This window comes from Manis javanica, chromosome 11 (genome assembly GCF_040802235.1).
Source record: "Manis javanica isolate MJ-LG chromosome 11, MJ_LKY, whole genome shotgun sequence".
Classification (NCBI taxonomy): Eukaryota; Metazoa; Chordata; class Mammalia; order Pholidota; family Manidae; genus Manis; species Manis javanica.
Window position 1 is genome coordinate 79,595,520 of NC_133166.1, and position 72,089 is coordinate 79,667,608.

General features: G+C 38.2%; 1 protein-coding gene across 4 annotated transcripts; it reads right to left on the reverse strand.

Annotated features, from left to right (window-relative positions):
* Positions 1–18,785: 18,785 nt before the first annotated feature.
* EXO1 (exonuclease 1) lies at positions 18,786–47,458 on the reverse strand. 4 transcript variants are annotated; one of them, XM_017674931.3, is made up of 15 exons: positions 46,527–47,457; positions 45,742–46,221; positions 44,655–44,828; positions 42,141–42,260; positions 39,504–39,627; positions 38,439–38,576; positions 37,209–37,421; positions 35,648–35,835; positions 34,892–34,988; positions 30,282–30,507; positions 27,771–28,011; positions 25,420–25,978; positions 24,687–24,788; positions 21,954–22,147; positions 18,786–19,201 (listed from the first exon to the last, which is right to left on the reverse strand). In XM_017674931.3, exons 3-15 carry the CDS (start codon positions 44,813–44,815, stop codon positions 19,060–19,062), a joined length of 2,505 nt encoding a protein of 834 aa, XP_017530420.3. In that variant the 5' UTR covers positions 44,816–44,828; positions 45,742–46,221; positions 46,527–47,457; the 3' UTR covers positions 18,786–19,059. The 4 variants fall into 4 exon arrangements, with proteins under 4 accessions (XP_017530420.3, XP_017530421.3, XP_073072846.1 ...); XM_017674932.3 differs by having other exon boundaries at positions 27,771–28,008; positions 45,742–47,458; XM_073216745.1 differs by having other exon boundaries at positions 45,742–47,457.
* Between the last annotated feature and the right edge of the window lie 24,631 nt (positions 47,459–72,089).

Consider the following 72,089-nt stretch of genomic DNA (forward strand, 5'->3'; position numbering starts at 1 on the left):
GCTAAAAGGCCCAGGCCTATGTGCTGTCTTTCCTCCTTCAGATCTGATGAAGTGATTTTGCAAACTGGGCAACTATTTTAGCAAGTAAGCCCAGGCATAAACAACACAGTAAAAGGCAGGAAGGATTCCACCTTAAAGATAAGATTGCATTTTAATACCCAAGAAGATAAGATGTTAGAAATTCTTAACTTACTCTTTAGCAAACAATACCTCAGCCCACCTTGGGGGGCTGAGCAGGTGGCCTTGTTTCCTGTGCCCCCAGACTAAGATGCTGGTATCTCAGGGAGAAATAATCAGAGGAAGTTGCTTGAGTTAAGTTAATTCTAAATATTCAGGGACCACTTAACAAGTCCACACCCCTAAGTTTTTTTCATGTTCTCAAAAAATCCTCAACTGTCTATAAAACCCCCTAGACAACGCACCACTATGGACTCTCTTGTCCCCTCCTGGCGTGAGCCGGGAGCTCTGTACCTTGCTCTCCTACCTTGACTGTTTGTGAAGCTCATTCTTCGGCTCCGCAAACAAGAACCCCAGCATCATCTTTGGGGGCTCGTCCAGGATAACTTCGGAGGTGAGTATCTGCATCCAAGCCTGCCTTTTCTTTTGCTGTCCTTATTGAGGGAAGCCATCTGTGGCACACAAAATCAGGTGCTTGTCAGCTACTTAAATGGGACTAGCCTGGCTGCCGATCTCAAAGTCTCAAGTGACAGGTTCCCCTGCGTCTCCCTCAGTGGATCCCCCGGCTCCCTTGGGAGCCGGGAATGTCAGCTGAGTGGAGGCCAGGATTCCCTTTCAGAGGCATCTCCTCGGATGCAAGGGACTGAGGAAGGACGTGGGCACCTGTGAGAGTCTAGGCTGAGGCTACACTTCAGCGGCTTCTCAAAGGCCCGCGTGTCTGGAATCAGACCCCAACCACCCAATTGGGTATCCCTGAGAAGCATCTCTCTGCCTTTGACTTCCAATCTGCTTCTTCAGGCCGCCTTGGCCTCAGTGAGGCAGGGGGCATTCCTAACTCCCTTCTAACCTCATCAATTTCATGGAACCCAATGCTCACTACCGCAAGGTAGGAGATCCACGCTCCACTCTTATTCCTAACTAGATGTGTTAGGGTCCGGGCTTCCGAGGCTTCTCCAGAGAACAAACTACACAGGCATAGAGATGTAAATTCAAACAAAGTCTTTATTCAGCCAGCTAGCTGGGGTCCAATGTCAGCCCGTCGCAGCGGGTCTCAACAAGGACCCCGAGCACTCAGAGCCAAGGGTTTATATAGCATTTTCAAAGCACTTAACTCATAGTAACTTTCCACAACTATACATTATTCTTGCAAGACATACATCCTGGGGTTAAGCAAGGGCAGGATAAGACTACTCCTCAATGGTTAGGGAGGTTCTGCACGATAAGCTTGGTATGTAAGATTAACTGACCAAGGGTCACAGCTGCCCAGCACCCGGTGCTCATGATTAACTTGTTTTTCAAGGCCTTACCCAGTTCCAGTTTTTCTTTCTAAGTCACATACTCAGAAAATGGCTTCTAGGCCTTTAAGATGGCTATGCTTATGCTAACCTATTTCTATTCTTACAAATGCTGTACTTTTTATCTGATAAAAATGTGTCTGGGCACCAGTTAGCCACTTAAAAGATGATTAGCGTGGACTACCAGTCTTAAGTCTCTGGTGAAAGGTTTCCCAGTGTCTGCCGCTCCTTGATCCCCCACGTCCGGATGGACGGGAATGTTGGGGAGTGGCTGAGCCGATTTCCTACTTTCCTATCCTAATCTGCGGACTCCAAGGGCAGACTGGACTAGTAGACAGTGGTCCTTGGATCTCGGCTACGGCTGATTGATCTGACGGTGCTGAGTGAACCTCTGGCTAGGCTGCTGCCTATGCGAGAGTCGCAGATCAACCCCGACCTCTTGTCTCAGTGATCAGATTTGTTATAGTGGGTGACTAGTGGGATAATTTCCAGGCAGTGGCAGAAACTGGTGTTTGAGAGTATAGAACCCCCCCCCCCCATAAATGTCTGTGGCAGCCCTGAATTTTATTTCTAGCCTTAGCAAAAATCTCCCTTGCTCCCCATTCAAAGCAGTCCTCTTAGGCCTGCGCCACTTCTTCTATGTAATGTACATGAGGTCTGTAAAGTAATCAAGCTGAAACCTGAGACCAACATGTGAATGGCTCTATTCTATTGATCTCCTTTCCTTAGAGGCAGTCGTCCTGGGGTTAGGCATTTCCTTTTCTGCAGCCCCAGGAAAGCAAAACAGGCTTGTGACTTAGATCAGGGCTCTAGCAGCAAGAAATCACACAGTCCCTGCACTTATCAGACAGGCAGGGAGTGCTCAAAGAAAGCTGGTGCAGAGAAAACTAGGGAAACTCCCAAAAGGCATTAAGTAGGAGCACACTGGTAAGGTCCCACTAAATCCAGAGCTCCGAGGGGACTCTTGTTTAGTGGGAAGGCAAGAGGGGAATCAAGGCAAGGTGCAGGCCACGCTGGTAAGGAGTGGTTAAATCCAGTAGGCCTGGCAGAGGAGGTGATTGACCACTATCACCCAGGCTCCAAGGAGAGGGGACGCCCTCACAGAGAAAGGCTGACCAGGTGTCGCAGTGTCGCACACCTATCTTTCTCTCTTCCAGGTGGGAGCTTCCTCTTCAAGTTTAAAGCCAGACAAGCCTCTGGCATGCATTCTAAAGAACTGGGAGCAATTTTGATCCCCAGATCCTGAAAAAAAAGTGTTTTATCTTCTGCACACAAGCCTGGCCTCCATACCAAGTCTCTGATTGGAGAGGCTTGGCTCCTGAGAGAAATACATCATAAGGTTATGCAGCTAAATTTATTTTAATGCAAGGAAGGAAAATAGTCAAAAGTCCCATGGATTACAATATGGAACTAGTTTTCTAAATTATTTTGGTGGAAATCTATTCTACTTATTGGGTTCATTACCTTCAAACATAGAGAGGTTTTTAAACTAGACTCCCTGAAACAGAAGAAATTTATCTTCTGCAATACAGCCTGGCTTTAAATGACTGGAGCTAGAATTGTACTTGCATTTCATTTCCAGCCACCTGGAGACACGCAGTCCCTATCAGTTCAGAGCCTTCATCGGCCTTGCTAGTTTGGGGCCATCTAAACCTTAAGCCAGTTATGTAAACTGCTCGCCTGTAGAGTGTATTCTTGAAAACTAAGATACTTTTAGTCAAATAAGCTAAAAGGAAAGGCAATTGGATATCAGTAACTCAAATCTCTGTATCAGTTTATCTGTCTGTGTATATGTTCTTTTATGAAAAGTGTTGCTAACTGTAGTCATTATGTCTCAATCTGTATGTTTGTGTGTCTAAGCACAAATGAAAGATTTTTCTACCTCCAGATGGTATTAACAAAATTGATTTAAAGACAAGCGCTTGTGAAAATTGGGTATTCTAAAACTTCCAGAGAATTCTAATGGAAAATATTAAGCATTAATGCTAATTTAATTTGAACTGAAACGGACATGTCCTTATGGTTATCAGCTGCCTAAGTTTACCTAAAGTCATTTAAGTTGATGTTATTTGCTAAATCTTTCAAGAATAAAATGCTTAGAGGCTTGACTTTGTCTAATATTCAGTAAAGGTTTTATAAGTAGTCTAGCATAGTTGTTAAGAATGAGTAAACTAAATGTATCAAGTGAACTTCTTAATAATATTGTGTGTTACAGTGTGTATACCTACCTACAACCTGAGAATCTTTGTGGTAACCTAAAACCTTAAAGTTTTGCTAAGTTAAGAAGATATACTTTGTATTTAGTGAGAGATTATGCTGTAAAGCTCATGGTTACAGAAATTATAAAATGTTCATAGATTTGTCAATCCAAAGAATGCTAGTGCAACAGTTTACAACAGCCTGCTTCTCAGTGTTTACTAAACATTAAGGTACCTAATAGTTTTAAGTTCTAATAGTTAACTCTGATATATTCCAGAGGGCCACTGGAACATGTCAGAGGAATTTTTTTTTATCATTGGAGAAAGTATTTGGCTAATTTGGCTTATTTATCTGATATATAATCACTTGCTTACTTACCTAGAAAGCACTGTCAAAGGGAATGATACTAAACTTTGTTACTGAATGTTTTGTTACAGAAATATCAGAATTTCCTTATGTCAACTGTCTTACAGTAAGCTCTCATCAGATTTTTAACCATTGTCATTTGTAAGCCTTTTGTCATTTATAGTCACTGTTTTATTACTCCTAAGCTAGTAAAGAACAAGATTTCAGCAGAACAGGTATTGGTTACATAGGATTAAGTAAACTAAGGAAGATGATTTTGTGGCTTTTTGTTTCAAATGTTGCTGATAAAGTGTTTTTAAGCTTTTTCTCTTAAGCTGACAACAGTTTAGTAAATGACTATCTATAAGCAGAATTGAAACTTTATCTTTCTCTCTAACTGATCCCTCCAGAATTTAAAAACTCTCAGTGACTACTTTTATATGTCACGGCAGTATGTTTATTTGCATAAGTTCAATAAGAATCTGCTTTCCTTGTAAGAGAAACAATTAAAAACACAGGTTATATTACCAAGGCTTTGACTGGAATATCATACCTGAGAGACACGTGCTTAAACTCAGATATGAACAGCTTTAAGGAACTAAGGTTAACTTTATAAAGCCAACAAAGCCCCTTGGAAGAACTGGCCTGGTACCTTGCTTACAGGGTTCCCAGCAGCCTGTAAGGAAGGTCACTTCCTGGCAGGTGCAAGAACCTCAGCATGTCTTGGGGACCTCGAGAAGAGAGGAATTCACCCAAATCTACAGGTACTGCAGGCAAAACCTGATGGCAAGTCTGGCTTGGCTGTCTGGCCTCAAGAGGCCTTTAAAAGTTCAATCTGAAATTCCTTACAAAAAGTTCTAGCAAAGCACATTTAAAAGAGCCTATGTAATCAATTGCTCTTCTTGCTGTACTTATGCAAATAATAGAGCCAAGTATTAATTATTTTCTTAATCTAGTTACTTTAATAAAAATGAGGGTGATTTTAGAGAAAAGTATTGTTTCAATAATGCAGCCTTATTGATACTAATAATACTAGTCATTGAGACATAAACTAGATCCAGAATTCTAGCTTCTTCAAAATATCTGGCTATGATTCTCTAGATGTCTTAGTTTTTTCCTGTCATTGCAATTAAAGTTTTACTATTTCTAGTTCTCATATTCAACCATGCATTCTTAATCTCATCAAGTTTGTCCTTCCAGAATGGAAAATCCAACTCCAGATACTGCTACTTAACTTAATAACATGATTTGTTCTATCTTGCCTAGAAGCCACAAAACTGCAAATAGTAACATAAATGAAACCTGGAATAGAAGTGCCGATCTTCCGAGGCCCTCTCAACCGTCCACTGATGGAGACCTAGCTGCACCCCTTACTGCACCCCCTCTCAGCATGAAGCAGCCAGAGCAGTCATCATCCCCTTTCCCTAGCAGCAGCTAGGGTCTCTATCTGTAGAGGGGGGAATGAGACAGGGACCGTGGATGTAGTCAGAGTAGGGCGAGGGCCTCCGGAGGGGGCAGGGCGGGTTATCTGCAGTCAGAACAATGTAACTACATGCAAGGAAACCCCCCTGCTACAACTCTATGTTAAACATTGAGCTCTAGAATCATTCTTCAGTAAAATCAGTTAATGTTCCCCAGATAAATAAGAGTAGCACGTTTTATTATGCTAATCATTTGTAACCATGTGTAAGATTCACTTTAGCATGCTAAAACGCCCAGGCCTATGTGCTGTCTTTCCTCCTTCAGATCTGATGAAGTGATTTTGCAAACTGGGCAACTAATTTAGCAAGTAAGCCCAGGCATAAACAACACAGTAAAAGGCAGGAAGGATTCCACCTTAAAGATAAGATTGCATTTTAATACCCAAGAAGATAAGATGTTAGAAATTCTTAACTTACTCTTTAGCAAACAATACCTCAGCCCACCTTGGGGGGCTGAGCAGGTGGCCTTGTTTCCTGTGCCCCCAGACCAAGATGTTGGTATCTCAGGGAGAAATTTTCAGAGGAAGTTGCTTGAGTTAATTCTAAACATCCAGAGACCACTTAACAAGTCCACACCCCTAAGTTTTTTTCATGTTCCCAAAAAATCCTCAACTGTCTATAAAACCCCCTAGACAATGCACCACTAGGGACTCTCTTGTCCCATCCTGGCGTGAGCTGGTAGCTCTGTCCTTTCACTGTATCTCTAAATAAAAGCCTGTACCTTGCTCTCCTACCTTGACTGTCATTCTTCAGCTCTGCAAACAAGAACACCGGCATCAACTGGAACTTCAGAAAGAGAAGGGAGACAGGAAGACAAGACAGACTGGCTGTTCAGAAAAAACTTTACTGCCTCTGCTGCCTGGAGGTCGAGCCCAAACTCCACTGAACACCTTTTGCGGTCAGATTCCCATCCTGAATTTCCACCGTCATCCCTCTCCCTGCAGTGAAAACCCTTTGATCCTGTCCAGCTTGCCTTACTTCCTTGCTCTGTGCACCCTGGGCCCCATACTTTGACCAGAGTCCCCACACAGAACACACCCCTCCTCCCCAATACCTCTTACCTACCTCCATCTCCAAGTTCTCATCCAAGCCCAGAAAGGTTCCAAACCCTAAGAGGTCCCAAAGAGGGGCTCAACCTTTTTTCAGGAATATTTGCTGTAGGTACAATTCATTTTACGTTAATATTGTCAGACATGTTACGTTTAACTTTTTTTGTGTACATGAAATGTAAGTGGCTCATTCCCAGCAAACTCTTTCTTAGCCTTTAGGAGGATACAGAGATAAGTAACGGAGATGGCACGTGCCCTTGCAGAGTTGGCCACACTTGGCCATTCCTTTCTCGCTTCCATTCTCGGCATTGACAGGCAGATTTGTTGCTTAGATATAATCCAGCCTAAGACAAAAACATACCTAGGAAACGCTGTAACAGAATGGTATCTCGGAACGATTTGCATTACAGAAGGCGGTTCACCTAAGTGAGTTCAAGAAAAGCTGTCAAACGTTTTCTCCTCTTTTAGTCCCTTTTCTGTGAATTCATGTATTTTTATGGCTAAGTAAAATTATTCAAACATGCTTACTTTGGTTTAATAAATTAACTTTGAAATCTCAATTACCAGGGAATCTTGTGAGGCTCTTCACTTTTTTCAGAAGTGTAATATCAAAATATTCAATGAAACATTGTTTGAATATTGGGAAAAAATCTAGAAGTCATTAAGAAATGATATGGCACTAAATTTATTTATAATATGTAATAAAATAGATTTTATGACATTAAGAAGAGTAATGTTAGAAACAAAAATAAAAGTTTATGTATGTTAACAGGAAATGTTCATATTGCATGTGGATTAAAGTTTGTTGCAGAAATTATGTTAAAAAAAAACCATTTCATAGAAAATAAAATACCTGCTAACCTGGTAACAGGGAGGGGAATTAGGATTGGGAGTGCCAATCCAAAGAGACCTCAAGTTAGTCTGTAATGTTGGAATTTTTATAAGACTGAATGTATTTGTGCTCTACTTGTATAATTTTAAAAAGTACAATAAAATATTACATAAGTGGGTGAGTTTTTAAAACAGGTGCTTAGAATCTCTTCAGACATTGAGCAATGTGAAGGAGCTGCTCTCTTGTGGAGCTTCTGGAATAGTCTTTTTAAATGGTTACTGTTTGGTTCACAGAATTTTGGAGCTGCCTTTTCTGAGTTACAGGTCAACTCATGTTTGTCTGTTGAAGAAAAAAGACAAGTTAGTGGTTTATGCAAAGTCACTTAGAGCGATAGGCAAGTCAAAATTACTGCTCAAGTCTTCTGATTAGTCACTGGAATTCTCTCATTCATTCTTCTGTCCCCCCTAAACCAAGAGTCAACAGTGCCAAACACGGAAATGTGCTTAGAAAGACTTCAGATGTTTTACAATATGCAGTACCTGGGAACTACACATCATTTGAAAAGAATGTGGAACATTGGCCATGTTGCCAAGATCTTGCTGGGAATTAGGAAATGAAGGTGGATAATTCCTTACTGTGCAGAGGATTGTAAAATCTAATAAAATCGGCACATTTAATAATGCAGACTGCATCTAGCCATTAGGCAGGCACCAAATAAGCAACAGCAGCCCAATGCTGGAGAGGAGCAAGGGCAGGGAGAGTGAGCCTTGGAGCCCAGGTGCATAAGGAATGCTGACAGCTGAGGATGGAACAGGGATGCTGAGGAAAACAGCATCCTGGCACCACTGCCCCACCCAACCCAAGGTGACACTAGAGAAATTTGAAGTCCTAGAGGTACCCTTCACTATGATCATAGTAACAAACCCAGCCCAGTCAAACTCTTGACTCAACTACCAAACGCCTCACACTAACGACCTGGTAGGAGATGAGGCATGACCATATCTGGCCATAAATATTCTTTACTTGTCTCTACTGTTTGCTCTTCATCAGCATAGGTGGTGAAGCACTCAATCAAAATCTGACACACATGCACACACACACAAACAAGAAAAATGACACTGTGAAAGACACAAGATCCAGAGCCAGATTCAGAGATGACCCAGATACTGGAAGTAACAGAAATTTAATGTAACAATGGTTCATACATTTTGGTGGAAAAGGTGGGTAATACGCGGGAGCAGATGAGGGAATGTCAGTCAAGAGATAGAAACTGTAAGAGTAAGGTGGAAATGTTAGAAACAAAAATAAAACAGCAGAGATGAAGAGCCAAGGAAAGACCTGATAAACTTGAAAGTATGTCAGTAGAAATGACCCAAACTGGGAGTAAGAAGTCAGCATAGTAGTATGGAGAGCTGGACAGGGTTGAGCAGCCCAAGCTGGTGTGACTGGAATCCCAACAGGAGAGAGAACGGGAGCCTGTGGGCATGGGGCCAGGACCACTCTTCAGAGTGCTTGACCTTTATCCCTCCTCTCAGCACAGTGCCTCACTGGCCCCTCAGCTGTGCTGCATGTTTTTTAAGATCAGAGGCTGTCTGGGGACAAATGTTCTCAGAGTAAGCTTTTGCTCTTAGTTGCTTTTGTGCATGAGGGACAGGCTCTGTGGTGTCTGCTGCATTCCATCTACTCTAAATATACACTGTAACACTTTTGAATATAGCGTCTTAGAGTTGATGGAGTGTCATTTTTTTTTAAAAAACAAAATGGTGCATTGATGAAATACAGTACTATTACCCACAAAATAGCTCAACGGCATAAGAAGTTATAAGGATAACACCTTACTTTATGACACAGACAGCTTAATAAGCTATTATGTTATTAGAAGACAAACTGTCATGAAATACACCACCCAGTGTATTTTAATCAAATAAAACTTTGCCAGCTACTCTTAGAAACCCTTCCATGTGCTTTATCCTAGTATCAGTGCCCTCCAGCATTGGAGGAACCACCATCCTGAATTTTGGTTATCACTTCCTTGTGTATTTCTATTGTTTTATCAACAAAATGTGCATCCCTAAATGATCTAGTTTGGTTTCGTCCACTTTTTAATATGGAATTTCTGTCTCTGTTTCTTTCCCTACAATTTACATGTTGAAAGTCCCAGGGCATTTGACCTGTAGTTTCTCCTGCAATTTTATGGGCTTTGGCGGCAGCTGGATCTGAGGCGGGATCAGACTCATCTCCAGTCTCTTGGCACGAGTAGAGGATGTTGAGTTCTTTTATTAAAAGGTATAACATGTCTGGTTGTCTCTTTTTTTGTGATATTAACAGCAGCTGGAAAAGTCTACATCCATTAATCCACTGGCAGTTGCAAAATGTTATCTTCTTTTTCACTATTAGACCACTAAAAATATTTTTCCCCCTCCTTCTGCTGTTTGGTTACCCAGTGGTAGAGTTCAGAAAAACGCATGGAAGATGCTTTCTCCTTTCCCCCACATTTTCAAGATAATGAATTGATAGTCTTACCATCCTCAAAGTGACCACTTATCTTCATGATGGCTTATCTTTCACATTTCCTTCCAGACTTATTTCCAAGCAGCTCTGGTTTCTTTTAGCGAAAAATGGTGTTTTAAGACTACAAGCTGAGTACAGGGAGTTTACTGGTACTGGATTGGCTAATTTTTTCTAGGTCTCTTAAGTGTGTGTGTATATAAAGCATTACATGCAATTGTATATACTCTTTAAGTTTCTGTTAGTACTTCCGATCTCAAATTCAAAACTACAGGGAGTAAAAAAAATTAACCTGTTCTATGTCACATTTGTACCTCCTTTTCCCCATACTAGGAATCCTGGTTCCTAAGAAAATGGGAATGAATTAAAATACCCTATACATTTGTTCTACCATACATTATACATAAAACAATCCTAAAATAACACTACCAGTCTACCACCAGCTAACCCAAATGCTTCTTCATATGCTCTCCCCTTTTTTCAGTTGTACTACCATGTCCTCTGGACATAGTCACTGCATACCACTCTCCCTTGTAAGTCCGATTGTTAATTATACAAGTTAAGTCTATGTTAAATGCCCACCACCAGTCTTTACGGTGCTATTTCTCTATATTAGTTATCAAATGGAGCTAATTTTTTGATAGATTCCTTAGGAAGAGTTTAAGGAAACTATTTCTGAAATTCCTTTGTGCTGGATAAATCTGTGCCCTTTATACTTGAAAGTCAATTTTGTTGGAAATAAAATCCTCGTTTACATTTTTCCTTGAGTGTCTTCAAAATGTTACTCCACTTTCTTCAGGCATAAAGGCTAATTGTGGCAGTGATAACCATCTATTTCTTTCTTACATGTCACCTGCTGTTGTTACCAACTCAAAGGATTTTTTTAAAAAGTAAATTTATTACTCATGTCTTGATAATCAAGATTTTAATCTTAGGTACAAGATTGCACTTTAAAAATAGTTTCAATTTTTAAACCTAGTTTCCTGAAATTATAATTTTCTCTTTAATCTATTATCTGTATATTGGACTTTTGTCCCTTGTTTTCAGTATCTGTCATTTCCTAATCTCTTTACATTTTGCATTTACCTATTTATGGCATTATTTATGGTGTTTATTTCCTTGCATCTTAGTTTTGCCTTCATTTCTGAAATGTTTATTTTTAAAGCTTTCCTGAGTTTACCTTATTTCTGAGTTTTTCTAATTCTTAAGTTTCCCTCATATCTTCTATCACTCTTTTTAAAAAAATTTTGTTAACATTAATCTACAATTACATGCAGAACACTGTTTACTAGACTCCCCCTATTATCAGGTCCCCCCACCCACATACCCCTTTACAGTCACTGTCCATCAGTGTAGTAAGATGCTGTAGTCACTAGTCTTCTCTGTGTTGTACAGCCCTCCCTATGCCCCTGCCCCACCACATTATAGATGCTAATCATAATGCCCCCTTCCATTTTCCCTGCCCTTATCCCTCCCTTCCCACCCATCCTACCCAGTCCCTTTCCCTTTGGTAACTGTTAGTCCATTCTTGGGTTCTGTGATTATGCTGCCATTTTGTTCCTTCAGTTTTTCTTTGTTCTTATACTCCACATATGAGTGAAATCATTTGGTACTTGTCTTTCTTTGCCTGGCTTATTTCACTGAGCATAATGCCCTCTAGCTCCATCCATGTTGTTGCAAATTGTAGGATTTGTTTTCTTCTTACAGCTGAATAGTATTCCATTGTGTATATGTACCACATCTTCTTTATCCATTCATCTACTGATGGACACTTAGGTTGCTTCCATTTCTTGGCTATTGTAAATAGTTCTGCGATTAAAAATAGGGGTGCATCTCTTTCTCAAACTGTGCTGCTGCATCCTTAGAGTTAACTCATAGAAGTGGAATTCCTGGGTGAAATGTTATTTCTATTTTGAGCTTTTTGAGGAACTTCCATACTGCTTTCCACAATGGTTGAACTAATTTACATTCACACCAGCAGTTTAGGAGGGTTCCCCTTTCTCCGCAGCCTCACCAACATTTGTTGTTGTCTGGCTTTTGGATGGTGGAGATCCTTACTGGTGTGAGGTTATGTCTCATTGTGGATTTAATTTGCATTTCTCTGATGAGTAGCGATGTGGAGCATCTTTTCATGTGTCTGTTGGCCATCTGAATTTCTTCTTTGGAGAACTGTTCAGCGGCTATGCCCATTTTTTAATTGGATTATTTGCTTTTTGTTTGTTGAAGTGCGGGAGCTCTTCATATATTTTGGATGTTAACCCTTTATCAGCTCTGTCATTTATGAATATATTCTCTCATTCTATAGGGTACCTTTTTGTCCTATTGATGGTGTCCTTTGCTGTACAGAAGCTTTTTAGCTTGATATAGTCCCACTTGTTCATTTTTGTTTTTGTTTCCCTTGTCCGGGGAGATATGTTCATGAAGAAGTCACTCAAGTTTATGTCCATGAGATTTTTGCCTATGTTTTTTTCTAAGAGTTTTATGGTTTCATGACTTACATTCAGGTCTTTGATCCATTTCGAATTTACTTTTGTGTATGGGGTTAGATGATGATCCAGTTTCATTCTCTTACATGTAGCTGTCCAGTTTTGCCAACACCAACTGTTGAAGAGGCTGTCATTTCCCCATTGTATGTCCATGGCTCCTTTATCATATATTAATTGACCATATGTTTGGGTTAATGTCTGGAGTCTCTACTCTGTTCCACTGGTCTGTGGCTCTGTTCTGTGCCAGTACCATATTGTCTTGATTACTGTGGCTTTGTAGCAGAGCTTGAAGTTGGGGAGCAAGATCCCCCCCACTTTATTCTTCCTTCTCAGGACTGCTTTGGCTATTCAGGGTTTTTGGTGTTTCCATATGAATTTTTGAACTATTCCAGGTCATTGAAGAATGCTATTGGTAATTTGATAGGGATTGCATGAAATCTGTATATTGCTTTGGACAGGATGGCCATTATGATATTAATTCTTCCTAGCCAAGAGCACGGGATGAGTTTCCATTTGTTAGTGTCCTCTTTAATTTTTCTTAAGAGTGTCTTACACTTCCTTGGTTAGGTTTATTCCTAGGTATTTTATTTTTTTTGATGCAAGTGTGAATGGAATTGTTTCCTGATTTCTCTATTAGTTCATTGTTAGTGTGTAGAAAAGCCACAGATTTCTGTGTTAATTTTGTGTCCTGCAACTTTGCTGTATTCTGATATTAGTTCTAGTAGTTTTGGCATGGAGTCTTTAGGGTCTTTTATGTACAGTATCACGTCATCTGCAAATAGTGACAGTTTTTCTTTACCTATCTGGATTCCTTTTATTTCTTTGTTTTGTCTAATTGCCATGGCTAGGACCTCCAATACTATGTTGAATAACAGTGGGGAGAGTGGGCATCCCTGTCTTGTACCCAATCTCAGAGGAAAAGCTTTCAGCTTCTCGCTGTTAGGTATGACGTTGGCTGTGGGTTTATCATATATGGCCTTTATTATGTTGAGGTACTTGCCCTCTATGCCCATTTTGTTGAGAGTTTTTATCATGAATGGTTGTTGAATTTTGTCAAATGCTTTTTCAGCATCTATGCAGATGACTGTTTGCTTTTGTCCTTTTTATTTATATGGTGGATGATGTTGATGGATTTTCGAAAGCTGTACCATCCTTGCATCCCTGGGATGAATCCCACTTGGTCATGGTGCATGATCCTTTTGATGTATTTTTGAATTTGGTTTGTTAATATTTTGTTGAGTATTTTTGCATCTATGTTCATCAGGGATACTGGTCTGTAATTTTCTTTTTTGGTAGGGTCTTTGCCTGGTTTTGGTATTAGGGTGATGTTGGCTTCATAGAATGAGTTTGGGAGTATTCCCTCCTCTTCTATGTTTTGGAAAACTTTAAGGAGAATGGGTATTATATCTGTATATCTGATAAAATTCCAAGGTAAATCCATCTGTCCCTGGGGTTTTGTTCTTGGGTAGTTTTTTTATTACCAATTCAATTTCTTTGCTCGTAATTGGTTTGTTTAGATTTTGTGTTTCTTCCTTGGTCAGTTTTGGAAGGTCGTATTTTTCTAGGAAGTTGTCCATTTCTTCTAGGTTTTCCAGCTTATTAGCATATAGGTTTTCATAGTATTCTCTAATAATTCTTTGTATTTCTATGGGGTCCGTCGTGATTTTTCCTTTGTCGTTTCTGATTCTGTTGATGTGTGTTCTCTTTTTCTTTTAATAAGTCTGGCTAGAGGCTTATCTATTTTATTTTCTCAAAGAACCAGCTCTTGGTTTCATCGATTTTTTCTATTTATTCTTCTCAATTATATTTATTTCTTCTCTGATCTTATGTCCCTCCGTCTGCTGACTTTAGGCCTCATTTGTTCTTTTTCCAGTTTTGATAATTGTGACGTTAGACTATTCATTTGGGATTGTTCTTCCTTCTTTAAATAAGCCTGAATTGCCATATACTTTCCTCTTAAGAGTGCTTTCACTCTGTCCCACAGAAGTTAGAGCTCTGTGTTGTTTCCATATATTGTTTGATCTCTATTTTGATTTGGTCGATCCATTGATAATTTAGGAGCATGTTGTTAAGCCTCCATGTGTTTGTGGTCCTTTTTATTTTATTTGTACAATTTATTTCTAATTTTATACCTTTGTTGTCTTAAAAGTTGGTTGGTAGAATTTCAGTCTTTTTGAATTTACTAAGGCTCTTTTTGTGGCCCAGTATGTGGTCTATTCTGGAGAATGTTCCATGTGCAGTTGAGAAGAATGTGTATCCTGTTGCTTTTGATATAGAGTTTTATAGATGTCTATTAGGTCCATCTGTTCTAGTGTGTTGTTCAGTGCCTCTGTGTCCTCACTTATTTTCTGTCTGGTGGATCTATCCTTTGGAGTGAGTGGTGTGTTGGTCTCCCAAAATGAGTGCACTGCATTCTATTTCCTCCTTTAATTCTGTTAGTATTTGTTTCACATATGCTGGTGCTCCTGTGTTGGGTGCATATATATATTTATAATGGTTATATCCTCTTGTTGGACTGAGCCCTTTATCATTATGTAATATTCTTCTTTATCTCTTGTTACTTTATTTTGAAGTCTATTTTGTCTGATACTAGTACTGCAACAGCTGCTTTTTTCTCGTTTGCATGAAATATATTTTCCATCCCTTGACTTTCAGTCTGTGCATGTCTTTGGGTTTGAGGTGAGTCTCTTGTAAGCAGCATATAGATGGGTCTTGCTTTTTTATCCATTCTACTACTCTGTGTCTTTTGATTGGTGCATTCAGTCCATTACATTTAGGATGATTATTGAAAGATATGTACTTACTGCCATTGCAGGTTTTAGATTCGTGGTTACCAAAGGTTCAAGGTTAGCTTCTTTAGTATCTAACTTAACTCGCTTATTGAGCTATTATATAAAAATACTGTCTGATGATTCTTTATCTCTCCCTTCTTATTCCTCCTCCTCCATTCTTTATATGTTGGGTATTTTATTCTGTGCTATTTTGTGTTTCCTTTGACTGCTTTTGTGGGTAGGTGACTTTATTTTCTCTGGCGACATCTGTTTAGCCTTAGGAGTGCTCCCATCTACAGCAGTCTCTCTAAAATACCCTGTAGAGGTGGTTTGTGGGAGGCAAATTCCCTCCTTCATATTTAAATGATAATCGTGCTGGATAGAGTATTCTTGGTTCAAGGCTCTTCTGTTTCAATGCATTAAATATATCATGCCATTCTCTTCTGGCCTGTAAGGTTTCTGTTGAGAAGTGTGATGATAGCCTGATGGGTTTTCCTTTGTAAGGTGTCCTTTTTCCTCTCTCTAGCTGCCTTTAAAATTCTGTCCTTGTCCTTGAGCTTTGCCATTTTAATTATTATGTGTCTTGGTGTTGCCCTCTTTGGGTCCCTTCTGCTGGGGGTTCTGTGTACTTCTGTGGTCTAAGCAACTATTTCCTCTCCCAGTTTGGGGAATTTTTCAGCAATTGTTTCTTCAAATACACTTTCTATCCCTTTTTCTCTCTTCTTTTTCTTGTACCCCTATAATGCGCATATTGTTCCTTTTGGATTGGTCACACAGTTCTCTTAATATTGTTTCAATCCTGGAGATCCTTTTATCTCTGCGTCAGCTTCTGTGCATTCCTGTTCTCTGCTTTCTAATCCATCAATGGCCTCTTGCATTTCATCCATTCTGCTTTTAAATCCTTCCAGAGATTGTTTCATTTCTGTATTCTCCCTCCTTAGCTCTTGCATATTTCTCTGCAAGTCCATCAGCATGGTTATGACCTTAGTTTTAAATTCTTTTTCAGGAAGATTGGTTAGGTATATCTACCCAGATTCATTTTCAGGGGAGACTGTATGTGTTAATCTGGTCTGTATCAAATTCTTCTGCCTTTTCATGGTGATAGAGATAGTCATGGGTAGTTGGCATGTCAGCTTGGAGTACGTCCCTTCTTGCTAGTTTGTGGCCTTTCTTTCCTGGGAGAACGGCAACCTCTAGTGGCTTATGCTGGGCAGTTGCACGCAGACAGAGTTTCTGATTCTTGCTCGGCCATTGTGAAGGAACGTCCGCATGCAGTTGCTATGGCAGGGCCGCGCCAGAGCAGGAATGGGCAGGAGGCTATCACTGTGAGAGGCCTCGGAGCTGTGCTGCTGCCCAGGGAGTTAGGGTGCCTAGAGTTCCCCAGGTTGTGCTGATTGTGCCAGGTCACCTCCGTCCAGCTGTGAGGTCCCTGTCCCTTTAAGACTTTCAAAAAACAGTTTTGTTTGTTCCAGGGGCGCCGGCTGCGGGGACCCACTCTTAAGTTTTACTATCCCGTTTCCGTAGTATGCAGCAGACCACACAGTGTCTCTCTGCTCCTGGTGTGGATGACTAGGGCTGGGTATTTAGCAGTCCTGACCTCCCTCTCCCTCCCTGTTCCGACTCCTCCTCCTGCCAGGAGCTGGGGTGAGGGGCGCTCAGATCCAGCCGGGCCATGGTATTTACCCCCTTCGTGAGGCGCTGGGTTCTTGCAGATGCAGATGTAGCCTGGCTGTTGTCCTGTGTGTTCTGGTCTCTTTCCAGAATAGTTGTATTTTCAAAAATATGTATGTTTTTGGGAGATTTCTGCTTCTCTACTCACACCGCCATCTTGGCTCCACCTCTTCTATCATTTTCTTAACTTTCATTTCCAAATGGGCTGGTTTTGATTTGTACATTATCTGTAAAGTTGTGCTCTTGATTCTTTTAACTTTGTAAGAGATGGATCTAAACATTTTTGTTTCCTTTTTAAAGTAAAGTTGGTTTTCTTAATCTTTGAGAAGCAAGCATTGTTTATGGGAGCTTCTTAAACTTCAGTTGTATGTTCAAAAAAGGGTATTGTATGATTCATCAGTTCCTTCTTCCACTTGTACGTAACCTTCCCTTTGTGTTTACTGTCCCTCTCCTGCTCAGTGTTGGTCTTACTCCCAGCAGCTTCTCTCCTGTGGGGGAATCTGCCTTAGAAGGGAGCCTTAGCAAATCAGTTTCCACAGTTCGCGTGGACTAGACTGCGTCCGTCTTTCAGCCATTAGAGGCCTCTCAGTCATGTACCATTTGAGTGAAGAGTTTCCAATGCTGTTTCCAGCCTCAAATGCTTGCATTTCAAGTTAATCCAAGATTCTGTTCTCAAGATGTTTCAGATCCCTGCTTGCCTTCCTCTGCTTCCCCAGAATAGATACCAGAACCATCTTGTGGTCTTGTGGCTGCTGGTGGCTTATTGTCCTCCACTTAGACTTTGGGATTTAAGGATATCATATCACCTAAATTTGTTGTTATGTTGTTCATAGGTTTTAGATTTTGCTATCCAGTTTGTTATGTGGGGATTGGAGAACTGAAAGGTGATGGTACTGCTGCCCTTCTCCCCTTCTCCTATACTGTTTTTAAAGGTTTTCAATCAGTTCCATTTTCAGCCTTATCTCAAGCCCTTGGTAACCAGCATGTCTGCATTTATTGAGCTTGTCTAAACTTTTACCTCTTGTTGGCTTCCGCCACTGGAGGAATGAATCATTTTGTTGCTAAGTCACTTACCAATTCCATTTACTGGCCTGATGTCTCTTCTTCTGTTAAACCTTGTGGATTTATAGTACATCCTATTCCTTTTCTATTATTTAAGTGGCATTCTAAATGGGTGAGGAGATAAACATTGCAGATATTGATTCACATTCTTTGTTCTGTAACAGGAAATGTTCATACAGAATACAAATTTGCTTTTGTTCTTTGGATTTGGTCTCTAGAGACTGGTTTTTAGTTTTGCTTGTTCAAATTTTATGCTGTTTCTTACAACTTTATGCTTTTTGTTTCATTCTGACCTCTTTATCTAAGAGTCTTCTAAGTCTCATTTAAAAATAAAAATGCTGTTTCCTTTCCTTTATCCTCTATTATCTCAGATACGTTAATAATTCCTTACTTTCTGCTACTGACTTCAGATCTTCACGTGCAAAGTGGGTTTTCTTTCCAGGTATCTTCCTACATCTTTGCAGAGATTACATATAATAGACCCTGCGGTGTAGAACTTTACACTGCATCTACCACACTAGTTTAAAATATATGTCACAAAATTTTTTTAACCCACACTTCAAAAAAGACTTCTTAAGAAAATCTGAGGCTATTTTGAAGTTTAAGAATACTAATGACATAAATAGTTCCTTTTACATGAGTCTAAAATCAGCTTTCCTTCACTGTTAATCTGCAACCCGAACTCTTCAGGGATGACAGAGCACAATGTTTCACTTGTGCAATGATCTTTAACCCTTCCAACTAACCATCCCATCCCAGCAACTTTATTTTAACTAACCCTGAAAGACAGACAGGAAAGGCAGGTGACAATTTTAAAGCTTGGAGAAATAAAGTGATTTCACCTAGGATAAAATAATAAAGACCTGTGGTTTTCATTTGCCATCCTTAAACTTGACAACACTACAGAAATCTTTAAAGTAGATTTTTATAAATTCCAAGGGACTTGTCCAATTAACACTGAAACTTCCAAAAACTATCAAAGATAAAATTGTTTCTCTAGTTAGCTTCTTATGACAATATAAAAAGCTGAACAAAAGAAACAATTACATAATTAATATACAAACTGTGCTTTAAAAAATGTTATAGATCTAAGAATAAATCTTTCAGAGAACTGCCTCATTCCCTAATAGAACTTCAAATTGATAGAGGCTTTCTTGCAGGCAATGGCCTCCCAGCTGCCTCGTCACTGGAATATTGCTCTCTGGACACGTGTACAATCAGATTTGTTAAATATATCCTCTTCTGTTTCTGGAGTCAGCTGGATGTTATCTTTGACTGGAGACAGGGGTTCTGGCTTTTTACAAGAAGGAAGTTTTTCAGCATCTCTGTAAAATATAATACATAAATTTGCTGTTTTTAAGGGTACTGATTATCACAGAAATACTACCTAGACATAACAGAGGTGTAAGAAGAGGATAAGACCCTTTATTGTACAATTTGTCTCAATTCGTTATATGACAAATTCAGGTTCTCCTCTGAAACTGCCTAACAAAATTCAACTTTGGCTTCTTAGTTCCCCTTCCTGCTTCCTACATCACTTTTCAAAGAAGGTGCTAGGCCAGTACTAATGTATGCCTGCTAAGGCAGGATGAGTCCTATAAAGAAACTTCAGTTCCTCTCTTTTTAGCACCCCTCAAGTCTAAGAACTAACATTAAGAAGCACAAACAAATGTTTAACCACTATCTTTTACCTCCCCCTCAAGATTTTTTTCTGGAAGGGAGCTCTGTCTGTAAGAATTCATCTTATTACGAACAAAAGAAAGATAATTGTCTTCCGTTAACAAAAATTCAACAACAGGAAGTCTTATATTCCAAAGACATTTAAAAATACTACCGCACCCTTAATTTCTCTCTAGTAGCAATTCTCAAAGTATGGTCTCTGAGCTCCTAAACATTTCTAAGACCCTTTCAGCAGGTTTGCAAGATCAAAACTACTTCCACAGCCATATTTAGACTTTATCTCTTTTCCCCTATACTGATATTTGTACTGATAGTCCACAAGCAGAACTGAGTAAAGCTGCTGGCAACTTAGCATCAGGACAACACCAAGCTGTACAGGAAATACTAATAGTTCCATATACTGGCAGTTAAAAAAAAAGTCTCACTTAACATTCTTAATGAAGTAGTAAGAAATCATTAATTTTATTAAATCTCAACCCTCTCAACTTCTTAACATTCTGTAACAAAATGGGAAAAATAAATAAGGCACTTTCGTTGCATAGTGAAGTATGATGGTTATCTCCAGTAAAAATTCACTTGTGACACTGTGGTTATTCTAATTTAGGTATTTGGCAAAGGGCTTCTCTAAAACAAACAGAGAACTTGTTTGTTACTTCAACAAAACAACTATTGGTATTTGTTGCCAATGATAAAATTCAAGCTTTCAAGTGAAAATAAGAATTCAAATTTTATCTGCCATCTAATACTCAAAGACTTTGCTGATATCATGCTCTTTAAATATTATTTAAAATGAAATGTGTTAACATTTGGAAGACCAGCACAATTCAGTAAACTGCCATTTTCCAAATGAGCAATGCATGATGTTATCAAATCATGCATGAGCAAAATATGGACTCAAAGTAGAATATGGACCAATGATCTGTAATGTAAGAGTATGAAGTCAATTGACATGGTTTCATACTCTACGTTGTAACTAATCTTTAAGAAACTACAGCTTGAATTTTGGTATATCAAAAAAGAAAATTCACAAATAAAAAGGCTAGCAAATAGTGACTGTGGCATCTTACTATATACTGTTGGGCACTGACTGCAATGGAGCATGGGGAGGACACAATAACATGGATTAATGTAGTAACCACATTGTTTTTTCATGTGAAACCTTCATAAGAGTGTAAAGCAATAATACCTTAATAAAATAAATATATAAAAATATATAAAATAAATAAATAAAAATAAAATAAAAAGGCTACTAAAATATATTAGTAAGTGTGGGGCCAGATCGTATTCATATACTTCATCCAAGGCAACATATCATAACAGGTCAAAGACAGAAAGAGATAATTATCCTGCTCAGTTTTATTAAACCAAAGAGTAAACATTTGCAAAAATTTAAAACAATGTCATTCATCTCACTTTTTTTTTGTTTTGGAAAACATGGTCGGTTTTATAAAAATATTTACTGATTTAACATGTAATGGGATTATTACTACTTAAAAATAAATAAATAAATATTTTTAAAATGTCCATTTTAATTTTTAAGATGGCTAAATATTGATATAAGCCAAAGTATTTTTGGGCCGACAATAATTGTTAAGGGTATAAAGTGTTCCTCAAGGCAGAAAGTTTGAGAACTGTTATTTGATTTAATCCTAGACTTCACACAATGTTAAAAAAATATATAGCATTTATTTATTTATGAAGTGTTTCTACTCATACCATCTTATCTGATTGTTATGACATTTCTATTAGCAGAGAATAATCCTATTGCCCTATATGATTTTCTTTAAAAAATTTTTTTATTCTCAGCGTATTTGCTTAATTGACAACAAGAAAATTAATTAAAAATTGATGCTGCTCTATGATAATTTTGTACTCTAAGAGAAGGAAGTCTTATGGTTTAAAAAACGTAGATATATAGAGGGTCAATTCTTTTAAAGCGTTGTTTCCCACACACGTTGGAAGTCTGGCAAATTGATCAGATATTCAATGATTCTCCTCATTTTAGATGTGATAGAGAAACAAATTGCCTTATATCAAGTAGTATGATACAGTATTACCTTCTCACCACCAAGTCTAAAGCAACTTTATTCTCATTACAATCCTGAGAGATAAGAAGGAAAAAAAAAGCTGAGACATTTAAGGCCTGGGGTACCTGGCTATAACAGAGACCCCAAAGCCAGATTAAGAAATGAGGATTACTTTGCCATCTTTTCACTAAAAGAAAACGTAGAAGTTGGAGTGAAATAAACTGTCAAAGAGTCAGCTAAAGGGGATAGAGGAAAAGAACTAGAGTTAGAGAAGAAAAAATTGATTCATGAGAAAATAAGAGTTGGGAGAACTGAAAACTACAGAAAAAATAACTTATCCTATCATAGAGTAAGTTACAAGCCAACTCACTTTTTAAATCCAAAATTTTTCCAGAGCTCATTGATTTTTATTTGCAATCCTGGCTTGTTCTCAGCATTATGATGATTTCTCTTCTGGATATTTGATGGCTTCTTACTCAGCCCACTGACTCTGGCAGGTACTAGAGGTTTGATCTTGGTTGTAGAAAGATTATCCATAGAACTAGATTTATACAGCCCAGGAACCTGAAGATTAAATGCCTGCTTTAATACTATTCTGTTAGAGCAACTATCTTTAGTTAACTTCCAATTATTCTTTACATGTATATACACTGGAACAGAAAAATCATCTATAAACAATGTATAAAAAGGTATTCTTTACAAATGTCAACTATAGAAATTACTGTATTTCTTAACAAACAATAATTGTAACTGGTGCTAAACTCAAGAGTTAGACTAGAGAGAGGAGTGGGCCTCCCTCACTGTCACTTCTCTAGTGATTGCTGTAATGAGTTTCCTGTGTCTCCACTAAATCCATTTACACACACACACACACATACACGTGAGCACGCACAACAGGCAGCATATTACACACTTGTGTGCTTTGTATTTTTCACTTAATATATCTTGATTCTACTTAATAATGTATCTTGGAGACTTTTCCTCTTCCCATGTAAAACTGAATTTTGTTTTGAATAGGTTACCTGTTTTTCCACTGTGTAAATGTGCCATAATTTACTTAAACAGATCTCTACTGACATTTAGCTTGTTTCCACTGTAGGGCTGACTTTTATGCTGTAGGAAATGTGTAGCCATTAGAGTTTTGCTTTTTTTTTGAATAAGAGTAAGGTATATAAAACAAGGCTTTAAAACGGATGAATCTGACAGAGGGTGTATAAACGATGGAAAGGTTCACATGTAAAGATGAAATCTTAAATTGAGGTGTTAGTGATGGAAAAATGGAGAGCAAGAAACAAGACCCAGAAATATTAGGATCTAGAGCATAGTTTTTGGTGTTTTCTTCAGTCCTTGTAGAAGGGCTGAGAAAAAGGATAATCACATGATTTCTAAACTAAATGACAAAGAGAATAATATAATTTTATTTAACAGATAAAAATAAAAATGTTCTGAGAAGAATGGTTAGAGGTAAGAAAAGGATGATTTTTTTAAAGAGATATTAAGTATGGACATTGGGGAGCAAGGAGGAGGTTCATCTGGGGAGGAGTTTTCACCAAAAGAGAAGTGATAATTAAAAACTCTTGACAATGCAAATCTCTGAGAGCAAGAATAATAGTGATAAAAAGACAATGATTTAATGTCCAGACATAACTCCTTTTAGTTAAGTACTTTTTAATATGTCTAGTCCTGTATGTCACTGCAAATAATTTTGGTATCTTTAGCAGACTTTTACTATGATTATATAAACACAAACATGTAAACATGAGTATTTAAAAAATTTTTAACTATGCTATACATATTGTTTAATAACATGTTTTTCCTTTTCGCTCAAAAATAATATGGACATCTTCCCAAGACAGTATGTTTGAAAAAAACTTTCTCACTCATAGATTTAAAAAATAGCCTTATTTACATATTTTACACTTTATATCTTAATATATTGGGTACTTATATTTGTATAGTATGAGATGGGGCTCTTCTTTCAAATGGACATACAGGTCATTTTATCGAAATTTTTAGTTTTTATGCATTAGAAAAATAATATATGTTCACTATGGAAAAACACAAGTAAAGAAATAACAGAAAATTCATCTATATTTCCATTATTTAATAACTAAAACGAATAATGTATTTAATAATTCATTCCCTTATTTGTAGATATTTAGATTATTTCCTATTTTTTACTACTGTCAGCAATGCGGGATTTGATGGTCTTATACCTAAACTCTCATTATTTCCTTAAGCTTAAGTCTAGAATACATTTAACTGGGTTAAATTATTTGAACTCTTAATTGCTTTTCAAAAATGGCAGAACAATTGACACTTTCTTAATGTGATTATTCATTTCATATTCTCATAAAAATTGAATACAATTTAAAATATTTTTTGGAAATCTGAGAGGAAGAAATCAAATTAATTCTTTTAATTTGCACTTTTTGATTACTAGTGATATTGAACATGCTTTTATATGTTAATCAACCATTTGTACTTCTGTGATTTCTGTTCATGTGCCTTGCTCATTTTTAAGTTAGGAATTAAGTGTTTTCACATTGATGGGTAAGAACACATAAGTGTAAAATATACTTTAATTTGTAAGTTTTCACTAGGTAAATATTTATATATTTTGATCAAAACAAAACTGGTTCATCAGATACAGCTTTTAGAGGTCTTTTGGCAGTATATCTCAAAGTTCAAATCACACATGCCTTTGGACCAGAAATACCACTCATGGACTTCATCCCTACCAATTGTGAATGGTGTTCAAATATTTATCCACAAGATCTTGATTGCAGCACTGTGTGCTATAGTAAAACATACTTAGGATAAATGACAAGAGGATTAGCTAAACTCATACAATGGTATGTTACAGAGTCCCTATAGGTAATACTATATAAGTATATGGAAGAAAATCTTTATACTGCTAGAGAATATAGCAGGTTTCACAGCCTAAACAGCCACAATAAAGTATAAACATGGTCCTAGAAGGTTAGAAAATGGACATTTTTGTGCAAATAAGAATATATGCATTTCAATTTTATTTATATTTCTCATTTTCTGGTAATAACCATGCACTGCTTTTGAAACTTAAAAAGAAAAATTGTTTTACCTTGTTCTTTAGAAGCATGTCTTTTTTCAAAAAATGAGATAAATGTAGCTTGAATTTCTCATTATCTTGATTATCAAGTGACTTTAAATTGCAATCAGATTCCTAGGTTCCCCAGGATCAAAAAGTAACATAAAATTAGATTTTTACTACAGAATTTGTATGACTAGTCAATATTCAACAAAATGTAAAACAAGTAAAATGAGAACATCAGTATAAACAAAAAAATTTCTCAGAAAATATAAAAAGCATGGAGTAGTATAAAAGAAAATGAATCTAATGCAGAAAGAATGATGTTCACCAGTTTCACTTTAAGTATCACTGAAAAAAACTAAGCATCACATTAAGAAGGCCGTTTTCTTACAAGGTTTCAAATATTATCTGTATTCAAGAGTATGTAAAGTATTTAAATATTAAATTTATAATAATTTCTCATTTCATAGTTTATCATTCTGCTTAGATCCTAACGGTTCCACAACTTGAGACATGTATCAATGAATACTTAATGATTCCGGAAATGCCGTTAGATTAAATGTACAAGAATTTAAAACAGAAAAGATGCAGAGAAGTCCTTAAAGGAATAAAATCTGAACTTTCTACACAGTAAGATCTAGAATGAAAAATTAAGACAACAGTTATTTCCACAATGTAGGCAAAATTTACCAAACTATCTGATTAAGAACCTGTTTTCTCTTACATAAGAATTTGAAAACAGAGGCTTCATAACATGACTTACCTCTGAATCTGAATCCTTGCTAGAAAGCTGAGAAAGTTTTGATCCATTTAAATTGTGTGGCGATAATTCTAGGCTTTCCTGAGACTGTGAAGACCAGCCCCCTTCATGTGGAGGATGGGATTCATCACCTGACTCATTGCTCTTTAACTGAGTCACAGCAGACAGCTCGTTCATTTCCAGTGGAGAGCAGGGAGAGCCACTCTTTCTACGGAACTGCTGCAGTGCTGTGCTTGGAGATGGGCTCGGCGTTCTGGCAAAATCTTCAAGACTTCCAGACCAACTGAAACAGCTTTTTGGTGTTCCCAAAGTGGGTGGTGAAACAGTCCTCATGAATTTGCTGTTCTCGAAAGATGGAGATGCTTCATCAGCAGTCACAGTTACGTCATCTGGAATCTGGTCACTTGAATTATGTACATTCGCAGCAACCAGCTTCTTGCCATCTAGACAATCAGATTCATTTAGACTGGCTTCTGTATTGGTGATAGCAGCTTTAACTAGAGGCTGACTGCTTGCTTTCTCTGAAACACAGTTAGCAGAATCCAGAGAACTGCAAAAAAACCTAACAGAAAAAATGACAGAATGCTTAAGTATTTTAGAGTTTTCTCAGGAAGGTGACAAGATTCAATGGGAAAATGGACCAGTTTCTTTAAAGAAAAGTCTCATATATACATAATTTCATAAAGGCAAAATAGATTTTGAAGGTTTACATTTTGATTTTGCCAACATTTGCACACTGAGAAATTTATTTATACAATGAATTTTTAGGACTTTCTAAAAGCAGTCATCTCCATATACATGTATTTGGAGCTTGAGTATTTTATCTATACTTTATCAACATAATCTTCTTTCCCCAACCTTTTTCTCCAAGACTACAAGTTCCTGGGGGACAGGCCCTGTCTGTGCCTTTCTACCCTCCTCAGTACCTAAAACAGTGGCTCACAGGTGGCAGAAAGTCAAATATCTGAACAGAAATGAAATACGTAACAGGAAAGTCAGTTCATATTTTCTTGAAAGCAAAATGAAAGAAATAAGCTGTTTATCCTTCATTTTAGCTTAATTCTAGTAGCACAACACTGGGGAACTTGTAGTGTACAAATCTACCAGCTTTTTACACACCCTATAAACTTGTACACTATTTTGAATACTGAGGCTAAGACTTTTAAATCAATCTCCAAATTCTATATTACTAAAGTGGCATTAATTATTCAGCACAGTCACTTAAAAAAAATGGAAAAAATAATGCCAACCCCGACTATCTCATAATATTGTTGTGAGGAATAAAAGAACATATAAAAGAACCTTGAAGATTAGCCAAGAAAACTAATTTAATAATATCTAGTTAGTTTAGATGTTACATAATCCAGATCAGAAAATTATACATCAGACTTACTATTTCACCATAAGCTGGAGAAAAAAATTTCTCCAAGCACCTCTGAATAATTTATTAGTGAAACATCTAACATAAGTACATAAAACAGCTAGGTACAGCCTCAACAGCATTAAGCTTCTACAATAACTAAACAGGCAAAACCTAGAGACACACAATGCTGTTCTTATTAGCTGTCTCCAAAGAGTTCAGCATTTAAGGCAGAAAAGAGAAATTCTATTTTCACCCACACAGGAAAATGAAACACAAGTTCCAAAAATTCTCCAAATAAAAGAAGTCAACTTTCTACAACTTACTAATCAGCATGTATCATCCAGAGCCCTCTTTTCCATTACCCCACAGTTAACAAGCAACTTTCATTAGGTGAGTGGCTTGGAGGAATAAAAATATCCTTTGTCTTGTGAATACTTCCTTGAGAAGACTCGATGGGAAAAGGGCCTGAAACACGACCTGAATTGAGGCTGAGGGGTTATCAGAGGCTCACCCCCCTAACATCTGCCTCCCACTGCCGGAGACAAAACTGGCCACAGCCTGGTTTATTAAACTTGAAAAACAAAAAATATTCTAAGTTTTCTAGAGAAACACTGGACTGATCAATTAATTCTCTTACTTGAGTTACTATATTATGCCTAAATAACTTCTGACACTTCATTGTCACAGGGACTATGGTTAACAGCCAACTGATCTTTCTGCTCCACTTTCCGCCCTTGAGTCTGTTACTCAGAGTGCTCAGAGTGGTCTATCTAAGTCAGGAATCAAACTGCACCCCTTCCCTGATTAAAATCCTCTAAATGTTTCCCATCACCTCTAAAGACTAAAAGCTCCTTAGCTTGGCTTATAAGCCTTCCACCTTCCACAATGTCTACTGTTGGATTATTCCTGTTCATTGTTTACTCAAGACAATTAAAGATCAGTAGAGTATACAATACAATAGAAACACAGCATTCTGTAGCTAAAACTATACCTGCTTCTGGTCCCTGGAACAACAACCGCACCAGTATCTTTTTTTCTCTGTAAAAATGTTGCAAATTTATTTCTTGTCGTAGGTGGTGTACTTAAGTGTTTAATAGTAGTTCCATCTACCAGGTCAGGCATGAATACTGCAGCAGAGTTCAATGATTTATTACCTTCACAGCTATTTTTCTTGGTCTTCTTTGTAAATGAAAGGGCATATTGACTCAATATATCATCTTCTGACAGCTCTTCTAAATAAAAACAAAGTTATCTGTAAGTCTGTTTTGTGTGTAGTTAAGAGACTGGGCCTTATCTTCCCAAAGCATGTCTCATTGTCCCAAGGAAGAAGTCTTATGTCTTTATAAACTATGCCTTACAAAAGGAAATTCAAGGATGACTCAAGAAAATAAATTCCCTTAACCTTGTTTTAATTTCACAAATAACCCAAAATTTAATGTCAATTACTTGTATATGAAGTTACCCAAGCCAAAACTTCAGTATATATCAATTCTGTAAGGCTACCTATTATACTAAGGGCCTAATTTTAAATGTTAAAAAGTTTTTAAGATAATTTATATGTAAATATATGATTAATGTGTGATTTTAAAAACATTCCAATAAAACTTGTAGCTATTTATACACATCAGCTTTATGTTACAGTTTTTGAGGTGTGTGTACACACACACACACACACACACACACACACACACACACACACATATGGCTGTCATGTAGTCAAAAGTAATTTGTACTCTAGTTGTGATCCTTATTACTTAGCTATGGGGCTAGATAGAGGACTGCTGTGTGGCAGATGCATTCTATGGAATCAGAATAAATCATTAAGATGAAATAATACAAAGTATTAAAGGTAAGGACACAGAAAGAGCTCTAAGGTGCTTTAAATTAGTCTAATTAAGTATCAGTCTGAATGGCCTTCACTCACATAAGAGTAAATGCTTACTAGGTACAATTATAGGGGTACCAAAATACTGGAGACAAGAAGATGACATCTCAGATTTTAAAATGCATGATTAAAAAAAAAGTTTAGATCAGTAAACTTTGTTTTGATCCTGGCAAAAGCCTAAATCTGCTTTACTATGTAGGTAATTGTGAGCCCTCAAAGAAGAGGAAAACATAAATATAACCTGCCTTAATGGTAGCAGAAGGGAAGGAAGAAACTAACATAATATACTATACCTGCTGTTTGCTAGGGGCTTGTATATCTTACCTTAAATAAAATATATACAGATTTGTGAAATAGGCAATTTTAGAAGAGGAAACAAAGGTTCAGAGATAGTACTGTGAAAAAAACTTAGGTTCATAAAAAATTAGGACACTTTGGCCCAACATGAATAACCTGTACTTAAATTAAAAAAAGAAAAAAAGCATAAACTTCAAGTTTACAAAGGTTTTTGTCATTAGACTTTTGTTCATTCATTCATGTAGACATCTGAGGGAAAGGAAGGGGAGAAGGAACAGAATACAATTATTCCCTACTTTTAAACATGTTCTACAATGAGAAAAAAAAACCACAACAACCCCTTTTCCAGTACCTAGTGTTCCATTTCAGCACTTCTGTTCAATATTGTACTGGAGGTTTCAGCAGGCAAGAAAAAGAAATAAAAGGCATCCAGACTGGAGAAGGAGAAGCAAGACTGTATTTGCGGGTGATATTATTATCTATACAGAAAATCCTACAGAGTCTACAAAAGAGATACTAAAACTAATGTATGAATTTAATAAAGTTATCAAATATAAGATTAATATACAAAAGTCAACTGCATTTCTATATATTAGCAACGAATATTTGAAATTAAGAATATCATTTATAATAGTATCAAAAGTGTGAAATAGAGGGATGAATTTGATAACAGATATACAAGACCTACACACTGAATATTACAAAGTATTACTCAAAACTTAAAGAGGACTTAAACAGATCAGAAAACTCAATATTGTTAAGATACCAGTTCTCCCCAAATTGATCTATAGAGTAAATCCCCAAATTTCAGCAGCCCTTTTTTTTAAGAAACTGACAGATTGATTCTATAATTGTTATGGAAATGTAAAGAGTACAGAATAGCCAAAACGACTCTTCAAAAAAAGAATTTATGGGACTCATTCTACTTGATTTCAAGATTTACCATAAAGCTCCAAGGCAGTGTGTCAGGCGTAAGAAAAGGAAGAGACCAAGGGTACATAATAATAGAGTCCAGAAAGAGACTCATATATACAGTCAATTAACTGTCAACCAATGTGCCAAGGCAATCTCATGGGGAAAGGATACTCTTTTTAACACAAAGTGCAGGAACAACTAGTCTAACATATAACAAAAAAAGTCACCTTGACTCATACCATACAAAAAAATTAATTCAAAATGTATCAAAGGCCTAAATATAAGAGCTGAAACTGTAAAACTTCTAGAAGAAAACGGGAGAAAACTTTAATGCCCTTGGGTTTAGCAAAAACTTCTTAAATGTGACCAATACTCACTAGAATTTCACAAAAACAAAATACATACCACTTCTTGGTCTTTTCACAATGGATGACTTCCTTGGAAGATTTAACCTTTTAGTACTAACCACTTGTTCAATGCCCACAGTACTTGGATTTTCCTTCAGTCTTGTGGTATCTGAAACCTTATCCAGCTCAGATTTAGGGGAGCAATTTCTACGCCAAATGCTATTCACAGTAGATGAATTTTGACATGTTTTGTCACCCCAAGTATGACTTCTAGATTGGGCGGGCTAAAATAGTAAAAGGAAAAAGGTTACTTGAAGAAGGAAAACAGTCAAATCATTTCCTTCTGTATCAACATAAATGATAAGGAAATAATTAAATTAACCTTTTGAACAGCTTTTCATGAAATAGCTGTTCTCTAATAATATTTCTACTTTGCTGGTCCTATACTTTTCCATTAAGTATGTCTTGTCTTTCTAGGTCTGTTTCTCTTCTAATAAGGGTCAAGCAACCATGTTAGCTCATTGCTAAGAAATAAAAAATGAACTTAAGATGAACAGTGCAAGAAGCAAAACTGCACTTGAAGAAATGAGGCCAGAAAAAAAGTACTTCTAAAATTTCAGTATTATTCCAACACATGGTGTTAGATTATTAATTTAATAATCATCTGGCAACAAGCATCTAAATAATAATTTATGTACTCTTCACAAAACACCTGAAAGTCAAAACCATAAAATCATATATTTAAAGTAATCAACTATCCCATCTCTAGAAACTGGTTGCGTTCAAAATGAAAGAATCTAGTTTACAAAGCACTAGTTTTCTATTAGACCCACACTTGGTTCATCTTTAGTGGACAATACAGGGACCCAGCTACTTTGGTCTACACTGACTCTTGCATAAAACTTTCTCTGAGAGTTAATTGCTAAGTACTGGTAAGCAATCATTTTTAATGCTAATACAAGTTATTCACAGCTACAATATTGGATGCCAATGATCTGCTAAGAGGATGCCAATGATGTTCTAACAGAGTAGGTAGGAAAGGCAAAGGGAAAAATTAACCAAGGCACAAAAAATGCTGGTGCTTAGGGCATGACTTCCACTTGAAAAAAACCCATCTGAACTTGGAATCTAATCTAAGTCTTTCACTTAAAGAAAGGATAAAATAAATAAGACAAGGTGACATTATCCAGGATACACTTTGAGAATTAGCAAAGGTGGCAATTCAGAATATTGAGGAATAGGTATAAAAAAACAGCTTAAATAGAATGGTCCATGGCATTAGATCTCACTGATGACCTACAGAAATTTCTCTATGAAAAACAGAAAGATCTGATAATGATCTGGGCCTATGAAGGATGGCCATCTGAGCCACAACATTCCCAGCAATATCTAGACACATTCAACGCAACCAACTATATGTGAGTTTCTGAGACAAAGGAAAAACTTAAGAATCGTTCCTGATGAAGTCATAATATCAATAATTCAAGTGTATAAAGAAGATAGCAGAATAAGCACTTACTTTTCATCCCTTTCTTTCAATAATCATCCCCCAAAACATTAAGAACAAGAAATAAACACAAACTCCATCTGCAATAAAATTAGAAGATACCTGTAACTTCCCAACCATAGTGAAGGCAGTATAGATGGAGGAATTCACACAACTTAGCAGAAGACACATCAAACCCATGTCTGCAGAAGAGAATACCAATGAAAAGTCTACTCTACCTACAAAAAGCTCAGGAATTTAAGGTACCAAGTACCTTTCAGGCCACAGGTAGAGGGAGGGCTGAGAGGAGGGGGCTTAGTGACCTCTGGGCCCTCATCTTCAACCTGACCATGCAGTCAATTCATAGCCACCTGCCTTCAGAACAGGGGCAACTGGACATTCAAAACCTAGAAACAGTAACAAAGAAACAGTATACACTTCAGAAAGTGGGAAGATTTATTTGTATAAAAACAGAGATCAGCTGAAAGGCTAATTACTGAATGGTGAAGGATTGCTCTTGCCCCTTCCTGGCCTACCCCACTCACTCTCCCTATCCTGCTCTGGAATGCAAACACCCACATTTATATTACTAGGTAGAGATTGGAGGATCTCTTCTTGGCAACATGGAGCTGTACAGAAAACATGTTGGGACAATTAAGAGTTTGTAAAACAAAACCAGTTTCTTGCCAGCCAGACTGCCTGAGAGTAAAGCCCAAGAAGGCCACCCAAAGCGTCTCAAGCTTCTCGGTGCCTCTCAACTAGGAACAAATGGACAAGAAGTTCCAGTAATTTGAAGAAAGTCTCTCCTATGAAAGAGAAAAGGCCAAAACAAAGAGAGAAAAAAAACAAAACAACAAATTCAGAAGAGAGAATGCAGTGAGCAGAACACGTCCAAAAAAACACCCCCACAAAATTAACATTCTTAGAGAGACACACACACAAGAGAAAGAGAAAGATTACACTCCTTAAAAAGAATTTACTTTAAGAAAGCACAATTAGAGAAGAGCCCTTAGGCTCTTTACTACATGAAAATGATAGTAGCAATAAAAAATCCACAGAATTTTCTGTGATAGACATGTTCTATGCTGTCCAATATGGTGGCTACTGGCCACTAAGCTCTTGGAGGGTGGCCAGTGCAACTGAAGAACGAAAAAATTTACATTTATTGTTGATTAAATAGCCACATGTGGCTAGTGGCTATTGTACTAGATAGCGCAAGTTGTTAGATTAAAAAAAGAATTGGCACAGAAAACAAAATATATGAACAAGAGAAAAGTTCCAAAATTTGAAGATTAGGAAACCCAACGTCTAATTAATAGAAGTTTCAGAGAACAAAGAAAACAGAGAAACAACTAGCAGCCTGACTATAAGGTTCACATGACTTGAGTTCAGGAACATGACATGCTTTCTTTGCATCATTACATAGTTGTGCTTTGGGCACATGTGCTGCATTTCAGCTGACTCTAACGATGTCTTGTCAAGGCTCAGTTGGTCACTGGCTTGTCAGTGGCCACGTTCTCCAGACTCATCCATTTTCCTTTCTCAAGGTACTCTGCTTCCTTTATATGGTAAACACTAATACATTCTTGACTAGAGTTCCCTTAACAAGTCACCCTCTTCCACACATACTGTTTGCTTCAGCCTGAAATTGCTCACCCATCCTGATAATCCCCCCTGGTCTCTGCATACCCACACGTACATCAGTCTCTGAGGTAGCAGAGAGCTTGGCCTGGAATCATAGTTCCCCTATTTATCAAAGGTGTGACCTGGGGAAGTTACCTATCTTCCTTCTCATTGCTTCATCTGTCAAATGGGAATAATGGTACGAACCTCAGGGCTTGTTGAAGAGTAAATGACTAGAGTGTGTTATGTGCTTATTATAATAGTGCTTAGAACATAGTAAATGCCCAATAAATGTTTGTTATTATTACTATGAACATGATCTCCTTAGTGGAGTTAGATGAATATCCTTTTTTTCCCATGGAGTCTGAACAAACCTCCATTATAGCACTTACCACATTTTATACATACAATCACATCTCCCTCCCCTATACAATAAGTACCTTCCAAGCAAGGATTTGTTACTTTCACATTTGAGAACACTCGCAAACCTATGTTTGTTGTAGTGCTTAATTAATAAATATTTAATGAAGGACTGATTTAGTGAGCAAGAGTAGAATGACCTAGATTAGACTGGAAGCTGTGAGAAAGAAGAAACCATCAACCATAAAGACAACTAGAACAAAGAAGACTCACAGTGAAAGAGAGCCAAGGCCTATTTTCAAGTTTTCTAGACTGAAAGAATGAAAGAAAACATCTAACTGACACTCACCAGGTAAAGGTGCCAATATAATAGCAGTGAAAATCATAAAATCCTGCCTTTATAAAGATTACATTTTGTTGGAAAGAATCCGAAAATAAACAAGAGACATGATTTATGTAGTATTAAGTGCTAAAAAGAAAAAGAGATGTTATTAGGAAAATCTGAAGGGAATGAAGAGTCTGCTTCTGATTTAAGGTTACAGGAAATCATTTATGGAGAGGTCAAAGAGCCATGTAGAACTACATGGTTGATGCACAGACTAGAGAACAGGTTCGATGTACAAATTCTCTGCATCAACGAGATAATTAAAGACAAAAGAACTCACTGAAGGAATAAATAAAAACAGAAAAGAGAACAGAGCCTGAATGAAAACATGAACAGACAGGAGAGAATGGCGGGGGAGGGTGGCATAAGGGATATAGGGAAAAAGAAGTGGGGAAGGGCTCACACATGGCAGAGATGCTCCATAAATATTCGCTGAATTGTGAATGAGTGAAAAAGCAGCTTTTATTCCCAAGGACAGTTAGTTCCTAGGTCAGGGTCTTCAACAGTGCCAGATGCCAGGGGCTGAATGAAGCGAGAGAAAAAAGGCACTGGTATATATTCAAATGAGATGTTCAAAACTGAAGTTTTGGCAATACATGTGGTCACTTTTTAATTTAAGGAAATTAACATGTCTACCTATGTCCTAAAAGATTTAATTTCTCTAGCATCAGGTTGTTTTCAGTCTACTCTCTGCACAGTGCCTGGATATAGAAATGCTTTAAAGATGTTTATTAAATGAAGATTTGCCTTTGATCACAGTTCCTGCGACATAATTAAAATGTGTTCTTTTAGAAAGAAACCATTAAAATGTTACCGCAGCTGTGTCTGGGTTGTAGTCATCGATCTGTTCAAAAGTATTTATGTCTTTATTTCCAAGTGCTATTTGCAGAGCTACAGAATTATCAACATACCTAGGTTGGTAATATTAAGGAAAAATGCTTTTATTAACAACCAAACAAATGTACCGTATTAAGATAGAAAAGCATTTTCTATTGTTACAGAAAACCTTCAGGTTTATGACATCAATGGCTCCTACTTCCATTCTATATTCAGCATTACTGAACCCCACAGGCATTGTTTACTTGTCTCTATTTGTCCCTGCAGAATTGGCTGTTTGCCAAAGCAAAGCGCCATCACCACCTCCGTGAGTTGGGGCCTGCAGCACACCGAGTGCATGTGGCTGTAGCTGTGGAGAGGGCATCTTCAGCAGGCGTACCCATGTGCCCTGAATGCTCCTCCCCACAAATTGAGCTTGCTCGCCTCGAAGGGTTCTCAAGGGCCACCTTTGGAATATGTATCTTGAGTGACTGATTCAGTACGTGTTTCAGTCAAGTCAATTTAAGTATTAAGCACAGTATAGCCAAGGAGCCTCAAGTTTATGAACAAAAAGTTGTTGCAAATTTCCACTGGCATGGTAATTAAAATAAATAAAACACAGATTTCACTATAAAAAAGAAAGCAAAAAATAATTTGCAAGCTTTTTGCTGAATGTCTTGGTAAAAATATCACCATAAAAGTATGGGAGAAGTAAGAAATGCCAAATTCTACCATTCTGGATCAGAAAGGATACCGCCCAGCATAGCTTAATGTTTCAGGATCAATGTCATCTTCATAAGCATTTAGAGGGATGAGTTTTCTTTCGATGGGATCAAAAACTAGCTGATAAAGGAAGGTATTATTGGCTCGAATAAATCCTTTGATGTAATCTTCTGGTACTGTTATATTCATTTTGAGATAATGTCCAATTTTCTTGATAACCTAATAATGGATATAAAATATTTACAAGTTATCTGCAAAAAGACCAACTAGTTAGCATTAGAGGAGCATTAGGAGGGACAGAAAAATCAACTGCTTTTATCTATATGAAATACCTCTACCAGCAAACACAACCATATCATATCACTTGAAATTCTAAGTCTCTGTAACAATATTTTCTTTGGTTTTTCTATTATTAATCCAAAGAATGAAAAACTCAGTTACACATTGTGTTTAAACTCCTAGGTGTTAAGTTTAGATATGCTCTTCACCTTCAAAAGTCCCTTTATCCAAAAACAAACAAAACCTGAGAATTAAAAAAATAGAAACATTCTTAGACCATATTTTTAGAACCAAGTTGACACGCTAACTTCTGTTAGAGTCATGGATGACTACAGCTGGAAAGGGAACGGTCTTAAATACTTATAGCAAACTCAAAGTCTCTGAAGGGAAGGCCCAGGGTACTGAAGTGATCCTAGAGTAATAGGCTGGTTGGGGCATGTTGCTCTCTTCCCACTGTTATTATCTCCCAATATAGGGATTTTCCCATTATACTACATCACCCTTAGCCTTTATACTCTCACACCTCGTACTCTCGGAAACAGAAATTAGGAATTCTGTTCTGCAAACTCTAAGGGCTTTAAAGAACTACTCAAAGTGGGGGAAATGAGCTCCCCTGATTTGTGCTTATTTCTTAAGGTAAAGACATCAAAGCAGTAATGTACAGTGTCTCAGAGTTTGTTCTAATGGACACGTGATATTCAAAAGACTGTAAAAGAGACTATGATAATCCAGCTGTCTTCTATTAAACTACATTAAAGAGATTTACATAAAGGTACAATTCCTCTCTTGATTTTCATTTCTTTTAGAAGAGATGGCTGTTTTTCATAAAAATATGCTATTTATGTTAACATGTTATCAATTTGAAGTGAACTAATAAACACTTAAATTTTTGGTTTTAATTTCTAATTCAGTAAATATCAGCAGCTATAACAAATATAAAAAATAATTATTGCTACAAAGAACTTTTGAATATAAAGGGCTCATCAATCTAAAAAGTTTGAGAACTACTACAGGGCAGTATGACAGAAAAAAAGGTTGTACACTTTAACATTAATTCCACCTGACAATATTTTGCCCTAAGTCCCTTTATATTAATCTTCATTTTAAAAATTACTATTTTTATCAATTGCTGAAACAATGGTTCATCAGTTGTCCAAAGCGATGTTCTTATCAATTATCTTAGTGAATTTCTCTTCTGAAAGATACAATAAAGGCTACTGACATAATAGAATATTTAAAATCCATATTCTGAGTGTGTATCTATTAAGAAATGTTTCAGAAAGTGAATATGACCCTTGGTAAATCACTCTTACTTTTACAATATCTGGATTGTTGGCTAGTCTTAGTACTTTGCAGGCCTTTGCTAATCCAATCCCACGCAGTGATGAGAGATAGTCGCAGCCTGAAAGAATGCACATATAACGGAATTTCTCTTCTGTGAACACATCCCCAAGCTGTCTGCACATTCCTAGACGAACCTGATCAATTTCTAGTCCATTTCCAAAGTGGTCCATTTTTAAAATCACCTTCAAAAGGAAGGGAAAATGTTAGCACATATTAGGGACATTTTTATGTTTCATTATCTAATCCACTGCAACATGTCTAAGAAATCTTGCTTTTCATCATAACACTGAAGAGAGGAGAGATAGGTGGGCTAGTTAATTATTGTGATGTCTGCAAATAAATGATACTGAAGCATGGGCTATGCCAAGGTCATAACAAGAACTGGACAGCCATGGCTCAGAATGCCCTTTTCGCATCTCTTTATTTCCTACTTACATTATAAGGTCATGGTGATCAAAGAGCAATTCATACAAATAACATTTTCTCCTTACCTTCCACTTTTACATTTTAAAATAACCTTTTTTATTAAAGTAATACATATTCATTGCAGAAAATTTAAACATAGAAAATACAGAAATTCAGGAAGATGAAAATGGAAGTTGCTCCAAATCTCTCATCTATCACAGGTACCCAGAACTAACCTTTCGGCATAGATTCTTCAAATCACTGATGAGGAATACAGAGAAGATAAATAATAGAAGTATTAACAAAAATGAGATCATCCTATAGTTTTGTATCTTAATTTCTCCCCTTACTCTATCATGATAAAATTTTCCATTGAACAGTTTTCTACACAGTTCTAAATAACTAAAGAGCATGTCATTAGTAGATAAGTTAGTTTCTTTACCTAACCCAATCGAAAAATATAAAGTACGTAAGTTATGATTATTAAACAAAATAAGAGTAATAAGTCTACATGCTATTAAAGAATTTGGACAAAACAAAACGCTTTAACTTCATGGCTTTACTCTAACAGCTGGAAAAGCTCCCAGATTACACAAATGTCAAGCAGCAAAACCCTTCTCTTCATGTTAAATAAAATAAGTATTGACTTTGTAAGTACATAATCATTGCAGGTAGTATATAAAATAAATAATTATTCCTGAAGAAGAAAAACTTTAGCTCCTCAATTTATACTTGCTATGCTTATGATTTCCACCTACGTGGAAAAGTAGTATGCAGTAGTTGTGTTTAAGTACCTTTTTACAGCCAAAAGCAAGGAGGTCAGAATCCTCTGTGATTATGGCTTGTACAATACCAGCTTTGTTAAGATAGGCCAGCTGTGCATCGGCTTCATATGGGGCCACGAGACAATCCACTCCCTGGGACCGAGCAGCCTGTGAAAAAGGATCACAGTCCACCTCCAGAGCAGCATCTGGGAAGCACTGAATGACTCCCCGTTTCAAGTCCATTTCATTACCAGCCTCAACATACCCACACTAATAATATTTTCAGAAACCATTTCCTCTTAAGTTTTTCTACTTTTAATCCTAGTGTATATTGAACTAATCATATAGCTACTAAGAAATCTTTTTTGAAAATCAATTTATAAATTTGGAGAAAAAAATACTGCTATACATTTGGGGCTGGGTATGGGTGGGAGGTGACTACAAGCTACAAAACTTCATCATTTCAAATTACAGAACCCTTCGATTTTAAAAATGGTCATGCTCCAAAGTATACAAGACATTTATCTGCAGTCTAGAATACATTTTCCCCATAACAGTCAGATTTTGCTTGACTACTTAAGTCTGTATGACAGTATATTAATAAAACTATTGAATCTAATCACTAAATTTATTTTCCCCATTTGTTTATTAAGTAGTTTGATCACAGCCCCAAGAAAGGGGAAGTGAAGGCTGGGATTGTGGGCATGTTGATAGTAAGATATAGGGTGAGAAGGAAAGCAGATTCTAAGCAGAAACAGGTTAAGGAGACTGGAAGTCTGAGAACTTCTGGGGCTGGATCAACAGGTATCTGATGGGCACTCCAAGCACTGACGACTATATGAATGTGGGGCGACACTGAACCTCCAGGAAATAGTTCCTTCTCTCTTTCTGGAACAACATGTGGATGGAGCTCATCCAAGTGACTTCCGTTAAAAGGGAGAGCGTCACTTCTTAGTATTTCCCTCTTAGAAACTGTGGGAACCTTCTACTCTGTTTAAAGACACTGCTTCCTTCTTCTGACATCTGCCCCTTTCTTAAGGTTAGGCTTAGAATAATTTCCCTTGTTACCCTGGCTTTATTTCTCACTTAGCTTACTTTGATCACTCTGTGGGCCATAGCATGTGTGACATTGACAGAACGGGTAAAACATTCTCTGGCCTCTGAGACCTTCCCCTCACGCAGAAGCTGCTTTCCCTTAAGAAGATTGGCTTGTCGTCTTCTGCAAGGGGAAAAAAAATTAAAAGGTTGACACAAAAAGTACAATAAAACTGTAATTCAAGAAATTGTCCTAGAATAAAAAGAGTTGACTCATTTGAAAGTGCAAACCAGATCCCTGAGAATATTAACTCTGATCTTTTGGGCTTCTAGGCTAAAAGAACAAGTGATTTATAATGCACATACTTTCAAGCTATTGCCAGACTTTTCCACAGCAATACTTAAGTCATGAGAAAATGGAGTAACTGAGACACTTAAGAAAATGTGACTCAAGGCTTTTATACCATCCAAACTAATTTTCAAGTTTTAAAATGTGCAACTTTATCAACATACAGGACACTTAAGAAATACTTTTTTGTGAGCTTTTCTATAGAAGCTACTAGAAAACAAACTTCAGAAAAAACACAAGAGACATCAGTGTAAGGACAGGTAATAACCACCAAATATATAATAATTTATAGAATCAACACTAAATAGGGTCAGATAGGGAGAGATCACTAGTTATGTGCTCTGATGATGCAGAACCACTATTTTTAAAATGGGGAGAGAAAGAGCGTTATGTGAAAAAAGAAAAAGAAAGAAAATTTAAGTGTTTTCAATAATCATATTAATATTTCACTCTGAATCTATTGTGAGTGTAAGGTGGAATAAAATAAGGGAGTAATTAAGATGTTCTAACTTATCGTCTTGTCCCCTGTCCCCTTGAAAACAAGGATGCTCAGTATGGAACAGAAGAGATACACATGCAGTGCAGAAGTCAAGTGCTAAGAACCCTGGAGTCCTGAATTTAAATTAGGATGTCAGTCTGGATTCCTGAGGTTTTATTTTTAAGTAAGTGTGCATGTACACACACACACACACACACATTTCCCAGCTCCACTTTTAGGCTGGGCTCCACAGATAAAGAGACTTTGTAGAAGGATTTGAAGTCCCCCTTCCACTGCTACAGTTGCACAGAACAGCTGATCCTACAGAGATAAGACAGAAAGAGCCCCTAGATCACAGATAGATAAAACATTTTTCCTATTCTGGAGATTAGCAAAAAAAACCTAAATAACTATCTTTAATTAGAATGAAGGACAGGGTAGGGGCCGCCTGCTGGGATATGGTTTGGACTAGTCCTTTAGTCACACTGGTTTAGAGTTGTCACCATTATGTCAGTTGTTAGAACTAACCTGGAACTAATGAACTTTTTCTTAAAAGTCTGTTTCACAAACTGTGTATTATTTGTATTAGAATGTGGGCTCAAATGGTCTCAGTAAATCCTTTAATAAACTTTATGAACTTCTTTATAAGCATCAGAGCCCTGTAAATACAGCTAGATTAAAAAACCTAGACCTGATGAACCCTGTGTGATTCTAAGCCCCAAGAGGCCCAAACCAGGCCCCCCTCACAAAAGGTTCCCTTGGGTCTTCCCTATCAACAGAATGACTCCAGGACACAAAAAAACTAATAAAGGGGAAAAACAAGAACAGAGGGATGTAGTTGCTTCACTAAAATACATAAATTCTTTCTCCGATCTATTATAAAATTACTAGATTCTGTTAAATATGCTTGGTAAAATTTCTAATATAATTACTGAAAGAATAGAAATACAGCACATCACTTTTTAACTAGAAAACAAGGCACAATAGAAGAGGAGTGGAGGAAGACAATTCAGAGGTCAAGCAAGGTAGTCATTACCAAAAAAAAATTCAAGCAGGACAAATGTAAAATCTCAGGTAAAAGAAATAATGAATCAAAATCTATTAGTAACTAGATCTCAGAATCATCAAGAATTACAAAAATCTAGAGATAAAGTTCTCCCACCATAATGGAATATTCAAAGAAAGGTTACTAGCCATGAAAAACTAGTAGTCTTCAATACAAAAGGACTAAAACTCCTCATTTAAAAGATTTTTTTAAATGGCAAAGATCGACAGAATGGATTTAAAAAAAGAGTGATGTGTTCTTTATAGGAGGCAAACCTAAAAACCAATGACATAGTAAGGTACTAAGGTAAACAGATATTAGCATCAGATGGACCAGACTTTAGAACAGAAAAGGACAACTAGAGCCTAAATGACTCACTACATGTTGTTTCAATTTACCACAAAAATATAACAAATTCTAAACTTGGAATACAACTAATATGAAGGCCTCAAAACAAAGCAAAAAAAAAAAAGTACAGAACTACAGGGTGACTGACAAATCCACTATCACAGTGAAGTTTTATTATGTTTTCTCAGTAATTAATGGATTAAGTAGACACACAAAAGCAAAAGCCAGTAAGGGTATGGAAAGCTTGAATAATATAATCAATAAGCTTGATTTATTGAACAGGCATAAAATCTTCCACTAAATAACTGGAGAATACACATTCTTTTCTACTACACATGAACTATTTCAGGAAATTTGTTCATGTACTGGGTTATAAATAAGCCTCAACAAGTTAAAATAAAAAACACTGGTATCACACAGACCACACATCAGACCTTAATGCAACTAATGAAGTTAGAGATTTGAGAATCAACTTACTCTCTCCGAGACGTCTCCACTTCCTTTTTAGAAGGTAAAGTACATCCATCAAACACAAGAACAGGCTTGATCCCATTAGACAGTAACATATTTACAAATTTCATACAAAATCCTACATACCTATGAAAATAATGAAAAATGTACTTCAGTGCTTTCATCTTGTAAAGTAACACTTTTGTTCCTTTTAAAATCAGATGAGACATATTATGGGAAAAAGATGTTTATATTTTGCTTTTTTAGCAAATGTTTGTTTTTTAAGCAAATGTTTTCATTGGAAATGGAAACTCTAAGTAAGACTTGGGTTCAAATCCCATGGGCTATGTGATATTTGCTCTGACTCTCCAAGCCTTGCTTTCCTCATCCATAGATTAAAAGGCTTTGCTACCCCTTCATTTCTGACATTTTGTGGTTCTAAATCTTGCCTTTCTCTTCCACTGCCTTTTTTTCTGTCTTGAAAAATGTCAAATCTATTGAAGTTGAAATAATAGTACAATAAATACCTGAATCCTCCAACAATACCGTTATCATACCCAGGAAATTTAATAGTAACAAAATATCATCTAAAATACAATCTATGTTAAAATGCATCTAATTGTCCCAATAATGTTTCTTATAACCACCTGTGGCCTGATAAATGTTTAACAACCAGTTCTGCAGGAAGGGGTGCCTGATTAGTAGCATTTTCCAATTTTCCAGATTTGAATGGTTTTCTACAATGGCTGGTAAACTACCCATGAATGCTGAGTTTGGAGGAGATGGTGTATAGCAAGCTTGTAATGAATGAGCTGGTGCCAGCACAGCATTGCTACAGTATTTTTCTCCATTCCAGGACCAACCAAGGATCACACATTGCATTTAGTTTTTTATCCTGTCAAGGCAATTAACAAAAATAGCTATACTTAAAACTTTCATCATTTCATAAAGAAAAGAATATCTTAACTCAAAAAATAGGAATAGAAAGACATAATCTTAAAAGATAATCTTTTAGATAAAATATATTCAGCTTAATAAAAGACTCACTATGTTGTCCTTATTTTTCTTTTAGTTGTAAACTAGCGACAACAGGCCTGCACCGATTTACAGAACGATGATTGGGATCTATGGATTAAATATCCAATATAAATAGGAGAAAGCAAGCATAGATTTATAATCAATTTCAAAGGAAATTTATTTACTTTTTTTTAACTAGACAAAACACAAGTATTAGACACCTGGTGCTGTCATTTTACATGTATTTCACAATCACCTTTCCAGGGTCAGCATATATAACATATATATCTACTTCATTCTTTATAATGGTCATAAAAGTTTATCATAAGTTCATCTACATTTTCTGACCATTTCTGGGTAATACCCTGATTCCAAAGGTGGACAAGAAAAGGAAAATAAACACTATTAGATGCTACTTATTAGTTGCTATGAGGAAAAAAAATTAAATACACTTCATTTGTTTAAAGTCCTGAAATATTTAAGTCCAATAAACATTTACTAAGCACCTACTACATGCAGGTGCAGTTCATCACTGACATCTCTAACAATGAAGAATATTCCCTGGATTTTGGACAACTTTTTAATGAGTCAAAAAATCTAAGAATCATCAAGAATTACAAAAATCTAGAGAGAAAGTTCTCCCACCATAATGGAATATTCAAAGAAAGGCTACTAGCAGTGAAAAACTAGTAGTCTTCAACTACAGTTGCAACTGTCCAAATTTAGTTGTGGAAAGAAATTGCTTACAAAAATTATCCTATCAGGGGGAATGGCAGAGTGCTGAGGCTCCTTCGATTATTACAGGTCACCTTGGGTCAAATTAACTTGATAGGCCTGAAAAACATCCACCATTCAATAATGACGTTTCCCTCCTCTAGGAAACAAACAGGATTAACACATTTTACCTATTGTCTATTGTTCCTAAATTAATAACATAAGATCTGTGACTTTTCCTCTAGGAGACAAATTATTTATTACAAAAGAAAGTATGTAATAGTGATCAAATTCCTGACAACTCTGTCCTGAAATTATACTTATTTTTCTAATGTTTCTATTTTAGAAACAGGGAGGACAGTCCATTGAACTAGCCTTAAATGACTGGATATCCAACATGACCAACATTTTTGGTCCCAACTGAAGTAAAAGGGAGTCAGAACCCTTGTCCCTCTGAAGTAAGTGCTTTGTTTTGCTAACAGGGCTTAGCAGTGCATTGTCTATACCCAAAAAGTGGGCATCTGAAATCACCACGGATTTTCAAAATATTGTTTTAAAGCTTATCTTAGATAAAAGAGACCTAATTGGTTTATGTTCACCGGTGTCCTGATACTCTGGCTTATAACAAAGAATGAAAAATAGGCCTATATCTAGAGGGAAGTCATCCTGTCTCTCAACATTCTAAAACATTCACTCTCACTTCTTGATAAATCTGGAATTGAGTGAAAATGATTCCTTTCTGAAAAAAAAAAAAGGCATTGTAAGTCCCATTCTTAATTGGCAAAGAATTAACAACAGGTTCAGACTTACTTATCGGTAGGTTCACCTTTGGCTAGTTTGTCAGCACAAGCAATAGCTCCTTTGTGAAGCCAGCAATATGTGTCCACAGCTACTGCCTGCCCTTTATACTTCCTCACGTGGATGGGTTCAGAAGCTTCTTTGATGAATTGCAATAATCCGTGTATCCCCATAGTGCCAAGTTAACTACATGATATGAAAAGAGGAAGGGAAAATGACCATATTTAAAGCAAAATACATCTGCCCAAAAGTTTTATAAGCATGAAGAAAAAGAGCTTGGAAACTGACATAACTGTTACTATTTAGATATTTGAGCATCACTACTCTTTAATATTTTAACTGGGCTACTTTACTCCCAGCCAATTTCCATAGTCTTGAATATTTAGACTAATCACTAATGCTGTCCTTAATGCCACTAGACAATTCCTTAATGCTTATTCTTTCCAAAATGCTTTCTTACTTGGAATAATAAGATGCTCTAAGCCCCTAACAGTACTAGGCACAAAGGAGGTTCTAAAAAAAGTATGTTTCTCTTCTTCAAAAAGGTATTATTAAAATCTATGACATCACATTGCCTCTCCCGCATGCGTTGTAAGAGCTAACATGCAAATCAGCACAGTAGTGGAAACTCGAAAATTTGTAGGCATTTCACTGAAAAACAAAAGAAACAGAATTACAGAACTAGATCTGCTCGTTTTTAGGCCTGAAATTCACTGCCACCAGAATGCATTATTCCAGCAATGAGCATTCTGTTATATAAGCCGCGGGGGGTGGAGGGGGTGCCTAGGGACAACTCCACACTCTCTGCAGGCTACCCCGTGAGATGTGAACCGGTGTCTGCAGAGCAAACACAGCTTCAGGACGAATTCTTTAACTTCCCACCCTCTTCCACCCAGATTGCAGCCTCTGAGCCCTATTTATACAAAAAATTGTGGCGCTGCCACGGTCCTTTCCCAGACCACTATACCTCGCCCACACCACTTCCCATGATAAAAGTAAAAGCGTGGGCGCTGAGCAGCTGCTTAGCATTTCCTAACATTAAATCTCTCCCACCAAGCATTAGGTTTGAGGAAAGTGCAGGATCAGAAGTCAGCCTTACCCTGTTGATACTGTATCAAAGCTCTGATGCTCTCGTCCAGCGGTTCTCAAATTTCGGAACTTGGAAGATTTTCAACTCCTCACCTAGTGACTATGATTCACTAGTTGTGGAGTGAGGAGGATTCTGAATTGCACACACCGCAGGTAACGTCGACGCAGGCGGTCCTCAAGCCAGCTTGAGTAAAACAGTCTCCGACCTCTCGGATAGCGTCCCTAAACAGAGTTTCTTTTCACTCTGGGGAGAACTGGCACAGTACACATGTCGAGAAACTTGTATGTTTCTTCTAGGCTAGGTAAGTATTCTGGAATAAGTACGCCCCCTGCAGCACAGCTGGAGCGACCGCGTGCCGCGCTGCACGTCGCATCTCCGGGAGAGCCAGGTCCGCGAGCTACCAGCGGCCGCGGCGTCGCCGCCCTATTCCAGTCCCATTGGTAGGAGGAGAGGCCCGCAAGCCCCGTCCAGAGACACGCTTCCTTCGGCCTGCACGACAGTAAGACAACACTGTACTTGTTAACGCCTCAACGTTGGCGGATTGCCTGTAAAAACGGGGCCGGTAGTGTCTGCTGACAGCAGAGCACTCGGGCGGCCCGGGCGCTCTCCGCCGGTCTCCGGGCGCGCCCCACCCGGCGGCCCTTTGGCGGCTGCCTCGGCCCTCCGCGGGCCCTGCCGCGAGGTCGGGACCCAGCAAGGCGGCCCAGGCCTCGGCGCGGCCCGCTCCGCTCCCTCTCCGGGGAGGGCTCTCTCCGTGCTCCCCCGGGCCGCAGGATAAGGGCTACGAGACTCACCGAGGCGGGCGCAGAACGCGAGGAGCCGGGCTGCAGCCGCGCGCCCAATGCAGGGTAGACCTTTCAATTTGCGCGGGAGCTCACTCGGCCCGCCCGGCGGAAGTGACGCCAGCGCGCCGCCGACCGCGCTTTTCGTGGCCCCCGCTTCCGGTTTCTTAGCCCCCAGCTGGCAGACGCGATGGCGGCTCGCGGCTCTGCCATTCGGCCGCCGCTACCCGCCTGACCCCTGGGCGGCCTCCTGATGGCGCGCGGAACCCGGAGCCGTGAGCCGATGGGAAACGGTGTTCCGGAAGTTGGGCGTTCTCGCTCTCGCCGGGACTGCTGGGAGTAGTAGTTCTCTCCCAGCCGAAGCCGCTGAAATTTAAAGAGCGCCGCCGCCCTCTCGGTGTGGGGGTTTTTAAACCTGAAAAAGTGTCGCTGTGAGAATTAGGGTCTCCGTCGTCGTATTGTGCTGCTAACTCCAAGGCTCTTCAGAGTTATAGCATTCTTTGGACCCTTTCTGTGGACTCTGGGAAGGAAGATGGGCGCTTAGTAAACAATTTAACCGTGAAGTGACAAAAATTATCTCTGTGACCAAACTAGCCATACTCCAGTGAGCCCTCTGCCCTGCCGGGCCTCAACCTTGTACTCTGGAGACTTGATCAAACACTAACATGGTTTCTAACCGCTCAAGGCCACGTTCCTAGGATGACCCTGGGTCCGTTAAAGTGCCTGCCTTGGAAAACGGAAGACTGCCCCAAGAATGTACTGCTCCTACTCTTTCCAGCCAACTTTGAAGATAGGGTGCCTCCCAGCCTCTGGGGAAGCATAGGGTGCTAACCTCTATAAGCGCTAGTTAGCAACTATACATACTCTCCCTGATTTTTTTTTTCAGTTCCCTGAATCTACGGAGCCCCAATTCACTCCTCTCCACCTTTCTCTTTAACCTCCTCTACCCCCGACCCCAGTCACCTCAATACAAAACAAAGTTGGGAGCTGGACTTCTCCCTATTACAGTAGTATATTACTGATTAAAATCTGTCCTTACCGTTGTACCTAGTGTCCACCTTTGTTAATCTTTGATATAAATCAGGGGAAACTTTATAACCATATAATCAAGAAAATGGGCCTAATGTTGCACAGACATTAAAGGCATTTTGGACCTTGGTGGCCACTTGGGGTGAGGCTTCCAGTCCTTAAAACACTCTAGGCTTGGTTGCTGTCTTCTTCTCTTAGGGGTATTGTGGTAAAAAAAAAAAATTGGAAAGAGCTTTGGTTAGGCCGGACCACAAAGTATGTTCTGGGCCCAGAGGTGGGCAGGAATAATAATCCAGATTCAGTTTAAGGAGTTGAAGGGAAAGAACCACACTTTAAAGAATGCTCCCCATTTGATTACCTTGTCTACACATTTCTTGCATGGTTCTTGTAGTTTTTTCGTGATCCGTCTAACTCACACCTCATGCAATATATTACCTTAGAAATTATTGATAAAAACTGCCACTTTGGGGGAATGTGCTCAGCAGAAACAGGGCTGCATCCTTTCTAGTTCTTGCCTTTAGGGCTGAGGCTAGGAGAGGAGGTCAGAAAAGTTATCTTCCCTTGCACTTCAACAGCTGTGGTAGACATCAGTAGGGGAAGGAGGGGGCAGTTCCAAACTGCAGTAGGTTAAAGGGGAGCTTAAGTGTGGGTGGGGTGTGTTTGCAGAGAAGTGTTCTTACAGTCATTGGACTACAGCTGTAGTAATCAAATCCAGCCAAGACTTGCTACCGGTGGGGGGCCTTAGGAAGGAACAAAAAGATGCCCATTGCAACCACATTGAATCCATGGTGAAATTAACACAGGAGGTTGCTGCGTTACATACAGCCCACAATTCACTACTAATTTATGACTTCCAAGTTCCAGACTAGATTCTTGGCTGTAACATTTGAAGGCTGAAATTAAAGAGGAAGACATCAATTAAAAATGATTTCACTGAACAGAGTGATTTACTGTTTGCAAGGAGAAGACCATTTGAATCAATTCATGCAGTAATTTACTACATGTCTTAGGTATGCCTGTCAGTACCAGGCGGTATGGGGAACACAAGGAAATGGCCCCTGTCTTCAGTCAACTTAGGATCTAGTTCTGGAGACTAAACATATATGCATCAAAAAGGTAAATAACAAATCATGATGGTGTGTTATTAAATTCAATGAGTGGTACTGCTCATAAATTATCAGCAGAGGACTGAGATGTAATTGTTACCTGCACCCTGACATCTTTGCCATGCGCCCAAACACCCTGAGAAGATACCCCTTGCCCTGGCACTTGTTATACTCTCTCGTTATATCATTTTGATTGACTCAGTCGCCCAGATTTTAGCAAATAATACAGGCCTAGTTAAATTTGAACTTCTAATAAACAATAGATACATACTTAATGTAGATTCAATATCAGATATATTTTAGTATGTCTAATGCAGTATTTGGGACGTATCCAAAAAATCCATATTTATCTGAAATTCAGATTTAACTGGGCATTTTGTATTTTTATCTGGAAACCTTACCTTGGGGGCAGGGATTATATATACTAATTTTCATATCTCTGCAGTCCAGTACCAGTGTTAATAAAAAATGTGTGAATTTGTGGGCTAATAAATGAATGTCCTAGGTATAGCACCACACATTCTGGATTTTCTGGGCACCCCTGAAAGTACCCTGACTTTTACTTTGGAAAATAGTGCCTCTATTGTTTTGGATCAGTGTTTTTCTAAAATGTGGAATGGGGAGATGATTTGGAGCCCAAGGACTCAGTGGGCATTCGGGGCCCCTCTGGGATGCTCTCCTACCTTTGCCTAGTTTCAGACCGTGTTGCTACACTTGCAGGTGAGCGGCACCAGTTCCCCTGAAGCACACACCAGCACTTTTCAACCAGAGATGTGGGAGTGGGGGTGCTCAGGTGGCATGATGGGAAGGCTTTTCCTCAGAGCTAAATTTCCCTCTAAGTCAGGGAGACATGGACCTGGGGACAACCTCAAGTGCTGGGTGAGTCAGCATCCTTTTGGTCATAGAGTTGTGTGGACTGTGTTTTGATTTTGTTCCTCTGTTGAATTCAGTATGAGGAAGTGTTAAAACAGGATGCTTAAAGTGTAATGGTGAAGATGATTATGAAACAGCGAACAGTGGTAGTGATGGTTATGCAGACACGGAACAGAATGCCCTTTTCCCCTGATCATTAGGAGCTCTAGTTTGCTGATTGAGGAACTTATTCTTAGGCAATCATTTTTGCAGCTCAGTTTGACTGATTTTTACTTACATTTACTTGTTTTTACATCTTTAAATTATTTTAATTGAATGACTTGTTTTCATGGTATTTTTATAGTTACTTCTATTATAGCAAGTCATACTATGGAATTTGCATTTTAAATAAAACCTAAGTTAAAAATGAGTCAATTTAAAGAAAACCTGCTAAGCAAGTAAGAGGCAAATATGAGTAAGTGGAGTTTCCAAAACAGTCATTTCTCTCATCTTTAAAATATTCCTTTGACTATTGTCCCATTCTCAGCTCCCCTAATGATAACTTTCTTAAAAGAATTGTCTGAAAAAAGGAGCTTTGTCAAGTTCTTACTATCTCAGATTCTTCCATTCACTATTGTATATTTTTCCTTTTTAAAAGTTGATGTATAATGTATACAGAAAGGTACACAAATGCTAAGAGATTACCACAAAATGAGCACAACATATTACATCCACTCAGCCCTCCCAGAAGACCCCTTCTATCCCCTTCCCAATGATAAATATCTCTGCTCTCCTCAAAGGTAACTATAATCTGTCCTCTAACTGCATGTATTAGTTCTGCCTTTTTTGTAAAGTTTATATAAACAGAGTCATGCAGTTTTTATTATATAGCAGTTACCTTCTTTTCCATACCATGTGTTTGAGATTCATCCATGCTATTGGAAGAACCTGTAGTCTTTTTTCTTTCTCATTTTTTATGTACAATTAATTACATTATGTAGTTATAATTTATCCATTCTAGTATTGATAGATACTTATGTTGATTTCAGGTTTTGGCTATTATTAGTAATACTTCTATGAACATTCTTATGACTTCATGTGCATGTGACTTCACCTCCTACTATCCTTGCTTTTTGAGCCACATTAGCTTCCTTGTCTTTCTTTAAACATTCCGGGTACATGCCCACCTCTAGGCCCTTGCACAGGCTGTTCCTTCTTCCTAAAATGCTCTTCCACTAGATATCCACATGACTTTCTCCTACATTTCTCTTAGGCTTTTGCTGATAGGTTCCCTCTAAGTGAGGCATTCTCTTACAATGCCACATTAAATTGTAATTCCTATCCCTACCCTGGACACCTAATTTTCCTGGCTCATAGTAGATTCCCAGTAAATACTAGTTGAATAAATGAGTGAATGAATATTGAAATTAGCTACTAGCCTGTATACCAAATAGTCACTAACATTTTTAGAGCTTTGGATAATACAGCTATTTGCAAAGCTGTTTTACAATCAAGTTAAACAATCAAGAAGTTATCAACATGAAATCAGGAAGACAATAGACACAATCCTAACTGAGAATTTCTGGGTGCATGGATGCCTTTTTCTGACTTTGGCCCTCAAAGCTGCTTTTGCTGCTGAGCACTAGGTAAATGGGTGGGACAGGGCCTCTGCCATCACAGCCAGGCTGATTCTTCTTTCTCTTGTGAGGTCTTTTGTAAGTCACATGTTTGGGGCCTCGGGGGGCCTAGGGGCTCAGACTAAGGGAGCTCCTTTGCCCACTGTTGTGGGGGCAGTTGATCACTAATGATCCTTGGTATTACTACAACTTTGTCATGGCCCCAGGTTATTTACTCTTCTCAGCGCCTCAGCTTTTGGGTTCAGTTTTGTTTTGAAAAAATTCAAAGTGCAAAATGTTCAGGGAATGCTACCCAGTTTTCTGGTGAGTTTGGGATCTGTCATACCATAGGCACCAAATGGATATTGTTCTTTGGACTTTAGCGAGAAGGTGTGACATGCATCGGGATATCAGGGTAGTAGTTGCAAGTTGTCAGCTGATGGAGGACATTCATTTACCAGGGACACTTCTTTTGAAAAACTCAGTGAAATACAACCTGGAACCATGAAACAGACATCAGTACATCAGTAGAGTGAGAACAACAGCCAGAACAGCCTGCTTAGTGAGGAGAAACCCAAGATGGAGAGGCTCAGCTTGAGCAAAGGAGTCACGCTGAACATAAGGCAGAGTGGTCTTGGATGCTGACAGCCAGATTCTGCATGAGGCGGCTGCTCTCAGAATGAGAGAGTAATGAATTCCTGTCCAATGACTGGGCTTTCAGCCTCCAGAGTGCTTTCTCAGCCAGCAGTGCTGTTTTCAGAGGCAGAGGATAAACACGTGCTTCAGTCTCATCATTTAAAACCTAATAAAAGCTTTTACCAAACATCTGGGGCCACTTTTTCTATTGTTCTTTAGTATATCTATATGCAAATCTGTATCTCTGTAAATGTCTTCTGTTAAGAGCTTAAGCTCTGGACATACATGCATTCAAATCTGGACTACATGACTTATTAGCTGATAATTATCTGAGTTTGGAAACATTTCTTTGTCTTTTTCAATTTCCTTATCTGTAAACTAGGATGAATAATAGAACTAACTGAACTGCTTCATGGAATTGTGAAGATTAAATGAGGGAACATATATATAGTGAACACTGTGTCTAAACATTGGTTAGGAGGGAAAGAGCCCACAATACTTAACTTTGTATAGCGATCTATAGCTTGCCAGGAGGTTTTACTCATGTTTTTCATCTGGTCTTCACAATTAGGCAGTGAGGCAGTCTAGGTTTGTCCTTTTTGCACTCCAGCTCTGTTTAGGGGCTCGCCAGTATCAGAAAGAAAGTGGTAGTCAGAATTTTTTCCTAAATAGGTATTTTCGTCCTTAGATTGATATTCTTTTCATATATTCATAATACTTGTCTTTGAAATGAAATTGCTATTCTTTTTGTAGTTGATTTGGCTAGCTTCATTCATAATAGTGCAAAGTTAGAGCCCAGGTTCTCCTGCCCTACCTTATCCTGAGCCTCTGGTTTCCCTTTAAGAACTACTCAGAAGGAACTGAATTGGCCAAATAAAAATTAAGCCTGTGCATATCACCACCCATTTCTGGAAACATGCTGGGACTTAAAAAGAATGTTTAGTTACTGAATGGAAGGCTACAGATTTACTGAGCAGAAGAAGTCTTTTGGTTGTAAATGATAAGAACCTAACTTAAATTAGCTCTTGTAAAAGGGAATTTATTCCCTCTATTTCGGGTTGAATTTTGTCTTCCTAAAAAAAGATACTTCTAAGTTCTAGCCCCCAGTAACTCAGAATATGACCTTGTTCGCAGACAGGATTATTTCAGGGGTGATTAAGTTAAAATGGGGTTATCGGGAGGCCCCTAATCCAGTGTGACTGATGTCCTCGTAAAAAGAAGTATTTGGATATAGAGATGTTCCCGGGGGGAAGAAAATATGAAGATACAGGGAGAAGATACGATCTGGGTTTTGTTATGCCCAAGTCTAGAAAGCAGGTGGTCTCTGCACCACTGATATCACATGACCTAAGATAGTAAAGAGGTGATTTCGCAAAGGAAAATTAATTGCTTTTATCAGGAGGAGGGCTGAATGTGCAGAGGCTTGTGTCCCCGCAAGTACCTGCCTGTACCAATGTCTGTCACATTGCTCTTGCTTAATTGTCCCACCAGTTCACTAATCAGGACACTGAGGCTCAGAGTCTTAGACCCTTCAGCAGAGCTGCTGAATATTACCAGATACTTAGAGAGTGCTTACAATGTGTGAGACATTCTTCTAAGGACTGCAAACACGAGGATGCATATTGTCCTTGTGTCTAAGGCTCTCAGAGATCAATGGGGAGATAAGCACTAAACAGCCTACCCAAATTAAAGGGTGCCACACAGCAACAGGAACATTGTACTATGAAAATCATTAAATCTGCCTTGACAGGAAGGGGGTCTAGTGTGGAATGGGGGTTGGAAAATGTTCTTTTCATACTTAAAGAAAATGTCTTAAAATTGCGGCTGATTATGTCATCAGAGCACTGGGAAGCACTGATACTCTGGATCCCTGTAGAGCCTGGGACATGGAAAGCACCAGGCATTAAATATTTATGGAATGAGTGACTGAACGAGTGAAGTGGGTCTCATTTGAAGAAGCTAAATGTTATTTGAACCTGATGTTGCTTACAAGCTCTCAGGCTTTCACTCCATGGGTATTTCTGGGGCCAGTCATTACATCCAAGGGTTCTGTCTTGCCCACTTCCATCACATTTGCATATAGGGGACTTGAAGGTTCACTGTCTTTTCCTCTGAATTTTGAACAATTTTCTTATGTTCTTTTTAGCTATTTCATTATGAAGCATCTCCCATATTAATAGAATTTTTTTTCCCAAACATTTGTTTCATTTAGCTTTCAAGAAAACCTCACCAGGTTACAATGCAGCACACTACTGCTCTGCTTGATTAGTTTTCAGAAATTAAAAAGTGCAATGACTTTATAAAATATGTGGGCCTCCATAAATCTTTGGGTCTCTGTCTTATCACTGTAATAAGGTGATATATATTTTTCATTTCTCTTCTGCTGATTTTTGATGATCACATTTTCACAAAGAAAAGTAAGGGTAACTGACCTGTTTCCACATTAGTGCCCTTCAAGTTCCTAGCTCGTCTTCATTCTGAAATCACTTTTCCCACATCTGACGTGCTCGCTACACTTGTCCAGTGTCCTTCTCTATAGGACCATGCCCACGATCAATGTTGGTAATCCCAGTTACCTTTTCAGAATTAAGATTTGAGTTCATTGACTCTCAGAATTATATAGGAAAATATTTTCTTGTCTATACATAATATGTACAGCTGGTCTCCAGTATGAAGTACCCTGCTCACTAGAGATGAGATCATCAGCTGTTGAGGGTTAGCTCAGGGGGTATCTGAGTTATCATAGTAAATTCACCATATTCCACTGTGAGTCTGTTTCCACGAGGCATGGACTTAGGTTTTCTGCATCAAAATTCCTGTAAGCTGTGTAGAATCTGTAAATATTTTTGGCAAAAGCAATTTTGGATTTTCACAACCCAGATATAATACCCTAATCTCCATTCCATTTTATCTTTATAAGGCTGTCTTTAGTAACTCATCAAATGATATAATTATTTTTTCTGAAATGTTGGGTTTGCAAGTATATCTATAACTGATACTTGTAAAATGCTGCTAGGTGGCTTCCTGGAAATTATCAGAACAACCTAGATATCCATTAGGGGTGGAAACTGTAATAATATAAACTACTACTACTACTACTACTAATAGGGCACAGGCTCTATTCATAAAAAATTCCTGGGTTGGGGGTCTTTTTTTTGTTATCATTAATCTACAATTACATGAAGAACATTATGTTTACTAGGCTCCCCCTTCACCAAGTCCCCCTGACACACCCCACTACAGTCACTGTCCATCAGTGTAGTAAGATGCTGTAGAACCACTGCTTGTCTTCACTATGTTGCACAGCCCTCCCCATGCCCCCCCTATATTATACATGCTAATCGTAATGCCCCCTTTCTTTTTTCTTACCCTTATCCCTCCCTTCCCACCCATTCTTGCCAGTCCTTTCCCTTTGGTAACTGTTAGTCCATTCTTGGGTTCTGTGAGTCTGCTGCTGTTTTGCTCCTTCAGTTTTTCTTTGTTCTTATATGCCACATATGAGTGAAATCATTTGGTACTTGACTTTCCCCACCTGGCTTATTTCACTGAGCATAATACCCTCTAGCTCCATTCATGTTGTTGCAAATGGTAGGATTTGCTTTCTTCTTATGGCTGAATAATATTCCATTGTGTATATGTACCACATCTTCTTATCCATTCATCTATGATGGACACTTAGGTTACTTCCATTTATTGCCTATTGTAAACAGTGCTGCGATAAACATAGGGGTGCATATGTCTTTTTCAAACTGGGCTGCTGCATTCCTAGGGTAAATTCCTAGAAGAGGAATTCCTGGGTCAAATGGTATTTCTATTTTGAGCTTTTTGAGGAACCTCCATACTGCTTTCCACAATGGTTGAACTAGCTTACATTCCCACCAGCAGTTTGGGAGGGTTCCCCTTTCTCCACAACCTCACCAACATTTGTTGTTGTTTGTCTTTTGGATGGTGGCGATCCTTGCTGGTGTGAGGTGATATCTCATTGTGGATTTAATTTGCATTTCTCTGATGATGAGCGATGTGGAGCATCTTTTCATGTGTCTGTTGGCCATCTGAATTTCTTCTTTGGAGAACTGTCTGTTCAGCTCCTCTGACCATTTTTTAATGGATTATTTGCTTTTTGTTTGTTGAGGTGCTTTATATATTTTGGATGTCAGCCCTTTATCGGATCTGTCATTTATGAATATATTCTCCCCTGTTGTAGGGTACCTTTTTGTTCTATTGATGGTGTCCTTTGCTGTACAGAAGCTTTTCAGCTTGATATAGTCCCACTTGTTCATTTTTGCTTTTGTTTCCCTTGCCTAGGGAGATATGTTCATGAAGAAGTCGCTCATCTTTATGTCCAAGAGATTTTTGCCTATGTTTTTTTCTAGGAGTTTAATGGTTTCATGACTTACATTCAGGTCTTTGATCCATTTCGAATTTACTTTTGTGTGTGGGGTTAGACAGTGATCCAGTTTCATTCTTTTACATGTAGTTGTCCAGTTTCGCCAGCACCATCTGTTGAAGAGGCTGTCATTTCCCCATTGTATGTCCATGGCTCCTTTATTGTATATTAATTGACCATATATGTTTGGGTTAATGTTTGGAGTCTCTATTCTGTTCCACTGGTCTGTGGCTCTGTTCTTGTGCCAGTACCAAATTGTCTTGATTACTGTGGCTTTGTAGTAGAGCTTGAAGTTGGGGAGCGAGATCCCCCCCACTTTATTCTTCCTTCTCAGGATTGCTTTGGCTATTCAGGGTCTTTGGTGTTTCCATATAAATTTTTGAACTATTTGTTCGAGGTCATTGAAGAGTGCTGTTGGTATTTTGATAGGGATTGCATCAAATCTGTATATTGCTTTGGACAGGATGGCCATTTTGACGATATTAATTCTTCCTAGCCAAGAGCATGGGATGAATTTCCATTTGTTAGTGTCCTCTTTAATTTCTTTAAGAGTGTCTTATAGTTTTCAGGGTATAGGTCTTTCACTTCCTTGGTTAGGTTTATTCCTAGGTATTTTATTCTTTTTGATGCAATTGTGAATGGAATTGTTTTCCTGATTTCTCTTTCTATTAGTTCATCATTAGTGTATAGGAAAGCCACAGATTTCTGTGTGCTAATTTTGTATCCTGCAACTCTGCTGTGTTCCAATATCAGTTCTAGTAGTTTTGGAGTGGAGTCTTTAGGGATTTTTATGTACAATATCATGTCATCTGCAAATAGTGACAGTTTAACTTCTTCTTTACCAATCTGGATTCCTTGTATTTCTTTGCTTTGTCTAATTGCCGTGGCTAGGACCTCTAGTACTATGTTGAATAACAGTGTGGAGAGTGGGCATCCCTGTCTTGTTCCCGATCTCAGAGGGAAAGCTTTCAGCTTCTCACTGTTCAGTATGATGTTGGCTGTGGGCTTATCATATATGGCCTTTATTATGTTGAGGTACTTGCCCTCTATACCCATTTTGCTGAGAGTTTTTATCATGAATGGATGTTGAATTTTATTGAATGCTTTTTTAGCATCTATGGAGGTGATCATGTGGTTTTTTTCCTTCTTTTTGTTGATGTGATGGATGATGTTGATGGATTTTCGAATGTTGTACCATCTTTGCATCCCTGGGGATGCAATCCCACTTGGTTATGGTGTATGTTCCTTTTGATATATTTTTGAATTCAGTTTGCTAATATTTTGTTGAGTATTTTTGCATCTATATTCATCAGAGATATTGGTCTGTAATTTTCTTTTTTTGTGGTGTCTTTGCCTGGTTTTGGCATTAGGGAAATATTGACTTCATAGAGTGAGTTTGGGAGTATTCCCTTCTCTTCTATTTTTTGAAAAACTTTAAGGAGAATGGGTATTATGTCTTCTCTGTATGTCTGATAAAATTCTGAGGTAAATCCATCTGGCCTGGGGGTTTTGTTCCTGGGTAGTTTTTTGATTACTGCTTCAATTTCTTTGCTGGTAATTGGTTTGTTTAGATTTTGTGTTTCTTTCTTGGTCAGTCTTGGAAGGTTGTATTTTTCTAAGAAGTTGTGCATTTCTTCTAGGTTTTCCAGCTTGTTAGCATATAGGTTTTCATTGTATTCTCTAATAATTCTTTGTATTTCTATGGGGTCTGTCGTGATTTTTCCTTTCTCATTTCTGATTCTGTTGATGTGTGTTGATTCTCTTTTTCTCTTAATAAGTCTGGCTAGAGGCTTATCATTGTTTATTTTCTCAAAGAACCAGCTCTTGATTTCATCAATTTTTTCTACTATTTTATTCTTCTCAATTTTATTTATTTCTTCTCTGATCTTTATTATGTCCTTCTGCTGACTTTAGGCCTCATTTGTTCTTCTTTTTCCAATTTTGATAATTGTGACATTAGACTATTCATTTGGGATTGTTCTTCCTTCTTTAAATATGCCTGGATTGCTATATACTTTTCTCTTATGACTGCTTTCACTGCATCCCACAGAAGTTGGGGCTTTGTGTTGTTGTTGTCATTTGCTTCCATATATTGCTTGATTTCTATTTTAATTTGGTCACTGATCCACTGATTATTTAGGAGCATGTTGTTAAGCCTCCATGTGTTTGTGGGCCTTTTTGCTTTCTTTGTACAATTTAGTCATAGTTTTATTCCTTTGTGGTCTGAAAAGTTGGTTGGTAGAATTTCAATCTTTTTGAATTTACTGAGGCTCTTTTTGTGGCCTAGCGTGTGGTCTATTCTGGAGAATGTTCCGTATGCACTTGAGAAGAATGTGTATCCTGCTGCTTTTAGGTATAGAGTTCTGTAGATGTCTATTAGGTCCATCTGTTCTAGTGTGTTGTTCAGTGCCTCTGTGTCCTTATTTATTTTCTGTCTGGTGGATTTATCCTTTGGAGTGAGTGGTGTGTTGAAGTCTTCTAAAATGAATGCATTGCATTCTATTTTCTCCTTTAGTTCTGTTAGTATTTGTTTCACATATGCTGGTGCTCCTGTGTTGTGTGCATATATATTTATAATGGTTATATCCTCTTGTTGGACTGACCCCTTTATCATTATGTAATGTCCTTCTTTATCTCTTATTGCTTTCTTTATTTTAAAGTCTATTTTGTCTGATAGGTGCAGATGGCTATGGCTGGGTGTTTAGCAGTCCTGGGCTCCCTCTCTCTCCCCACTCTGACTCCTCTCCTCCTGCCACAAGCTGGGGTGAGGGGATTTTGGGTCCCGCTGGGCCATGGCTTGTATCTTACCTGCTTTTCTCTCCCTATTATTTGCATGAAATATCTTTTTCCATCCCTTGACTTTTAGTCTGTGCATGTGTTTGGGTTTGAGGTGAGTCTTTTGTAAGCAGCATATAGATGGGTCTTGCCTTTTTATCCATTCTATTACTGTGTCTTTTGATGGGTGCATTCAGTCCATTTACATTTAGGGTGATTATTGACAGATATGTACTTATTGCCATTGCAGGCTTTAGATTTGTGGTTACCAATGGTTCAAGGTTAGCTTCTTTAGTATCTTACTGCCTAACTTAACTCACTTATTGAGCTATTATAAACACTGTCAGGTGATTCTTTATTTCTCTCCCTTCTTATTCCTGCTCCTCCATTCTTTATATGTTGGGTATTTTATTCTGTGCTCTATTGTGTTTCCTTTAACTGCTTTTGTGGGTAGTTGATTTTATTTTTTGCCTTTAGTTGGTATTTGGTTGGTCTGATTTCTTTGCTGTGATTTTATTTTCTCTGGTGACTTCTGTTTAGCCTTAGGAGTGCTCCCATCTAGAGCAGTCCCTCTAAAATACCCTGTAGAGGTGGTTTGTGGGAGGCAAATTCCCTCAACTTTTACTTGTCTGGAAATTGTTTAATCCCTTATTCATATTTAAATGATAATTGTGCTGGAAAGAGTATTGTTGGTTCAAGGCCCTTTTGTTTCATTGCATTAAATATATCATGCCATTCTCTTCTGGCCTGTAAGGTTTCTGTTGAGAAGCCTGATGATAGCCTGATGGGTTTTCCTTTGTAGGTGACCTTTTTCTCTCTAGCTGCCTTTAAAACTCTGTCCTTGTTCTTGATCTTTGCCATTTTAATTATTATGTGTCTTGGTGTTGTCCTCCTTGCATCCCTTCTGTTGGGAGTTCTGTGTACTTCCATGGTCTGAATGATGATTTCCTCCCTGAGTTTGGGGAACTTTCCAGCAATTATTTCTTCAAGTACACTTTCTATCCCTTTTTCTCTCTCTTCTTCTTCTTCTGGTAACCCTATAATGCGGATGTTGTTCCTTTTGAATTGGTCACACAGTTCTCTTAATATTGTTTCATTCCTGGAGATCCTTTTATCTTTCTCTGTGTCAGCTTCTATGTGTTCCTGTTCTCTGGTTTCTATTCCATCAATGGCCTCTTGCATCTTATCCATTCTGCTTATAAATCCTTCCAGAGATTGTTTTATTTCTGTAATCTGCTTCTGGACTTCATCCCTTAACTCTTGCATATTTCTCTGCAGCTGCATCAGCATGGTTATGACCTTTATTTTGAAATCTTTTTCAGGGAGATTGGTTAGGTCTGTCTACCCAAATTCCTTCTCAGGGGAGGATCTCTGGGTTAGTCTGGTCTGTATCAAATTCTTCTGTCTTTTCATGACGATAGAGGTAGTTGTGGGGAGCTGGTGTGTGTGTTGGCTGGGAGAATGTCCCTTCTTGCTGGTTTGTGGCCTTCCTTTCCTGGGAGAATGGCGACCCGTAGCAGCTTGTGCTGGGCAGCTGCACACAGATGGGGTCTCTGATCCTTGCCTGGCCACTGTGGAGTTAAGTTCCGTGTTTGCTGTGGGCATGGCCAGCCTCAGGCTGCTGCTTCACTATGGCAGAGCAGCATCTGAAGGGAAATGGGTGGGAGGCTATTTGTCTCCATGAGGGGCCTCGAGCTGCACTGCCACTCAGGGGGTTAGGGTGCCCGGAGTTCCCTGGGATTCCCAGCTGCTGGGTTAAGTGTCCTGGGATGTTTCCATCCAGCTGTGGGGTCCCTGTCCCTTTAAGTGTTTCAAAAAGCACTTGCTTTACCTTGTCCCAGGGGCACTGGCTGCGGGGAGCCACTCACAAGTTTTACTATTCCGTTTCCCTAGTATCCAGCATACTGCACACTGTATCTGCCATCCTGGTGCAGATGGCTATGGCTGGGTGTTTAGCAGTCCTGGGCTCCCTCTCTCTCCCCACTCTGACTCCTCTCCTCCTGCCGCAAGCTGGGGTGAGGAGATTTCGGGTCCCGCCGGGCCATGGCTTGTATCTTACCCCCTTTGGGAGGTGCTGGGTTCTCGCAGTTGTAGATGTAGCCTGGCTGTTGTCCTGAATCTTCTGATCTTTCTTTGAGGGATAGTTGTATTTGTTGTATTTTCAAAAATATATATGGTTTTGGGAGGAGATTTCTGCTGCTCTACTCACGTCGCCATCTTGGCTCCTGGGACTGGGTGGCCTTTTGATATTGAACATGAGTGGACCACAGACCATCTCTTGCTGTTTTACTCTGCAAGTCAGAGCTCCTCTAAATGATCTGGATGTAGCAGTGGGAATACTAATATGGACCCCAAGTCCTGCACACCTTTTTTTTTACTGTATATTTTGTAAAGTTCTGGCACTTAAAGAGCAGCAACTACAGCAATGCTCCTGTCAATTATTTTTGTCCTCCGTAGGTAGTATTTCTGCTTACGCCAAATGTCATGTCCTTCTTCCTCAGACGACCTGTTCATCACAGTTCAGGATGTCCCCAGGCCTCCAAAAATCAATGCTCATTTTATAAATAATAGAAATACATATTTTTGTAGTGGCCTCAAGTAAATACAGAAATGTATGGAGAAGGTAACAGGAATCCCCAGTAGTACTGTAATATTACTATTTAGTGATAATTACTATTAACATTTTATGTATTTCCTGGTCCTGTGTATATGTATATGCATATATAATCTTGTGTTGTTTTCATATATTTCATGAGCATCTTCCTGTGCAGTAAATATTTTTGAACACATATTCCTTCTTTATTGACATATCATAATGATTTAACTCTTTATCTATTGTTGTATGTTTACCTTGCTTTTATTTTTTATTGTAAATGATGGACATATTTACATCTTTATCCTCTTATCCAGTGATCTACTTAGGATAAATTCCTTGGAGAGGAATTGCAGAATTAAGGGTTTGTTTTTTTTTTCAAACTTAAAAACACTTTTTATAGTGAAAATTTTCAAGCCTTTACAAATAAGAAAACTTGTAAAAGAAAAAGTTTTAATAAAAAAAGTATTGTATGAATCCAAATACACATGTTCAATAACACCTCTGGCTGTTCACTGCGCTGCTCTAAGCACTGCCTCCCCCTCCCCTGGCTTTCAAAGTGTGTTCCTGATCCAGGAACATCATCACCTGGGGGCTGGCTGAAAATGCTGAATCTCAGGCCCCACACCAGACCTACTCAAATAGACCCTGGATTTTAATGAGATTCCCAGCTGATTCAATGTAAATATTAAGGCTTGAGAAGCACTGCTCTAGGCCTTTTTGCCTAGGCAAGTGTTATCACTCCTTGCTGATAGGTCTTCCTGCTGTGAAGTTCACACTTTTCTATTGATTGATTAGAATTGGAATTCTCAACACCCTAAAGCTCAGATCTGGCCCTGGGTATTTGGTAGAGGGAAGGATTTTCTTTAGGAAGCCTTGGTTTCATTACACAATAAAACTGACAGTGTTCATACTTGTCTTACCCTCTTCAGGGTCCTGAACTCTTAAGGGTTTGATTATCTTTATCTTCATTCTTCTTTATATATACTGCCAGATGGCCCTTCTGGGAAAGGTTAGTAATTTAAACTGCCAGCTCTTTATGAGCGCCTCTGAAAATTCCCCCACAAATGTAGGATCTTTTCATTAAAATGTTTTGATTGTGTGACAAGTGAAAGCTGTTATCACTCTCTTCTTTTACATCTTATTTCTTTGGATACTGAGAAATTGAACATGGTTTCTCATGTGTTTTTTCCTTATTTGCATTTATTTTGTTGTGTTCACTCTGTATGTCCTTTTCCCATTTATTCCTACTAATACCTGAATGTTCAACCTTTCAGTGAAAAGATAGTTGAACCAATTCTGGTTATAGACCACCTTCAGCCAGTTAAACTCAGAGTGAAGGACATTTAATTATCTGGGAAGAAACACATTGTACTGAGTGAAGAAGTCAGGGAGCAGAGGAATGTATATTTATAAACAATCTTAATTTTATCATTCCCATGGTGAAGAAAGGTTGACAAAATACACCAGGATTGACACAGCCTGACTTGAATTGTGGGATTATTAGGTTTTTATTTCTTTTTCATGCTTTTCTGTGTTTTCTGAATGTTCTATGATGAGTTGATTATATAATAATAAAATACACATTTGGCAGAAAAACAGAGTTAATGATAGTCCTCTTTTCGTGGACATTATTACATTGCTTCCTTTTATTATGATTCCTAATTCCCATTTTACTGCTTCTCCTGTGCCCCAGGCAACCTACCTAGTGTATTCAGTGAATATCCTTTCAGTTTTCTAAGTTGTAAAATGTGTACCATTGTAAGCAAGTATTTTAAATTGATATAAATCAAGTGATATTGTGTATTGCATTTACTTCTCCTTCTTACTTTCACTTAGCACAATTTAAAAGATCCACCAGTGTTGCTCTGTGTCTGTCTAGTACTTCTAACTGCTGCAAAATACTACATGGTGAGGGAGGGTTTCCGCTGTGTTTGCCTAGGTGCATCTCCAATGCAGGTAACCCGATTGCTCCCAGATTTCCTCTCTCCCTGGGCCACTGTGAACAGTGCTACAATAAACATCTTCCTACATACGTACCCCTTTGAAGCTTGTGTGAAAATTGCTTTGGAATATAAATTTGTACTTATACATACATACATACACATACAGGAGTGGGATTGCTAGACTGTACCAAATTTGACTAACTGTGCTTGTTCTTCAGATGGCTATTCCAGTCTAAACTCCCACCAACAGTGCATGAAAATTCCTCAACCCCTACCTTCTTCCCATACTTAACTGTCCACTCTAACCAGTAGGATAGCTGTGGGCGGCTAGTGTTATCTTGAGACTAGAGTGGTTCTAGATGATGGGTTCCCTCCAGGAGAGCTATATGAGAACCAGAGACAGTCCTGGAACCCTAGATCTAAAACCTATTACGGGTCTTGACTGAATTGGCCTGACAATTGAAAGAGAAGAAAGATTCTATTTATTGGAATATTTTATAGACACTATGTGATTGTCACACAATGCAGGTGAATCTGAAGCATATATTTTTTCTATTGGTTTGACTTCTGAGCCAGTTTTGCAAATAGCTGCATGCAATATTTCTTACCATTCTGCTATTATCTTCAGAAGTGCATAAATAGCAAAATTAATGAATTCCCTTATCTGCACTACTGTTTCAGTATATAATTTCCCCCAGACATGGTCAGCTAGGTATAAAAAAAATTCTTTATTCTATGTAGCAGAAACATTTTATTTTTATTTTCTTCCTAATATGTTAATCTCCTTTTATCCACCAGTGATTAAGTCAATATGGCAGAAAACACTTCATCTGAATCATTATACCACAATTAAATTATGCATATGCATGATACATTAGTTTATTGAATTTCTTCTGACAGAATAAGACATTTTAAGAAAATGTTAGGAAACTTTAGTATATTTTTATTCATTGAAAATTTTTATTTAGCCACCTGTGCCTCTGAGCTTGCTTGTAGTCTGAGCAATTTTGGAGGAAAATAATTCTAAAAAGAGATATGGCATTTATTTTAAAATCAAATGTTTCTTCAAACATGTTGCCATCATAAAAATAGTAAGTAGTACAGATGGTCTATAGCTGTAAATTAAAGCTTATTTTGACTTAGGTGCATGTAATCATCTATCATTTAATAACACAAAAATGGGGACTGGTTGTATGAGTCCTTTTTATGTTGATCCCTTTCATCTCTACCCATCTGTATTTCTCAACCTTGCTCACCTTTCTAAGTATTGTTTTTGTCCTCCTGCTTTTAATGTGATGTGTATTTCATATAAAAATTGGAGAATGGCTTTCATTCAGCTGACAAACAGTTCTTCCTTTCTGGGCCTACACAGGTGAGACACAGAGATGCTTCCTGTGTCCACATGACACCTGTAGTGGCCTCCATCTTAGCATCTCTAGCACATGGTTCCGTATCTCATTCCGTCTGTGTTTCTTCTCCTAACAATGAGTGTCTGAAGGACAGATCAATCTCTTGTTTTTCTGGGTATGTCTAGTTTTTTAAACAGCATTTCTTGAGCAAATTAGTGTCTCACTCTGTTTGTTACCTAGTGACTTATACATCCATTAAAAAACTGGTGTCATAAAAAGGTAAATTAGCATTTTTGGGCACCCATGGTATAATAAATAATATCTGAACTAGGCATTTATGGGAAGTAGAAAGGAAATTCTAGACATAGTCTTTTTCTTTAAAGTACCTCTAGATTAATGGACAGAGAGGATCCAAAAACACATACAGAAAGTGTATAAGCATGTCATCCCCAAATGAGTACAGGCTTCCTGTTCACATCAAATACAAGCCACGCCAGCAGTCTATTCAGTTAGTGCTTGAGTAGGTAATATTTGTGTCTTGCGTTATCCCTGAAATACTTTGAATCCTAGCTAAAGTTTCCATTGCTATCTAGAGTAATTCTGGCTCTTTCCCCCCAACTATCCAGCTAATATATATTTGGTGGATGACAAATCTCTTCAGTGTTAACTATAACATAATTTGAAAGGTATATCTGCTACAAAAGTATCTAAATATGTGTTTGAAAGTCAAACAAAACATCACAGTATGTCAGCTAATTGCAGTCAAAGCTGAGTGTTCTAGACTGGTGCTTCCCTTCTCTCACTCCTGAGGGCTTCTAATTGTTCTGCTCTGTTCCTTCTGCATTTTGTCCAGCTCTCCCCTCAAAACACACACACACACACACACACACACACACACACACACACACACTCGTCTCCTACCCTCCTTTCTTACCCAACTTTTCTGGGCATTATGTTTTCTTTTCAGCCCCTTGAATTATCAGATAACTGGCAAGCTAATGTTCATGGATGTATTCACAGGAGTGGGACAAAAGTCCTAGGTAAGAGTACTTGTCAGTTTCAACAGTTAGGTATCCAGAAACAAGGCTTTCATTGGGTGATCCAGGTGGGTTTTCCTCACATGCCTCTAAAGATTGTTTTCTTACCTTTTGGGCAGGGTTGGCTATCTGGATTCAGGAACGATATGCTCAATTAGATACTGGAGACTAAAGTTACTAGTATCTAAAGTAACTAGTTGTAACTAAAGTTAATAGTATCTAAAGCTATTAGATACTAGAATTATACTGCACAGCTTTACACCTGGGATTGATTTGACTGATAAAAGCTGTGCTCACTGCAGGTACCACTTACATGTAACCTGCCTGCAGCCTCTCATCTTTGCCTGCAAAATCTGGCAGGGAATCTCAGTAATCATTTCAACAGGTGACTTTGCTGACAAAGAGAACATTCTCAATTGTCACAAGGTATCTTTCCTTCCTTAGTGGGTAGGGGAGTCTGGTTGAGGTCCACATTTGGACCCCAAAGTCTGCCATGTCAAGAGCTCAGGGCTTGGAATTCACTTTATAGATCATGTAATCAGTTCCATGCAGGACTGCCTCTACAAAATGTTCCATGGACACTAATCTGCCAAGCAGAGCCTGGAATATCAACAAGGAATATTTCACCCCAGATAAAGTAGAGCCTAGTGAAAGACCTCTTCTCTTTTGGGTAAGATTTGTGACTGTCAGTCAGCCATCTGCTTCCTTGGCAAGGATAAGCATTAACAAATTGTCTTTCACAGTCTATGTCTACGTGCTAACATCCATGTGCAAGTTACATTTGCATTATTTCATTTACTCACCAAATTAACAGATTCCTATTCTACATTTTTTTGTTTCATGTAGTTTTCTAGGTGTAAAACTTATTTTCATTTTTTGTTTAGCTATTACACTTTCAAATCTAAAATTATTGGTTTGAGTGAGTTTATTAGTTTGGGGTAGATATATAAATTTCATCTGCTATGATTTATTTCAATGGTAGTAAAGACATGCTCTGAGTAAATCCTTTTTGATTTTTGGATAGGATAAAAGAAAAGGGAGAAAACATTTCTAACTGGTTGGTACTATGCTAGGCACTCTATGTACTTTAGTTTATTTTGTCTTCCACTCATGCTGATGAGGGAGTTCTATTATGAGAATACATGAGACCTAGTCTTGTAAAGATTGAGTACTTTGCCCAGTCACACAGCTAGAAAAAGAGCCAGTCAGGATTTGAAACTTGCTCTGTCCAACCCCATGTTCTCTGCACTAGTGGCGCTTCCTCTCCCAGTGCTTTATTCTTCTGTAGCCTCCCCACTCGGCCCAAAATTTTTGGGACTCTTTGCTCAGAAATTCCTTCAGGAAGGTGAATGATGCCCACACCTTTACCCTATTTCAAAACAAGAACAAGAAAAAAAAAAGCCCACTCTTGAGGTAGGGAAGGGAATGGCAAGGTGACCCAGACAAAAAGTCTGAGCTAACTTGACTAGCCAGGCACTGGAACAATGGGCAGAGGGGCCTGAGACTAATAAACAAGTTGTGGCAGGAAATGGCTAGAACCAGGTCAAACCAAGATGGCGCCCAATTTGACCAGGAATAGACCTCTGACTTCATTAAAATCTCATTTACATAGTAAAAATACTGCTCTTCAGAATCATGACATGTTGATAATTGTCATGACAACCTTCAGAAGAGATCTAATAAAGAAAAGAACCCCTCTTCTAATCTCCCCAGAGAAATCATGGCGGTTCTGGACCCTTGATACTCCTTGTACTTCCAAAAATAGAGCTGCCAAACAGACTGCTCCAGGGCTACTCTGCCTACGGAGTGGTCCTCTCCACTTGGCTGTGTGATCTTACATTTTACCTCCTAATAAATCTGCCTCATGCTGTACCTGCATGTTTGATTTCTGTCTTGTGCGTAGCCAAGATCCCTGCACTGCAGTTGGGCCTCCTGTGTTCTCCTGTAACACTCTCTCCACCTTGTCTGCCCTTCACTCAGTCCCATTTCTTTCTTTCTTTTTGTAGTAAAGTAGCTTGAAAGAGTTGCCTTAACTCCATAGTCTCTGCTTTCTCACCTTCCTGCTTACTGCTCCCAGGGCAGCTTGCTTATGCCCCCATGACTCCCTGAAGGTCTACCAGTTCTTCTTAGTTCTCAGAACTTACAGTACACTTTTCTAGTAAATTATTTGACCTTTGAAAAGGTACAGTGTTGACCATCCTACCCTCTTGAAACCCTCTCTTTGTCCCTATGTCCTGCTTTTCCTACTCTGCACTCCCTCTTGTCTGCACTCACCCCCAGCTCTTTCACTGCCAATTCTTGTTTAGCCTGCTTGGATGGGGTAGATTCCTTAGAGTCCCTTGTCCTTCTGTTGTCCCCACTTCTTTCTCTTTATATTTGCTGTACTTTCCCTGTGATGTCTTAGCCCAGTTCCCTAAATATATGTCCCTAGTTCCAGACCATTTTTAAAGTACACACATGCTTGATATCTGCCACTGTGTGTCTCAAGACAATACATTCGCAACTCCTTAGCTCCTCTACCCTCTGTCCCCGTTGCCTTGCTCAGGACCCACCCCTCCCAGCCCCCAAACAATTGATCACTTTGTACTTGGTGATAATGCAATAGCTTTACGTTCCTCTTTTGTCACTTGATATGTCATAATTATTTATGCAACTGTTCCTTCTGTGGTTCATTGGCTATAAAAGAGTTTATCTTCAATGCTTATAATAGTTTCTTCCATTTTTAGTATAATTTCTGGCCCAAATGTTTGTTGAATACATGATGAAGACTGATTACAGACTTTACAGACTCAGTTGAATCGTTCTGCAACAAACCTGGAAGCTCAACAATAAAACCTGGCTTTATGACTCAATTTTCTGTGAGACATACAGATACTCTGAATTCCTGAGATAAGCATATGGGCCATTTTTGTTGAATATTCTAAGAATGTCTCTGAAGAACGCTCCTCAGTTCTTGGCAAGAGCTGGTCTTACTATCTCATCCCAGTGTAAAAAGTTATGTATAATCTTAGCTTTGACTGTGATGACTTCCTGCCACAGCCCACTAGAACACTAACTCAGATCCATCAGTTCCATCCCAGTGCCCAAATGTACCGACCACAGGCTGCACCACAGAAGCATCTACTCCTGCTTTGCCACCCATGTCACCTTCCTTTACTCTTCTCCACCCTCGGTTCATGTTTTTAATTATCACCAGTATATTTGACTCAGTCTGCATGGCATCACTCTGATGCGTTAGAAAGCTCTTAAGGCTTTAGGTGTGGGTCCGAAAAGTTATATAGACTCAATATTTCTTTACAACCTTATTTCTCAAACAAAAATATAAAACTATTATAGAGGTGTTTTTCTTAGTCCCAGACAGAATAAAACTGTATTGAACAAGATATGGTTGAGCAGGTATTTCTGACTAGGCAGTTAACAAGCATTGGATACTCTCTTAGAGGGAGCAAAGCATTGTATTAAACACAATGGGTAAGAAATTAAGAAAAAAATGTGGTTCCTATTTTTAAATATGTCTGTGTGCTGACTCATTTAGAAGTTGATCACAGGTATTATGGAATGACCGGAGTCAGTCTTAATAGTATAAACTTGTCTGTATATCACAATTACTTTGGTATCTTTAAAATAATAATGGTGCCTTGACCCACACCATTTTTAGGCCAGCATTTTTAGGGTATTGAGAATGGGACTCTGCACTGTATCTTAAAAAGACCTTATTGCTGATTATAATGCAGCCTATGGGCTAGCTTTTGGAAATAACTGGTCAATTTATCACCTAAGTAAAACCCAACTGAACTATCTGGATATGGAAATAACTAAAAGAGCCATGTTCATTTATTTCTCCAGTTTAAGTGACACAAGTTTTTAGAAATTCAAATTTTTAGTTTTACAATTTTGTAAAGCGAAAACTCAAAGAAAAATTTAAGTGCATTTCTTTTATCCTAAATGAAATGTCTGGATTTTTTCTTATGTGTTTTATATATAATTTACTTGTAATGCTGGAATGGTTCATGATTCAGCTTTGCTAATGAGTGCTAATAGGAAGAGCATCTGGCATATTGGAATAAGTTATGGCAATCATGAAATTCAAATCAAATAACAAATACTATCAAGTGCCAGCTTTGTGCCCTGCATAGTTACAAATCACCAAAAAATTTTTTAATTGAGGATGTGAGCTATTAAGTAAAGGCAAACTTTGGGAAGATAGTATGTAACATTTATAAGTAGTGGCATTATAAGTATATTTTAAGAAAATATTTTAAGAAAATATAAGTATATTTTAAGAAAAAGATTTTGAATTATTACTCCTTTTCTCTTTATCCTGGATGCCTATTTATGCTGAATGACCTAAGTTTATTAATACTAGAAGTTTATTAAACTAGAGTCCCATTGTGGGAAGAGGCACTCTTCTTACTTGTGCAAATATTTGCTACTGGAATTTGGATTTGCAAATACACTGCTCTAGTTTGGTTGTGCTTTATGAAAAACAGGTCAGCTTTGAGAGATGGAACTTACTATTCACCAGAGGAACATCATAGAAATAGATAAGACCAACTCATGAAAGAGAAGAGGGGCCTTAGAAGAAAATTTGAAAACAAACTTTATGCTTTTTTATTCTTTAAAGCCTGAACTACAAAATATGTGTATATGAATGATACAACTATTCATCCACATTAGATCTTATCCTGCAAAAGGGGATACATTAATTTACAAAAATACATACAATACAAAAGGTTAAGATAAATTACTTGGGCAGTCTGGGCCAGAGGACTATTTGTGGAAGAATATAAGATGTAGTCATGCTCTGAAACAGTTGCTAAGGGAGGGATAGGAATTTGGCCCTATACTTTCTATGCCATCAGAGAAAAGAGGAAACAACACCCACTACAGAATTAGGATGTCCGCAAGATCAAAGCAGATCCATTCTCTGGACAAAGCACAGCCTCTCCTAACCCTGAGACCTCAGAGAGAGTTATAGAGATGCTGCTGTCATCTCTGTAATCCTGACATAGGTACAACAGTAGCTTCTGCTTGACTTTATTACAGTGACCCTCAGCTTAGGTCCAAAAAACCAAAAGTACAATTGAGTAGAACGATTCCAAGAAGACAACTTCCACACAGAGTGATAGGATACAAGGGACAAAACATGAATTGCCTTTCACATGTATTAAACTGTCCTGTTAAGGAATGAAATGAGAAATAGCAAGTCATAATAAGAAGTGCTGCAAAGAAGAACTTAAGGAATCAAAGGAATAACTTCTGTGTTACATAAAGTGATAGCTTTGTTTTAGTCCTCCTGGTACTGGGATAGTTTATACTTTCCTGAAAGAAAGCAGAGGTCATTGAGATCATTTGTAAGGATGTTCTTCATAATAGGGAACTCGCCAAAGGCACCAAACTCTAATGACGCCATATTTTACATTTTTTTTCTGTGTTACTAAGATTTGCTAGTCTATTTGGTTCTAATAATACAGATCTTTGAAGTGCTGACTGGTAGGCATATTCAGTTTCTGCTTAGGCTAAGCAAGAAGAACTGAAAAAGCTGGGGATTCTGGAGACCCCCTGCCGACGAGGGCTCTGCTGCCAAACTGTCGTCAGTAACATGTCTCTCTGTTCTTCTATTTCCAGCCTTTACTCACTACCAGTGTGGTGTAAGTAGGCCAATCAGTGAGGGACAAACGATTTCTTTTTCAGTTTCTTTGATGGTTGTAGGACAAAAGTCATGAGACAGGTCAGCTGGATCACTGTCCACAGGGCAGCTATGCCATGCCATGCACAACACAACAACACGTGACATCAGCACGTCACTCAGTGGTTCCTAACACACTATGAGGTGAGCAGGACCGGTAACACTCTTACTATTTTCTAGACAGACAATCAAGGATCAGGAAGATTAAGCAACTTACCTGAGGTCACACTGCTTGTGAAATGGCACAGATTGGACTGTTCTAGAACAGTTCTAGAACTTGAGCTCACAGCAAGTAACCAGAATCCCTGCTCTCAGAGAGCTCACCTTCTAGGGAGAAGTAACAGATAACATAAAAATAAGAAACAAATATTATCAACTAGTGCTAAGTACTATAAAGAACAGGTAAGGATAGAAAGTTGAGGAGGAGTAGAAGTGGGGAGGTAAGTAGAGATGTGCTGTTTCAAATAGGGACAGTCAGGAGAGGACTCTGAGAGGCTGACCTTTGCACAGAGATCTAAAGGAAGCGATGTCCCCTGAGAGAGAATATGCTCATTTTACAC

Excerpts from the sequence above, each read along its gene's own strand:
- EXO1 (XM_017674931.3), bottom strand. The coding sequence starts at position 44,815 with ATGGGGATACACGGATTATTGCAATTCATCAAAGAAGCTTCTGAACCC. Across the intron at positions 42,261-44,654 it reads AAAGGTGAACCTACCGATAA|GTATGTAGGATTTTGTATGA; the intron begins GTAAGTCTGAAC and ends TTATTTTCATAG. Across the intron at positions 25,979-27,770 it reads GTTCCAGGGACCAGAAGCAG|GTTTTTTTGCAGTTCTCTGG; the intron begins GTATAGTTTTAG and ends TTTTTCTGTTAG.